Consider the following 59755-nt stretch of genomic DNA (forward strand, 5'->3'; position numbering starts at 1 on the left):
TAATTTCAAGTTTGTTTCTTTCTGAATAAAGATGAAATCAATGTGTGGAAGGAGATTGGACAATGTATAGGCATTCCCTATAGCTGTTTTTGACTGGAGCATGATCAGATTGCTTTGTTTGAGCCAGAATGGAAATTTGGTCTGAGAAACGTTACATTATAGCATGACTATTTCAGACAGAATTAACTTGATGTTATATGTAAAAATATAAATAAGGCAATGTTTATATGACCCCTTTCAAACAGTCACTTATTTATCACTTTCTTGCAGGTATACAGTGCATTCAGAAAGTATTCATACCCCTTAACTTATTCCACATGTTGTTTTCTTACAGCCTGAATTCAAAATGGATTCAATTATAATATTTTCTCTCACGCAGCTACACACAATACCCCATAATGACAAATTGAAAACACGCTTTTGAAATTTTTGCAAATGTATTGGAAATTACATACAGAAATATCTCATTTACATAAGTATTCCCACCCCTGAGTCGATTAAAGCTGTGTCTTTCTGGGTAAATCTCCAAGAGCTTTGCACAACTGGATTGTAAAATATATGCAATATACATTATATAGACAGCCATTTTTTTTGCCATAGGTTTTCAAGCCGAATTAAGTCAAAACTGTAACTAAGCCACTCAGAAACATTCAATGTCGTCTTGGTAAGCAACTCCAGTGAATATTTGGCCTTGTGTTTTAGGTTATTGTCCTGCTGAAGAGGGAATTTGTCTCCCAGTGTCTGTTGGAAAGCAGACTGAACCAGATTTTCCTCTAGGAATCTGCCTGTACTTAGCTCTATGCCGTTTATTTTTATCCTAAAAAAGTATCTAGTCCTTGCCAATGACATGCATACCCATAACATGATGCAGCCACCACCATGCTTGGAAATATGAAGAGTGGTACTCAGTGATGTGTTGTGTTGGATTTGCCCCAAACATTACGCTTTGTATTCAGGGCATAAAGTTCATTTCTTTGCCACATTATTTGCAGTTTTACTTTAGTGCCTGATTGCAAACACAATGCATGTACAGGTTTCCTTCTTTTACATTTACATTTTAGTCATTTAGCAGACGCTCTTATCCAGAAGCGACTTACAGTTAGTGAGTGCATACTCTGTCAATTAGGTTAGTATTGTGGAGTAACTACAATGTTGATGATTCATCCTCAGTTTTCTCCTATCAAAGCATGCTTTGGCCTCATGGTGAAATCCCTGACCGTTTTCCTTCCTCTCTGGCAGCTGAGTTAGGATGGACACCTGTATTTTTGTGGTGACTGGGTGTATTGATACACCATCCAAAGCGTAATTAATACCTTCACCATGCTCAAAGGAATATTCAATGTCTGCTTTTTTGTACCCATCTACCAAAAGGTGCCCTTCTTTGCGAGGCATTGGAAAACCTCCCTGGTCTTCATGGTTGAATCTATGTTTGAAATTCACTGCTCGACTGAGGGACCTGATAGATAATTGCATGTGTGGGGTACAGAGATTATGTAGTCGTTCAAAAATCACTATTATTGCACACATAGTGAGTCCATCTAACTGATTATGTGACTTGTTAAGCACATTTTTACTCCTGAGCTTATTTAGGCTTGCCATAACAAAGGGGTTGAAAACTAATTGATTAGATTACTAGATACTAGACTCTGTCAATATGTTTTTGGAAGTGGCTCTGCATTTCTTGATTTCTTGCATACATATCATATTTATTTAAGGATTATGACGACTTTCTAAAAGGACAAAGCTGTTTCTGTGTGCTCCCTTGTCTCCACTGTCACTCACCACATCCCTCGATGCGTGCAAACAGAGCATCTATATCAGGGATGGGCAACTCCAGTCCTCGGGACCTGATTGGTGTTACACTTGTTCCCCAGCCCCAGCTAACACGTTTGACTCTAATAATCAAGTACTCATGGGTTTCAGTTTAGAATGCAATAAGTTTAATCATCTGTGTTTGCTAGGGATGGGGGAAAAAGTGTGACACCCTCCGACCCCCAAGGACTGGAATTGTCCATCCCTGATCTATATGGTAGGACCAGTACCAGACCTGAATGAATGTGTCTGTTTTGAATATTCACGGAGACAGAATGATGTGGTTGATAGCAGAGACGTCATGCCCAAAGGGGGCACAGGGTCACTGCCCCCTCAGATTTGTGATGTTTAAATTTGTCTTGTTATATTTTCTCTGTCATACTACTAACCATGAAGATGGCTTTAGCTAGCCCAGATAGGATCCCAATCTCCCAACCTAATAACTACACTGAACAAAAATATAAACGCAACATGTAAAGTGTTGGTCCCATGTTTCATGAGCTGAAATAAAAATCCCAGAAATGTTCCATTCGCACAAAAAGCTTATTTCTCTCAAATTGTGTACACAAATTTGTTTACATCCCTATAAGCGAGCATTTCTCCTTTGCCAAGATAATCCATCCACCTGACAAATATGGCATATCAAGAAGCTGATTAAACAGCATGATAATTACACAGGTGCACCTTGTGCTGAGGACAATAAAATGCCACTCTAAAATGTGCAGTTTTGTCACACAACACAATGCACAGATGTTTCAAGTTTTGAGGCAGCGTGCAATTGGCTTACGGACTGCAGGAATGTCCACCAGAGCTGTTGCCAGATACGTTTATGTTAATTTCTCAACCATAAGCCAAGGCGGCTTTAGAGAATTTGGCAGTACTTCTAACTGGCCTCACGACTTCAGACCACTTGTAAAGCAGCGTATGGGCGAGCTGTTGGCTGATGTCAACGTTGTGAATGCTCCATGGTGGCAGTGGGGTTATGGTATGGGCAGGCATAAGCTACGGACAATGAACCCAATTGCATTTTATCGATGCAATTTGAATGCACAGAGATACCGTGGGATAGTGTACGTGCACAAAGTGAGTTTGTAACATGTATATCATTCTTACTTGTTGTTCTTTATATTTACTACCATTGCCTAGTACCAGTTGCCTCTCTGTGTTTTACTGTGTTGTGTAATACTCCGCAGGTAGCATTATGCCATTAATACAGCCCTTCCTTTGTTAATAGCGTTGTTGCTCTACTTGTGCTATCAGTTATTGTGCATATTCATTACCCCTGTTATCTGTCCATTACAGGACCACTATCATTCCACTACCTTTCCATGTCCATTTCATCCGTGTGTGTCAATAAAGTATCCTTGAATGTAACTCTGAGGTTGCCTTATTCCCCTCTTACCGGGGGAGGTGAAAGCGCAACCTGGTCTCAGAACATTTCGTATTATTCTGTATGTACAAAGCTGTGATCAAGGCAAAGGGTGGCTACTTTGAAGAATCTCAAATCTGAAATATATTTTGATATGTGTAACACGTTTTTTGGTTACTACATGATGCCATATGTGTTATTTAATAGTTTTGATGTCTTCACTATTATTCTACAATGTAGAAAATACACAAGACACAGAGGAGGAGAAACTATCCAACACCCTGGGAGAGAGAACGAGTGACCTCAGTCGAACTCACAGCCAGAAAGATGGGTTAGATACAGGAGAGGAGGAGGTTACCCCGGATGCCATCACCCCTGCTCCTGTGAACAAGGAATGAGAGGGGAAGCCTTCTAATCAGGCCAACGGGCAGGCGGAGCGAGAGGTCATAGTGATAGTGATTCACACCCAGAGAGAGACAGACAACCCATACAACCTCTTGGCTGAGATTAACCACACAGAGGTAGAGGCAGAGGGCCTTCAGGGCAAGCCAGTCAGCCTGCCTGCTCTGATCCTCAAGTCAATTGTATTTAAATTCATATTCATTAAAGATTTTTAGTCAAGACTTGAAAAGTGCCATTTATTTCAAATGATAATTATTCAGTGTCTGCAACCCTCAAGAACCAGGGTGAGTCTGGGTCCCCCCTTTAACTGGGCAAACACAACTTGCATATCGTCATAGACTAGGCCGAAACGTTAATCTTTTAACCTTGCTTAAATAAAACAATGCATTTTTAATAGTGAGCAAGAGTTTTCTATGATGATTAAAGTTTTTTTGTCGCGCCCTCCACTTTTTTGTCAAATAATACATCTAAAAAAAATGTAATAAGTTAATTATTAAAAGCATTAAAATTGGGATTGGGATGTTTCCCACTTATTTATACAACCTACTCCACAAAGTTTAGAGAAATGTTCTGAAATTAATTAAGAATTAAACAGAAGAAAATCAGAATTGAAGGCAACTATAATGCAAAGAATTTAATGGTCTATGGTTCAATCCTGTTTCTGGTCTAATGAATAGTTAATATTGTTCCTCCTCTTCCTTGTGGCAAGCGCAGCAGCACACTGCCCTCCAAAGCCTGCAAAAAAAAACGCCGGACTGCCCCTTTCCTCGCCCTGCATGGAACATCCAGGGTCACGTCCTTGGTGACGTGTGGGGTGACGTCCAGGGTGACCACAGCAACATCCTCTGGAAAGGGACAAAAGCGGGACAGAATGTAAATAAATGCAAACCGTAGGTTCTAAACACTGGCCAGTTGAATGGGATCTTTTATTTCAGCTCATGAAACATGGGACCAACACTTTACATGTTATCATGATGAACGGCACCTGTCAGAGTGCTTTCTATAAGTCTTACTCACCTGCTTGGATGGCAGATGGCAGAGTGGCGGAGACGGCCACCATGAGAGGCTTTTCTTCAGGTGTGACGTCCACAACCTCCAAGAGTGAAGAAGCAGGGTATGCATCTGTGTTAGGGGTGAGGTCCAAAACCTCCAGGTGGGAAGAAGCCGGGTCTGCCTCTGTGTTTGGGGTGATGTCCACAACCTTCAGGTGGGTAGAAGCCGGGTCTGCCTCTGTGTTAGGTGTGATGTCCACAACTTCCAAGTGGGAAGAGACGGGTTCTGCCTCTGTGTTTGGGGTGATTCCACAACCTCCAGCTGGGAAGAAGCCAGGTCTGCCTCTGTGTCAAGAGTGATGTCCACAACTACTAGGTGGGAAGAAGCCGGGTCTGCCTCTGTGTTAGGGGTGATGTCCACAACCTCCAGGTGGGAAGAAGCCAGGTCTGCCTCTGTGTTACGGGTTGATGTCCACAACCTCCAGGTGGGAAGAAGCCAGGGTCTGCCTCTGTGTTAGGGGTGATGTCCACAACCTCCAGGTGGGAAGAAGCCGGGTCTGCCTCTGTGTTAGGGGTGATGTCCACAACCTCCAGGTGGGAAGAAGCCGGGTCTGCCTCTGTGTTAGGGGTGATGTCCGCAAGCTCCAGGTGGGAAGAAGCCGGTCTGCCGCTGTGTTAGGGGTGATGTCCAAAAGCTCCAGGTGGGAAGAAGCCGGGTCTGCCTCTGTGTTAGGGGTGATGTCCACAACATCCAGGTGGGGAAGAAGCCGGGTCTGCCTCTGTGTTAGGGGTGATTCCACAACCTCCAGGTGGGAAGAAGCCGGGTCTTACTCTGTGTTAGGGGTGATGTCCACAACCTCCGGGTGGGAAGAAGCTGGGTGTGCCTCTGTGTTAGGGGGGATTTCCACAACCTCCAGGTGGGAAGAAGCCTGGTCTGCATCTGTGTTTGGGGTGACAATTAAAATCCTGATTGGCTCTACTACTACAAGGCACCAGGATGTCATGACAAAAGGCATCTGTCAGAGTGCTCTCTATGAGTGCTACTCACCTGCTTGGATGTCAGCTGGTAGTGTGGCGGAGAAGGCCACCACTAGGACAGGGGGAACTCGCAGGGTGTCTGCAGTAGGCTGGAAGTAGCTTTTCACCTCGTCCGCCACAAAGGCACAGACAGAGCTCATAAAAAAGGGGTTGTGAGGTCATCCAGGGAGAAGGACTGGCTGATTCTCCCGAGGATCGACCTCACAGAGTCAAAAGCAGCAGCCCGGGAGAAAGGGGTGTGAGGAGAAGAGGCCTTCAACGTGTTGGAGAGCTTCTCCCCTACGGCCACCACCATACTCACAGCCATCCCGCTTAGGAGGATGGGGTGATCTGAATGGCCTTCCTCTGGCTGAAGCCACAGGGCCAGGAGGATCCTGGGCACCAGCTCCACCACCACCTGGGATGGGCTGAGCAGGTTGCTACAGGGCTTATTGGACAGCTTGTCCAGAATGCTCCTCACAGCTCTCTCCACGATGATGTGGACCTTGGGGTCGCTGAAATCAACAAAAAGCAGCAGAGAAAGCTAAACGATGTGCAATGTTCACACAGAGAACACTGCCCTAGTTATTTTCTGCATAGCTCCAGATGTGTAGATGAATGGAGCAAGCTGTATGCAGGGCAGTACATGGAACTCACATGTCAGCGCCAGCTGGAGAGGTGGTGTGCATAGAGCGGCGGAGCTTGCAGACAGCCTTGTGCTCCATGTCAATCATTTTTAGGCAGGTGTTTACTTCCCAGGTCTGCCGTAGGGAAACAGGAAGTCCCATTAGTGTAATTTCACAACAGATATATTCTGCTGTACTGACTAGTTGTTGAAAGGCTAGAAAGGAGCTCACTGACTGATAGTCTAAGTCTCTAACTCTCATTCTCTTACCAGCCGAGCGAGTTCGTTCCCCTCCTCCAGGGTTTCCTTCCACACCCTTCAAATAAAACACAAAGCATTTCAACTTTCCTGGCTTCCTATTTATCTGTTGTTTATTTTACCCACACCTCCTGGAGTGCTGCTGGTGACAGAGAATGGCAGTGAAGGTGAGAGCTGACGTGGTACTCACCTCTCCCTAAGGGATTTTTTGCCCTGAGACACCAGCCAGTCGCTCATGTGCTCCATGGTGACATGGGGCGAGACCTGGCCTCGACTCTGGAGCAGCAGATAGTGGACCATGAGCTTCTTCTGCAAGATGAGGTAAGGTGTGAGACCGTGCCACTAAAGACCATATAATGTGCTTTCAGAAGGGCCTCTCGCAACATTTCACAACTGCTCATGTCTCACAATTTGCAAGTGATATTAAAAACTCTTATGACCATCTTCTCTAAACTGTCTTGAAATAAAACTCTTGTTTTGGGATTAAATCTATCTCTTTTTTTCTGTGGTTACTGTTTTTGTGGGATGAATCTTACCTGTTTATTGTAATATGCTTCCTCCCAGCAGGCCTGCAGAGTCTGAAAATAAAGGCTGCTTCTACAGAATTCCTTTGAAGATAATTAAAATAATTATGCTTTATTAGGTACATTATGCACAGGCATTTACAGTATGCCAAAAGGAATATCTCCTAAGATTACCTTAGTGGGACCATAAGTGAACTCAGGAATGCTCCCAACCCTATCCATGGTCAGAGGGGGACGAAATGCAGCGCTATAAATATACGGGATGCTCTAGAGATAACAGGAATGACTTAAAGTCGCGAATGATCAATGCCTGTGGAGTCGTCCAATATGCTGCGCTGAGAATTGAGTTGTAGGCGATATTTGGATATGTTTGGCGCAATTTACATGTTTACATTCTATTGCCATGGAGAAATTGAGTTTCTAGAACCTGTTTTCTTCTATGTCTTTATTTCGTGAAATATTAAGATCTTTATTTTGTCATAATGTGTATATGAGGACGTTGGAGCCCGTTCCGATTCATGACGCGGTTATCCAGGTGCATGTTGCATAGACCTACTAATCCAACCTTGGCTTACAAGTTAAATTAAATGAGTATATATGCCTATACAAATCTATTGACCACATCCATTTAAATCAATGATTGTCAATTGAAAATGTGGTAGTTGTGTTATCCTGTTGTGCGTGTCAGGGCTCCTCTTAAGCACGTTATTCCAATATTTCCTAGAATTGACGCAGGTTACACTTTTGCAAAACTACTAGGTTAAAAATAAGAGCATGAATGACAATAAAGGTATGACTTGAATTATATGTGTAGTAGTGTGATGTTGTTCCCCTAGATTATGCACCAAATTGCACACAAGGACAGTTCAAGTAGGCCAGGTCAAGAGGGGATGTTAATAAGTTAATAATAATAATAATTCAATGTGGTTTCTTTATTTAATTACAGCTGCATAGCTAATGTTATTTTTTGGTGTACAAACATGTTTATGTATCTATATTGCAAATACACCTAATTGTAAAAGTTGTGTATATTTTGGTTTGGTCCATCGCGGGTTATCTGTATTTATGTACCCTCTTATTGTTCTCTTTTGCCTGACCTTCAACTAGCAAGGTATGTTGTCCTTGGCGCCGTAATTTGTCAATATAAAACTGTGGTAAAGTTACACAAAGTGCTGTTACGCAACTACAGGTTTTGTTACAATGTGGACAATATAAAGATGTATGTTAACAACTTTCACCGAGCTCGCTAATTAGGGTACCTATTGTAACTCGGGAGTATTTGGGGCAGTGTTTGAGTGAGTTTCTATGTGCTCACGCAGGTGCCCGAGAGCTGTGGCTGCACCAAGGGCTAAGCTATTGTGTGTTGTCTCGTCGTGTGCAGGTATGTCATTTATTTTGTCAGAATTATGTTGTATATCATTTTACTTGTATTGTATAGTGTGTTGTTAGGCACTGAATGTGTGCATGCAGCACCTGTTCTCTTTGCCTGACCTTCAACTAGCAAGGTGCCCGAGAGCTGTGGCTGCACCAAGAGCTAACATATTGTGTGTTGTCTCTTCGTGTGCAGGTCGAATAAAAATTATCCAACCATCAGAATTCCAGTTGTGGCAGTGTCCTAATTACGTGACCTGCCGACTGGTCAGCTCAAGCCGACCGCCGGAGCTGTGCATGTGGATGAGGTGCACGACCTGCGCATGTGAATTTGTTGATGGTTTACTGTAAGTGAATATATACTGTAAACAGTGAAAGTGAATGTAGCATATTCATTAGATACAGGTATTCGTGCTTATTTGTATGTTTTGGATGAATTTGTTTATTGCATTAATTTTTTTTGGGTATTTGAATGCACTAAATTACATTGTATTTTAGTGCTCTGTTGAGCCATGGAAGATTCTCAAATCCATAAGACGTGTTATGCTGGGGATTTTAGTGTGGGTAGAGGGAGGGGTGTCCTTCCATTTACACCAATTGTACAGTCAGCTCCTGGGAGTAGAGCGTTTGCTAGTCCTGAGTTTGCAAGCACTGGGAGGGGTAGGCTGTTTGTTCCACCTGACCAGGGTATCCCACCTCTGTCTTTTGATGTACCATCATCCACAGTACTCGGTGATAATGGGACGCCTCCGAGTCAGCTTAGTGACCTTATTAAGCAGATTGGTTCAGAGATAGGAGAATCTATCAGAGCGAGTTTACTGCAGCCTGGGGTTTCAAGTCTTTCTCCTGCCCGTCCCCCTCACCAACCCCAGCAGTTTCCCCTGCCTGAGCAGTGTGGGTCAACCTTTATTGATGCGTCCAAGCTGAATCTGGTTGTGAAGTCAGATGTTAGTGCTCCACCTCTTTTTAGGGGTGATGGCTCAGATAAGTACTCTGTCCTGGAGTGGGAGGAGTTAATGGAAGTCTACCTAGAGAAGAGGGGTTACACTGGGTCTGGGAATGTTGGGGAGGTGATGTCTAGGCTCATGGGGGAGGGCACGGGATGTGACCAAAGTCTGGAAGCGTAACAACCTTGTTGTCACAGATGTTAAGGCGGTGTTCAGTGTTTTCAAGCAACACTTTGGGGATACTGTCTGCTCAGGTATGCCATTAGCTGATTTCTATTCAATCAAACCATATGCTAATGAGGGTCCAATAGATTTCTGGATTAGGCTTAACAAAGCTGCAGAGGCAGCCGAACAGTACCTTGTGAGTGAGGGCAGGACCTTACCCAATCAGTGCTCAGAGTTGGCAGTCATGTTTGTACGCAACTGTCCTGATAAAGAGTTGGCCCAAGTGTTCAAGAGCAAACCCATTCGTGACTGGACAGCCAGTGAGGTACAGGATCGGTTGGATGAACTGTTAAGGGAACGTAAAGCATGTAGAACACAACTTTCACAGCAGGTTGCTGCTGTTTTTGACTGCCCTCAGGAGGGAGTGGGTCCTGTGAAAAGACCTAATGTGTCATCTTTTTCTCAATGTGGCCGTGAACCAGACCAGGCACCATCTGTATCTGAGGGTGGGACATTAAAGAAAGTTTTGACTTTGTTAGAGAAGGCTCTGGTCAGCAATACTCAGCAATACTCAGTCTGTGAGTGGCGCAGTGGTCTAAGGCACTGCATCGCAGTGCTAGCTGTGCCACTAGAGATCCTGGTTCGAATCCAGGCTCTGTCGTAGCTGGCCGCGACCGGGAGACCCATGGGGCGGTGCACAATTGGAACAGTGTCGCCTAGGGTAGTGGAGGGGATGGCCGGCTCAGTTCGTAGAGCATGGTGTTTGCAACGCCAGGGTTGTGGGTTCGATTCCCACGGGGGTATGAAAAAAAATAAGTAACGTATGCACTAACTGTAAGTCGCTCTGGATAAGAGCGTCTGCTAAATGACTTAAACATGTTAAATGTAGAGGGCCCCGTAAACAGTTCCACAAACGTCAGCATGAGTGCGCTGACTGTGGAAGCACTAATCACTGGACCAAAGCTCACTGTCAGATGCACCAGCTGTGCGTCAAGTGCTTTTCTCCGGGCCACATGAGCTTTGACTGTAGTGAGGCTGGGCAGCGACAGAACCCTGGATGTGGACAGACTGGCAGGTCTCAGGAAAACTAGAAAGCCTCCGTTCTGAGGAGGGCAATGTGGGGCATTCTTATTTTTCCTCCACTGATGATGATATCCAATCTGTTTATTCTTACTTTTGTGAGTCAGTACCCAAGAACAACACAGTCATTTTTCAGAACACAATGAGAATTAATCAGAATGACAGTTTGTTTTACACCACTGTGCTAGTACAGGATAAAGTTGAGCTGAAGGGGATGTTAGATAGTGGGTCCATGGCTACTACTCTGCGCGCAGATATTGTACCTCGGTTGAGGGAGGCAGGAGTGGTAGAGGGGAACTTTCTAGCTCCTTCAGACATCATCCTGGTGGGTTGTGGTGGGAACAAACTAGCCCAGTGGGCATGTGTGACTTAAAAAATTCAACTTTATGGCTTCTGTTATGTAGTCCCAGTGCTTATTGTTGATGGGCAGGTTGATGAACTCATTGTGGGAACTAATGTGTTGAAGTCTCTGATTAGACAGTGAGTTTCTATGTGCTCACGCAGGTGCCCGAGAGCTGTGGCTGCACCAAGGGCTAAGCTATTGTGTGTTGTCTCTTCGTGTACAGGTATGTCATTTATTTTGTCAGAATTATGTTGTATATCATTTTACTTGTATTGTATAGTGTGTTGTTAGGCACTGAATGTGTGCATGCAGCACCTGTTCTCTTTGCCTGACCTTCAACTAGCAAGGTGCCCGAGAGCTGTGGCTGCACCAAGAGCTAACATATTGTGTGTTGTCTCTTCGTGTGCAGGTCGAATAAAAATTATCCAACCATCAGAATTCCAGTTGTGGCAGTGTCCTAATTACGTGACCTGCCGACTGGTCAGCTCAAGCCGACCGCCGGAGCTGTGCATGTGGATGAGGTGCACGACCTGCGCATGTGAATTTGTTGATGGCTTACTGTAAGTGAATATATACTGTAAACAGTGAAAGTGAATGTAGCATATTCATTAGATACAGGTATTCGTGCTTATTTGTATGTTTTGGATGAATTTGTTTATTGCATTAATTTTTTTGGGTATTTGAATGCACTAAATTACATTGTATTTTAGTGCTCTGTTGAGCCATGGAAGATTCTCAAATCCATAAGACGTGTTATGCTGGGGATTTTAGTGTGGGTAGAGGGAGGGGTGTCCTTCCATTTACACCAATTGTACAGTCAGCTCCTGGGAGTAGAGCGTTTGCTAGTCCTGAGTTTGCAAGCACTGGGAGGGGGTAGGCTGTTTGTTCCACCTGACCAGGGTATCCCACCTCTGTCTTTTGATGTACCATCATCCACAGTACTCGGTGATAATGGGACGCCTCCGAGTCAGCTTAGTGACCTTATTAAGCAGATTGGTTCAGAGATAGGAGAATCTATCAGAGCGAGTTTACTGCAGCCTGGGGTTTCAAGTCTTTCTCCTGCCCGTCCCCCTCACCAACCCCAGCAGTTTCCCCTGCCTGAGCAGTGTGGGTCAACCTTTATTGATGCGTCCAAGCTGAATCTGGTTGTGAAGTCAGATGTTAGTGCTCCACCTCTTTTTAGGGGTGATGGCTCAGATAAGTACTCTGTCCTGGAGTGGGAGGAGTTAATGGAAGTCTACCTAGAGAAGAGGGGTTACACTGGGTCTGGGAATGTTGGGGAGGTGATGTCTAGGCTCATGGGGAGGGCACGGGATGTGACCAAAGTCTGGAAGCGTAACAACCTTGTTGTCACAGATGTTAAGGCGGTGTTCAGTGTTTTCAAGCAACACTTTGGGGATACTGTCTGCTCAGGTATGCCATTAGCTGATTTCTATTCAATCAAACCATATGCTAATGAGGGTCCAATAGATTTCTGGATTAGGCTTAACAAAGCTGCAGAGGCAGCCGAACAGTACCTTGTGAGTGAGGGCAGGACCTTACCCAATCAGTGCTCAGAGTTGGCAGTCATGTTTGTACGCAACTGTCCTGATAAAGAGTTGGCCCAAGTGTTCAAGAGCAAACCCATTCGTGACTGGACAGCCAGTGAGGTACAGGATCGGTTGGATGAACTGTTAAGGGAACGTAAAGCATGTAGAACACAACTTTCACAGCAGGTTGCTGCTGTTTTTGACTGCCCTCAGGAGGGAGTGGGTCCTGTGAAAATACCTAATGTGTCATCTTTTTCTCAATGTGGCCGTGAACCAGACCAGGCACCATCTGTATCTGAGGGTGGGACATTAAAGAAAGTTTTGACTTTGTTAGAGAAGGCTCTGGTCAGCAATACTCAGCAATACTCAGTCTGTGAGTGGCGCAGTGGTCTAAGGCACTGCATCGCAGTGCTAGCTGTGCCACTAGAGATCCTGGTTCGAATCCAGGCTCTGTCGTAGCCGGCCGCGACCGGGAGACCCATGGGGCGGCGCACAATTGGACCAGTGTCGCCTAGGGTAGTGGAGGGGATGGCCGGCTCAGTTCGTAGAGCATGGTGTTTGCAACGCCAGGGTTGTGGGTTCGATTCCCACGGGGGTATGAAAAAAAAAAGTAACGTATGCACTAACTGTAAGTCGCTCTGGATAAGAGCGTCTGCTAAATGACTTAAACATGTTAAATGTAGAGGGCCCCGTAAACAGTTCCACAAACGTCAGCATGAGTGCGCTGTCTGTGGAAGCACTAATCACTGGACCAAAGCTCACTGTCAGATGCACCAGCTGTGCGTCAAGTGTTTTCTCCGGGCCACATGAGCTTTGACTGTAGTGAGGCTGGGCAGCGACAGAACCCTGGATGTGGACAGACTGGCAGGTCTCAGGAAAACTAGAAAGCCTCCGTTCTGAGGAGGGCAATGTGGGGGCATTCTTATTTTTCCTCCACTGATGATGATATCCAATCTGTTTATTCTTACTTTTGTGAGTCAGTACCCAAGAACAACACAGTCATTTTTCAGAACACAATGAGAATTACTCAGAATGACAGTTTGTTTTACACCACTGTGCTAGTACAGGATAAAGTTGAGCTGAAGGGGATGTTAGATAGTGGGTCCATGGCTACTACTCTGCGCGCAGATATTGTCCCTCGGTTGAGGGAGGCAGGAGTGGTAGAGGGGAACTTTCTAGCTCCTTCAGACATCATCCTGGTGGGTTGTGGTGGGAACAAACTAGCCCAGTGGGCATGTGTGACTTAAAAATTCAACTTTATGGCTTCTGTTATGTAGTCCCAGTGCTTATTGTTGATGGGCAGGTTGATGAACTCATTGTGGGAACTAATGTGTTGAAGTCTCTGATTAGACAGTGAGTTTCTATGTGCTCACGCAGGTGCCCGAGAGCTGTGGCTGCACCAAGGGCTAAGCTATTGTGTGTTGTCTCTTCGTGTAGAGGTATGTCATTTATTTTGTCAGAATTATGTTGTATATCATTTTACTTGTATTGTATAGTGTGTTGTTAGGCACTGAATGTGTGCATGCAGCACCTGTTCTCTTTGCCTGACCTTCAACTAGCAAGGTGCTCGAGAGCTGTGGCTGCACCAAGAGCTAACATATTGTGTGTTGTCTCTTCGTGTGCAGGTCGAATAAAAATTATCCAACCATCAGAATTCCAGTTGTGGCAGTGTCCTAATTACGTGACCTGCCGACTGGTCAGCTCAAGCCGACCGCCGGAGCTGTGCATGTGGATGAGGTGCACGACCTGCGCATGTGAATTTGTTGATGGCTTACTGTAAGTGAATATATACTGTAAACAGTGAATGTAGCATATTCATTAGATACAGGTATTCGTGCTTATTTGTATGTTTTGGATGAATTTGTTTATTGCATTTATTTTTTTTGGGTATTTGAATGCACTAAATTACATTGTATTTTAGTGCTCTGTTGAGCCATGGAAGATTCTCAAATCCATAAGACGTGTTATGCTGGGGATTTTAGTGTGGGTAGAGGGAGGGGTGTCCTTCCATTTACACCAATTGTACAGTCAGCTCCTGGGAGTAGAGCGTTTGCTAGTCCTGAGTTTGCAAGCACTGGGAGGGGTAGGCTGTTTGTTCCACCTGACCAGGGTATCCCACCTCTGTCTTTTGATGTACCATCATCCACAGTACTCGGTGATAATGGGACGCCTCCGAGTCAGCTTAGTGACCTTATTAAGCAGATTGGTTCAGAGATAGGAGAATCTATCAGAGCGAGTTTACTGCAGCCTGGGGTTTCAAGTCTTTCTCCTGCCCGTCCCCCTCACCAACCCCAGCAGTTTCCCCTGCCTGAGCAGTGTGGGTCAACCTTTATTGATGCGTCCAAGCTGAATCTGGTTGTGAAGTCAGATGTTAGTGCTCCACCTCTTTTTAGGGGTGATGGCTCAGATAAGTACTCTGTCCTGGAGTGGGAGGAGTTAATGGAAGTCTACCTAGAGAAGAGGGGTTACACTGGGTCTGGGAATGTTGGGGAGGTGATGTCTAGGCTCATGGGGAGGGCACGGGATGTGACCAAAGTCTGGAAGCGTAACAACCTTGTTGTCACAGATGTTAAGGCGGTGTTCAGTGTTTTCAAGCAACACTTTGGGGATACTGTCTGCTCAGGTATGCCATTAGCTGATTTCTATTCAATCAAACCATATGCTAATGAGGGTCCAATAGATTTCTGGATTAGGCTTAACAAAGCTGCAGAGGCAGCCGAACAGTACCTTGTGAGTGAGGGCAGGACCTTACCCAATCAGTGCTCAGAGTTGGCAGTCATGTTTGTACGCAACTGTCCTGATAAAGAGTTGGCCCAAGTGTTCAAGAGCAAACCCATTCGTGACTGGACAGCCAGTGAGGTACAGGATCGGTTGGATGAACTGTTAAGGGAACGTAAAGCATGTAGAACACAACTTTCACAGCAGGTTGCTGCTGTTTTTGACTGCCCTCAGGAGGGAGTGGGTCCTGTGAAAAGACCTAATGTGTCATCTTTTTCTCAATGTGGCCGTGAACCAGACCAGGCACCATCTGTATCTGAGGGTGGGACATTAAAGAAAGTTTTGACTTTGTTAGAGAAGGCTCTGGTCAGCAATACTCAGCAATACTCAGTCTGTGAGTGGCGCAGTGGTCTAAGGCACTGCATCGCAGTGCTAGCTGTGCCACTAGAGATCCTGGTTTGAATCCAGGCTCTGTCGTAGCCGGCGCGACCGGGAGACCCATGGGGCGGCGCACAATTGGACCAGCGTCGCCGAGGGAATGGCCGGCTCAGTTCGTAGAGCATGGTGTTTGCAACGCCAGGGTTGTGGGTTCGATTCCCACGGGGGGTATGAAAAAAAAAAGTAACGTATGCACTAACTGTAAGTCGCTCTGGATAAGAGCGTCTGCTAAATGACTTAAACATGTTAAATGTAGAGGGCCCCGTAAACAGTTCCACAAACGTCAGCATGAGTGTGCTGTCTGTGGAAGCACTAATCACTGGACCAAAGCTCACTGTCAGATGCACCAGCTGTGCGTCAAGTGCTTTTCTCCGGGCCACATGAGCTTTGACTGTAGTGAGGCTGGGCAGCGACAGAACCCTGGATGTGGACAGACTGGCAGGTCTCAGGAAAACTAGAAAGCCTCCGTTCTGAGGAGGGCAATGTGGGGCATTCTTATTTTTCCTCCACTGATGATGATATCCAATCTGTTTATTCTTACTTTTGTGAGTCAGTACCCAAGAACAACACTGTGTGTTGTGTTTCTCGAGCAGCTACTTCCTGTGCTACGAGGACGTCCCTGAGGAGCCTGCTGAGGGGGGCGATGGAGAGGGTAAAGGGGAGACGGTTGCTATAGGCAACGTGGTCAGGATGTGGTCAATCGGTCAGTGGGTCCAAACGCAGCCTGAACCTGTGACAGACGACATCTACGAATGGTACAAAGTCACACTCAGATCGCTACACAACACTCTTTCATCTTTGACTTGTTTAAATAAGATTTTTTTTGCACAAACTCTACTTAAGACTAAGTACCTTACAAGTACCATGTTAATATAGCTCACACTGTGTGTGCCTGGTGCGTGTGTGTTTGTGCGTCTCTGTGTGTGTGTGTGTTCCAGGGTGCTGTGCTGGGTTCCACAGGCTTTTGTGTCTGGGAGGAGAGGAGCCCACTGCCTGCAGTGCTACTGACTGTCTACTGGGGGCGTTGTTCTCTCAACAGAGCCCAGTGGAAAGCCCCAGTCCTGAAACAACATAAAGAGACAAGCCACTTTTCTAGAACTATCTTTGACCATAACATGTTCCCATTGATTAAAGGATTTAACATTACTTATTGTTAGTTTTACATTGTGTTATGTTCGGCTAATGTTTTCAAATCTAAGTAACTATTGGGAAGGACATTAAGGACTGAACACTGAAATAGCTCTGGTTCCAACTAGCCAGTCATCCATGACAAATGGTTTTTCTTATGGTTCCTTACATATTGTATAAAAATAAATATAATTTCTAAAGGTAGCAAGTTTTATTACCAATTCCCTACCAGCTAGTGATACATTTGAACTGTATCTGATGTCTGTTCATATTCAAGGTTATATTGAGCACGTATGTATGTTACTGTATTGTGTGGTTGTTGGAAATCATTTTGTATGATGTTAAGAATAAAAGTATTGACCTGTCATTCATTTGTATGGGAGTGTTATTTTATGAAAGAAAACAATTTATTGAAAAATATTGAATATTTTCAAAACATGGGGTCTCAGTACTGTACTTAAATTGTAAATTATTTATTTGTAAACAATGGAGTAATTAAACATGACATTTTTCCATATGATAAAGATAGAGTTAAGATTTTTTCTTTATTGATAATATTTCACGTTTGCAGCGTTACACGCAAAACAGCCTACTGTGACATCTAGGCAGTTCAGAATGAAAAGCGTTCTGTTTCAGAATACTTTCTGGCGCTGTCCTTGCCGCAGTTATTTTTAGTTCACTTGCACCATCTAGTGGTGATCACAATGTCTTATGTTTGCCAAAGATTCTAAAGTTCTATATTTGAGCATTCTATAGTTCTATTTTTATACACATACATTCTGAATTCAGACTGCTATAATACACTACTTGGTTACATTGCTCGATTGTTTAGTTCTTATTTAGGATTTACAGAAGTTTTCTAGCACAGTTTAGCAGTTTTTAGTTGAGTTTTCTGTAAATAAATCTTTTCTAGCTGTTATACTGGTCTCTTGGTGATACCTTGGAGCAAATATGGATGACTCTACATCCATCCAAGGGTCTTCTTGGGTCGATTGTTACCTTGATGAGCAGGTAAGTTTGCCATTAATTATTCAATAGCTCTCATGTGTATAAGCATCTATTTTGATGTTCTCCTTTAGTTTTTAATACATTTTGGACCGACCACATCCATGATAAATCTGTGATATCCTGAACAAAATGACATTGTCAAGGCCATAAAATAAAATGTCCTGGGTGATACCACTGCTAATATTAAACTCCTACTGTGCGTACAGATGTTGAAGGTGAAGGGTCGCCAGAGACTCCATGAGATCGAGCAGGAAGTTCATAGAGAGCTGAGCGTGACACTAAGCCAATGTCACCAGTCCCCAGGAGAGGTATACTCATACTTTTCCATTCCCTAAACTATAGTACACCATTGCTACCATCCACATAGACTGTTTATTTACCTGTTATTGCACCTTAAGTTCACAAAGGAACAGTATGAACTAATGTCTTCCTCTCTTCCGTCTGAAGGTAGCCATGGAGGGGCAGCAGCTCCTGACTGACAAGGCCAAGCCATGGGTTACTTCCCATGAGCATCTTGGTTCTGCAGCTCTGATGGGTGGCGACACAGCAGGTATGCTCTCAGAGAAACAGGCCCAACCTGAGATCAGGTCAGATGAGATGCTCCAGGTGGAGTTCCTCAGCCAGACCCAGGTGGAGATTCCACAGGAGGTCAGGGAGGTCATGGACAGCCTGCTGGACAAGGTGGCGGATGGAGAAGCCCAGGAGAAGAAGGCTGAGGTCTTCAAGGCAAACCTGATCCCCTATCCCTCCTCATCCTCAGCAGTCAATGTCATGAAGGTCCTGGAGAGCCAGGTAGACAAGGTAAGACTGGATCCTTTATTTGTGCATTTTTGTTGTATACTACACTCTTAGAAAAAAGGGTTCCAAAGGGGATTCTTCGGCTGTCCTCATAGGAGAACCCTTTTTGGTTCCACGTAGAACCCTTTTTGGTTCCAGGTAGAAAGAACACTTTTGGGTTCGATGTAGAACCCTCTGTAGAAAGGGTTCTACATGGAACCCAAAAGGTATTCTACCTGGAACCAAAAGGGTTCTACCTGCAACCAAAAAGGGTTCTTCAAAGGGTTCTCCTATGGGGACAGCTGAAGAACACTTTCAAGTTCTAGATAGCACATTTTTTTTCTCAGTGTAGTACTATACCTGTACATGTAATAAGAAATACTCTACAAGACATGTGATAGGCAGTAAAGACACCAGAGGTGTACATAGAACTAACATTACAATGCCTCTCTTTCTCTACCACGTGAAGGAGAAGAAGGTTGAGGTCCTTGACCTTAGCACCTGTCCCATACTCCAAACGGCCCTTACAGACATTGAGACCACGATGAAGACTGCATACAAGACCATGCCAAAGCAGATTGTGGTACTTGGTTCTACCATTAAGCATATCATCACCCAGGTGCTTCTTCAAGTAGATCCCCAAGCCTTTCAGGAGGGAGTCTATTTGGAGACACCTGTTATCATCAACAACACCAAAGCTCTTCTGTGGTCTATTCCCTGGGTTCAAGTAACTGAGGATGAGGAGATGTCTAACACTCAGCAGTCCATTGATGCTTATGAGGTGGCCAAGGCTGTTATCAACAACCTGGAGGAGGTGCTAGGCCCAAAACCTGTGCTGGCGAGAGCACTGGGAATCAGGTCACACATCTTGACAAGGTACATTGTTCATCTCGTAGGTCTATGCATTTCTAAGACAGTGCCTGATGTTTATGCTGCCAACGAAGAGGAGAGACATATTAGTCAGGATATGGTGAACATCTGTCCTCTACCTGCTAGATTGATCATTAGCGGAGAACTGTTCAATGACTTCGTAGTGAAGTTTATTCTAAAACTTCATCCAATGAACGGACACGGTACTAAACAGCTTGACCAACAGGCTCTGCTCTTACTGGTTGTTAAAATGGCCTCAGTAGCTTTTAACATCTTGAGGAAGATTCCAGGTATTTCTGTGGATGAAAAGCTGTGCCCCCCCTTCTGCAACATGAGGCAGACAGTGTTGCACATGCAGAGTGCCATGATACATCAGTTTGGCACAACAATCAAGATAAAAAAACTGGTTGCCATGAAGGACCCGGTGATCATCTCCACCATCCCCAGTGCTATCTGTGAGGGGATCCTAATGGTGTACAAGGGCATTAGTGACACCTATCCGCTTCAAGTCCTCGGCCCACAGCGTCCAATTGCCAGGAGCTGCGAAGAGGCAATGGAGAGCAAGCTCTTTGCAGTAGCCCTACCCGAGGACCTTAGGAAGACCATCTACAATCACTACGGGTCCCAGGTCGGGAAACTGGCACTGTTCCAGAAGGCTTTCCCGTTGAATGACCACATCAAGTTGGACTACATCCACCGTGTTTCTCTGCCTCGTTCCTCCAACAGAGATGTAGTCTGGATCGACCCCAAATACTTTGTAGGGGACGACGATGAGGAGGTTGTAACATCAAGCAACACAGTCCCTGTTAATCCTCTTGCTCTCGACGTCAGTCAGGCTGCTTTTTGAAGCAGTTCCCACAGACTGATGTTTTCGAGTCAACCAAGGATGGGGAAAGCCGAAAAACAGAGAGGAACAAAGGACTGTGGAAAGCCTGTGCAAGACCAGGCTCAGAAGGAGGCAGAGAGGAACAAACCAAAGGTGACAAACCATTGATATTGTTCCTGTTAGTCTTGTCAGGAAAGTCTTTGACTCTGTCTTCCCAGATTCATGCACAATCAAGCAGCAGTACGGTTCATGGGAAGACGTCCCACTTTGCAATGATATGGTAGAGCACATAGATATCCAGGTTCAGAAAGAGGCACTGAAATACCAAAACCAAAGACTGTTCTTACGCACTCTGAAGAAGCTCAACGATGAGCCAGACAAGATGGCCACATTCTTAGAAGACGTCTCACTCTCTATCAGGAGCAAGTACTTCAGGACTTTCCGTGAGTGGCCATTGGTTAAAGCCCAGCTATACCCAGACATACGGTCTCTGCTGGTCTGCGATATCATGGTCCGAGAGATCATGGCTCAACTGAGGCCTACCTTGACCTTCGCCAAGGACACCAACAAGGGTGATGACCGGCCATACTGCATCAACATCCCGGTCAAGAGAGAGACCAGCTCTCCAGATAATAGAGGTAGAACACTGTTACTGTTGGTGTGCTACATTCAGAATCAGGCCTAGTCTCTTGTAAATTACTTGTATTCCACAATGTTCTTTCATTCACAATTTCACAACAATATCCGATGTAGAGTAAACAGCTACATGTAACAGTCAGCTAACCAGTTGGACAATAACAACTTGAACTCTTCACTTCCGTTCAAATGTCCTATCTTGTCCTATCACCATTTTCCCTAGACAAGACCAAGCTGGAGCTTTGCATTGAGAAAGCCAGTGCTGACAGAATGAAGGAACTCCTCCTTGAGAATGTAAGCTACACTGTATTCTGTGTTGTCTCATTGATAATATCAGTCAATTTGAATGTTGTCTGTCCTGTACTGAGCTGCAGCTTCAGCTTTGCCAGGTTGCTGATGCTGATGGCTTCCTGCGGTTTGTTTCCACCACAGGAGGCTGCTGAGGGGAGGGCGGCTAATAACAATATCTGGAATGGAGTCACTGGAATGGTATCAAACACATGGAAACCATGTGTTTGATGTGTTCGATACCATTCCATCGATTCCGTTCCAGCCATTACTATGAGCCCGTCCTCCCCAATTAAGGTGCCTGAAGTTTCGACTCACCAACTCTGTTTGTTCACAGGAACCCGAACCCTTCTGGATGAAGGGATGGATGGCAATGATGGAGGAGGAAAGTAATAAAAAGGAGAAGGAGAAGGAGAAGTGTTGCGGCTGGTTCTGGGGTTTGTTTGGCCGTAAGAAAAAAACAAGGAATTGTGGATGGGGGTTTGTCGCAGGCGCGGATACTAGAAATGACATCCACACAAACCGAATGTATGGACGCACACACATTTACACGGAGACAGATATAACAACGAAGCCTACCGCAGATCCCAAACAGACAACATGTAATAGCATGTCTTATTTTCCATTTTGGGCTACAGGATGTGTATTTACAGCTTACCAGAGGCTATAGTTTATTTTTATGTCTTTTGTATGACTTTTTATATTCTAAAGACATGACTTTTGTGACTTTTCTTACTTTTACATGATATAAACAAATATTCCATATAGAGCCCATGGCGTTAACCAATAAACATCCATTTTATTGTTCTATGGTGTAGCCTGAAAATCTGTGTTTTAATATGTGGTTTTTGATTAGATAAACACATTTATTTTGCTGAAAATACATTATGTTTTGAATTTTGGGCTTTTGCGATAATGTAGACAGTAGACTATTCAAATTAATTGGTTAATTAACAACAATTAACATTTGGTGAATAAATACGCTTTAAATAAAAACGCTTCCATGAAGTCTAGTTATCTGAAACTGATCATTTACAAGAATAAATGGTACAAAGAGTAGAATATGAAATGCTGTAGCTGCTAGATCTAGTTGGACCCCTGGACATTTCTAACACTTCTTGACAATCTTGCTCAGAAACGCAGCAAGACCATAGCTGTAATGTAAGGCATGCGTTTGGAAAGGAGAGCTCACCTCTACATAGTCTACATGATATGACCAAGATGTACCATAGTGGGGCAGCATGTGATTATAACTTTGCAGCCAAAGTGCATAAGTGATGATGACGGAACTCTGTCAATCATAACCATGCTAACCATGCTTTTCTTATTATTTATTTAAAAACAATATAACACTTTGTACAAACATATTACTTGTAAATTATACTGCATATCTGTTATGTAGTCTATAAAACGAATCAGGTCTGAGGTTTTTAGGAGTACATTCATGATGTGATTCCAAGGAATGAAGGGAATTATTAACCTGGACTAGGTCTTTGTAAGTCCAGGTACCAGTCTAGCTAACATTCCACCCCTTGCCACTCCTGTCAAAGGCATAGTACCCAGGCTAGGTCTTTGTACCTTCTTACATATAAATACAATTCAAATAACATACAGTATTACATATAAGACTAACATTCTTGTACTTTGCACATTGACATTCTTAAGTCTCCAAATAAGGAACAAACTGTAAAACAACACAGGTACAGGAGGGTTGTAGTGTGGAAGTAAAAATGGGTTTCATTTAGGAGATAAAAACAACGCAAATTAATTGTATATTCTTTTTGTATCGTTGAAAGAGTTTTATTTGCCTACTGTGACCTACGGTTTGTACATAGTCAGCGTATGTCCTCTGTAGAGAATCTAGATGTACTGTATGCTGTACAGCCAGTCAATGCAATTTCCAGCTTCCAGCTTTCATACAATTGCACACTCCTCTGTGTAGAAAGCTGGTACCCACAAAAGATTAACTCAGGTCTGATGTTTTTCTTAGTCCACTGAAAACCCCTTATTCTAAAGAGCTTGCTAGTTATACCCTACTCCCTACAAAGTGCACTACTTTTAACCAGAGCCCTATGTGGGCTATATAGGGAATTGGGTGCCATTTGAGAGACAGTCCCAGTGTTCCCCAGTCACACGTAGCGTCCACTGGACTTGATCTCCGGACACAGCCAGGCCTCCAGGTCCTCTATCTTCATGGACTCTTTCCGACTGGTCAGACTGGCGGCGCGTGTGATCTTGGTCAGCGTCTCCTCGTAGGGCGGTGGCAGGTAGACCATGACGAACACACTGTCCGACATGTCAGAGCTGGTGCTGGTGTGGCGTTCGCCGTGGCCGGTGAGCGAGGAGAGGAACTCAGCGCTGCTCTCGGCGTCCTGGAGGTCCAGGGCGATGATTTGGGCCAGGCTGAGCTTGGGAGAGGAGCACCTCCAGTAGGCCAGGAGTACCAGGAGGCCCAGAATGAGGAGGGAGGCGACGGGGAGGACCACATAGAGGAGCAGCTCTGACCTCCCCTCCTGGTCGAGGTTCAGCTCATTCCAGTTGTAGCCCTGGTGGTTTTGGAGGGGAAAGGGTTAATAAACCACATCATTCAAAGGACAGAAAAAAGATTCCCATAAAATACATTCAGGACTATGTTAAAGATATGAAATCTGAAAATCAGTAATGGGTTTTGCCTCAAAACGGCAATGTTCCACTGGATCAGTGTTGATCCTCTTCCATCTTCTCAAAACTGAACATACATGGTTGTGAAATCAAGATATCCTACAGAGGCTCAATAGAGCTTATGCCATTTGATATTGCCTGAGTGTTCTATTCCCCTGTTGACACAATCAGTGTCCCAAATTCACCCGACCAATCGGTTTCAGTGCTCAGATAATGCTGATCCTCATCTGGTTGACTGACTAAAGACCCGTCAACATCACTCCGCTCTGCTGAAAGTCCCGAAAAGCTTTCCTTTGCCATTTCCCTGACATGAACTGCACTCACAAGCTCTCATCATAGTCGTGATATCCAAGACTATTCCAAGAGGCTAAGGCACTCAACTAACAACAACAAGAGTGTGTAGCCTGCAGAAGTCTGTGTAGCCACAGGCTGGCCCGAAGTACCTTGGACAGCGCTCCTCCAGTGAGGAAAAATAAAAGATAATATAAAATAAAAAATAATACACCTAAAAAAGTAGTGTTCAGAATAATTTTCGGTCTGTTCTTTAGATTGTTAAGCCAGTATGCCACCTACCTCCTCCCAGGTGTAAAGCAAAAAGTCAACTCAAAAACTGCTGCAGCTCTCCAGGACTCAGGTTGCCTACCTCCTGGGCCTACCAAAAAGTTACATCTCTGGGTCTCACAGTAGTCTACATGTAAAGACTACTGCTGAATCAGACTCACTCAGTAACAACAAGCTGATGATCCCTTACCTGTAACTGTCTCTCTACCGTGGGGGGAGAAGGTGACCCAGTCACCCAATCGATGGACCCTCTGCCGGCTGGCCCAAACTTTATCCAGCAGCGTTCGCATGGTGCCGTGGTGTCGTTGTAGGCAAACGGCTAAACTGAGTAGCAGAACTCGAGACAAACACGTCCGATTACTAAGCGCTTATCCAGAGCGACTTACAGTTAGTGAGTGCATACATTTTTCATACTGGCCCCCCGTGGGAAACGAACCCACAACCCTGGCGATGCAAGCGCCATGCTCTACCAACTGAGCTACAGGGGACACTTACTTGCATCGAGTCATTCGCCATCGTTTTTCTAGCAGGCTTTGTGTGGTCGTGTTCCAGTGATGATGCCGTTCTAGACCAGACCAACTGGACTGGACACATGCGATTGCCCGGCGAGTCCTCACAATGGTCTTCTCCACAAATTTAGGCAGGTAGATTGTCAAGTCATCCAAATTTCGCGCAAATATGCGCTGTGTCCAAAAACTCACCACTATATTCTCTGAGATAAATTAACTTTTAAAAACAATTCTCAGTCAATGGTCAAAGATAATCCCATTGTTGTGTCGCCTCAATGCACCACTGCCCAAAGAAGCTGGTGATCCCAAAATGTTTGTCTAGTTTCAACAAAAGGTTCGTTCAACAAATACAAAATGTTCCCGGGTGTGTCTTTAAAATATCAGCAGGGTAAAAGCCTAAAAGAAAACTGTTTGATTCAGTTCATTGTTATTTTCTTTGGAGGCTAGCTATCAACAGCTAGAACGCAAGGGGAACAAACGGCACGACTCCCTCCCTATCCGCATAACAGACTCCGAAGAGGGATAGAGATCCATTGCTAACATACAACGCTACAGAGGCAAAAAAACTATAACATCCGTGAAACATCAACAAGCGTCAGTCTCCCAGTATCACATTACACAAAAGCCTTCTTTTAATCCGCTTTGAGCCATTTTGCGTTACAAACGGACTACCTTATATTACCGAATGACCGAAGAGTGTCACCGGTAAAAGCGTTGTTGTTTGCTCTTCGTTTGGTTTTGGAGGGCAGAGGAATATCGCCTTGTCTGTCCGCGCATTGCTGATGATGGCTTGAGCGGGAGGCTACACTTTTTTTTTCTGGTGGAGCTGCGCGCGGTTGCGCTGGCGCAATGTGTATGGTAGGTAGCAGGAGCGCGCCCAATGTATAATGTGACCATGTCCAGACCATGGATTTGTCATTTCCATCTTCTCCTAATGAACAAACTGTTGCTTATCTCTTTCCCCTATTCCAGATTTGCAATTTCGCCACACACAAAACAACTGCTATTGTTATTACTCTGCTTACAAGTAATAATGTGCCCATACAATCACAACCACAAGATTGTAAATGGAGTACAGTTACAGTAGAATAAAAAGTATATGACTGTACAGCATTTAATATCAGAAATCTACAAGTTAAACTCATTATCTAATATTGAAAGCAAGCCCAAATATATAGTGGATACATACTAGCCTACATTAAGCAAATGCCACTTTTCTAAAGTCTACAAGCCATTAGGTCAATACATAACAATAGTACCAAAGACTAACTGAGGTACAGTGTTGTGCAGAAGAGGTGTGAGAGTGAGAGAGAGAGAGGAGAGACAGAGAGAGAGAGAGAGAGAGAGAGAGAGAGAGAGAGAGAGAGAGAGAGAGAGAGAGAGAGAGAGAGAGAGAGAGAGAGAGAGAGAGAGAGAGAGAGAGAGAGAGAGAGAGAGAGAGAGAGAGAGAGAGAGAGAGAGAGAGACTATGCACTCTATTGGGCAGCAGGTAGCCTAGTGGTTAAGAGCGTTGGGCCAATGACCTAAAGGTTGCTGGTTCGATTTCCCGAGCCGGCAAGGTGGGAAAATATGCCGTTCTGCCCTTGAGCAAGGCAGTTAACCCCCAACAACAACTGCTCCCTGGGCGCCATGGACGTCGATTAAGGCAGCCCCCCGCACCTCTCTTGGGTTAAATGCGGAAGACACATTTCGGTTGAATGCATTCAGCTGTGCAACTGACTAGGTATCCCCTTTCCCTATTGACCTCCTTATCCCTACATAAGCAGAAACTCAAACTATAGCTGAATAAAACGAAAACAAATCGCAGGGCATGCAAATGGGAGATTTGCTTACCCGAGAATTTGATACTGCCAGAGGTAGACTGAGACGGAAGAGCAAAGGAGCACCTGGTCATAGGTGCTGTTAGGTGAAACACATCACACAAAGGCTGTGAAAATGCACACCAGAAATAGCCTGCTTCCATCTGATAGCAGTAATGAGCAGGCTGAATAAACATAGCCTACATACACATCATCAAGTCTTTCATCCTATTTCCTTGTGGGGTATAGGGCAGGAGTTTATTTGATTTTACCTCGTTCCGTTTCCAGGCTTTTTGCTTGCTGGAGTATATTATGGGGAATACATCTGCAATATACTGCTAATAATGTTAAACTTTATTGAAAAATACTTTTGGAAATAGTAGTATAGATCATGTTCTTGCCTTTGACAGTTTATCAGATCAGAGTTTTTCCTGGTCAGGTCCTGCATGACAGGCTGTGTTTGCACAGGCAGTCCAATTATGATCGTTTGCCCAATTCTTGGAAAAAGAGCTGATCTGATTGGTCAAAATACCAATTAGTGGAAAAGATCAGAATTGGGCTGCCTGTGTAAACGCAGCCATAGACCTTGTTTTGACCTCCATAATCTCTGCAACCCAGAACCAAATCTTGCGTGAGTGCCGGGCCAGCTACTCGATTAGGTTCCGGTAGGGAGAGGTTAAGATATTGGACTAGTGTGAGCGAGTGGTGAAAGCAGGATGGACTTTGGTAGCCGTCATAAGAGACTATGACCTCCACAACCCTGAAGCTATTGCATTTGAATGATCTAAACTGTCAAAGGCAAGAATATTATCTATTATTTTTTGTACATTTCCAGAAGTATTTTTCCCTCTCGATTAACATTATTAGCAGTATATTGCAGATGTATTCCCTCAGAAACACAAATTTAGAAAATACTCAAATGTAACTCGTATTGTGTCAATACCAATACAGTTAAGCGTGTTAAAGCCTAGATTAACTATAATGACTGGCATAGTGAACTCATAATGACTGGCACAGTGAACTCATAATATTGATGCAGTACACACATCAATTTGCACTTAATAATTTGTAGTCTACAGTAGGCCTGTTAAAAACAAAAAAAGAGGTTCAAAATAGATGCAAGTACATGTTTATTGAATGAAATAGGTCCGGGCCGGGCTATGGGTGTCACGGTTTCGGCCGAGGCTGCTCCTTCTCCTTGTTCGGGCAGGCTTCGGCGGTCGTCGTCTCCGGAGTACTAGCTGCCACCGTTCTATGTTTCTATGTTTGATTGGTTTTGTCTGTTTTGCTACACCTGTTCCTTATTAGTGTTTATTATGCGTCCTATTTAGTTCTCTTGAGTTTGGTCAGGTGTTGTGTGTAATTGTTCTTTGTCACGTTGTGTGCTAGTTCGTTTATTTCTGTATTTTGTGATTGAGAGAGAGTTCCGCACTTTGTGCGCCTTAGCATACTTTTCTTTTGTGCGTAAAGTTCGCCTGGAGCCTGTTGCCGTGTGTGGCTCGTTTTTGGACTTTACTAAAGACGCTGTTCAAAACCTCTGTGTGTCCTGCGCCTGATTCTACACAACCTCTACACTCAACCCTGACATAATTACACACCACATTATGGAATCAGCAGGAGCAACCGCACCCAGTGAAATCATCGAGGAGCGTCTTCGTGGACAGGAGGACAGGATTAATCAAATCGGACACTGTCATGAACCCTGCATCCTGAGTCGGTTCCTGCCTGTGTTGCCATTTTTCTGCTCGGAATCTCCAGTTTCCTGAGGGTTCTTGAACGCTCCCGGCCTGGTTGCCGGGCGACGTTGCTAGGCGGGAGATCTCCCGATTAACCGCACCTGCATCTCATCAGCGATCTGCACACCTGGTCCTGATCATCACCCTTCTTAAGCCCTGACCTGACATCCATTCCCTGCCGGATCGTTAGCCATGAACAGTATGTTTGTCAGTGTATCAGCCTTGGAGTTTTCTAGCGTTAGTTTTGTTGTTTTGCACCTTGTTGGCTTGCCGTGTACTTACCTCCGTTTTGTTTCTATCTGCAGTCAATCTCCCGGAACCTTCACCCAACCCCTGCCTGGTTGTCGGCGGCTGCCGAGCCATTCTTGGATCTGCCACTGCACCTCCACCAACTCATCTCCGCCGCCCGCTCTGTCCCCTGGATTATTCTACATCGTTTTTTGAATCTGTTAAATAAATACTCACCTTCGTTTCAACTCACCTTGTCCTGGTCTGCTTCTGGGTTCTGGCTTAGTAAACCGTGACAGACACGCTCTGGATAGAGTTATGAACACCCTCCATCGATGGGAGACCAGCGGGGTACCCACGCCCCCACCTACCACACCATCACCATCGATCAGTCCGCCTGTCCAACTTCCGGAACCCAGTGGGATTCGGCTCTCGCTCCCGAGGGCGTACGACGGCACCGCTGCCGGGTGTCAAGGGTTCCTGCTGCAAGTTGAACTCTACCTCGCCACCGTACACCCGGCGCCCTCGGGACACGAGAGCGTTTCCGCCCTCATCTCCTGTCTCACCGGCAAGGCGTTGGAGTGGGCCAACGCCGAATGGAGGAGAATAGATGCCGCTACTATCACCTATGCGGAGTTCTCCCGCCGCTTCCGGGCAGTGTTTGACCATCCACCAGAGGGGAAGGCGGCGGGGGAGCGTCTATTCTACCTCCGGCAGGGGATGAGGAGCGCTCAGGAGTTTGCACTGGAGTTCCGGACTCTAGCGGCAGATGCAGGGGTGGAATGAGCGGGCTCTCATAGATCACTTCCGCTGCAGCCTCCGGGAGGACGTCCAGAGAGAGTTGGCGTGTAGGGATACCACGCTTCGTTTGACCAATTGGTTGACATGGCCATTCGGCTGGACACCCTGCTCGCCATTCGCGGGCGTCCCGGGTGGGGGTCGCCCATTCCACCCTCCAGCACCTCCGAGCCGAGTCCTATGGAGCTCGGAGGTGCTGGCGCTAGAGAACGGAGGAGAAGGAGCCCGAGGGGGGCTGTCCCCTGCACCAACTGTGGCCGTGGAGGGCACACCGCGGCTAGGTGCTGGGGAGGGTCTCCTGGTGGAAGAGAAGGCAGGCCACACATTGGGGAGTCCTCCCAGGTGAGTAGGCGCCCCACTTACCCAGAGCTTTCTGTCGTACACATAACTATACCTGTTTGTTTTCCACAGGTTGCACCTCGTTCCCAGCATAAGGCGCTAGTAGATTCAGGCGCAGCTGGGAATTTTGTAGATCGTAAATTCTGTGTAGAGTTAGGGATCCCTCTCCTTCCGGTAAATAATCCTTTCCCGGTACATGCCCTAGATAGCCGTCCGTTAGGATCCGGGTTGATTAGGGAGGTCACAGTGCCACTTAGGATGGAGACGCAGGGGGTCATGAGGAGACGATTCAGCTCTATCTGATCGACTCTCCTGCGTATCCGGTGGTACTGGGGCTTCCCTGGTTGATTACCCATGATCCTACTATTTCGTGGCGAGAGAGGGCTCTTAAGGGGTGGTCTGCCCAGTGTGAGGGGCTATGTCTGGGTGTTTCCGTAGGGGCGACCTCGGTGGAGAGTCCGAACCAAATGCCCGCACTGCACATTCCCCCCGAGTATGAGGATTTGGCACTCGTGTTTAGCAAGACGAGAGCGGCGCGGTTGCCGCCTCATAGACAGGGGGATTGTGCGATAGACCTCCAGGCAGGAGCTGCGCTCCCGCGGAGCCATGTGTATCCTTTGTCACAAGAGGAGAAGAGGGCGATGGAGACATACATTGCCGAGTCTCTGAGACAGGGATACATATGGCCCTCCACTTCGCCCGCGTCTCGAGCTTCTTTTTTGTGAAGAAGAAGGATGGAGGTTTGCGCCCGTGTATTGATTACCGCGGTCTCAATCAGATTACTGTAAAATATAGTTATCCACTCCCTCTGATTGCGAATATGACGGAGTCATTACACGGGGCACGGTTCTTCACAAAATTGGACCTCAGGAGCGCATATAACTTGGTGCGCATTAGAGAGGGCGATGAATGGAAGACAGCATTTAGTACTACCTCCGGTCATTACGAGTATCTCGTCATGCCATACGGGTTAATGAATGCTCCATCAGTCTTCCAATCCTTTGTAGATGAGATTTTCCGGGACATGCAGGGGCAGGGAGTAGTCGTGTACATAGACGATATTCTGGTGTACAGTTCTACCCGAGCCGAGCATGTAGCCCTGGTGCGCCGAGTGTTGAGAAGGCTGTTGGAGCATGACCTGTATGTCAAGGCAGAGAAATGTCTGTTCTTCCAGGAGTCGGTCTCCTTTTTGGGTTATCAGTTGTCTGCGTCAGGGGTGAAGATGGAGGTTGACCGTGTGTCAGCCGTGCGTAATTGGCAAACCCCAACCACGGTTAAAGAGGTGCAGCAGTTCTTGGGTTTTGCAATTACTACCGGAGGTTTATCCGGGGTTTTGGACAGGTGGCAGCTCCCATAACGTCCCTTCTGAAGGGGGGTCCGGTGCGCTTGCGGTGGTCAGCTGAGGCGGACAGGGCTTTTGGGAGACTGAAGGACCTGTTTACCTCGGCTCCGGTGCTGGCGCACCCGGATCCCGCTTTACCATTCCAAGTGGAGGTGGACGCGTCTGAAGCCGGTATCGGGGCCGTTCTCTCACAGCGGTCCGGCACACCACCTAAACTCCGCCCCTGTGCCTTTTATTCGAAAAAGCTCAGTCCGGCGGAGCGTATTTATGACGTAGGGGACAGGGAGCTGTTAGCCGTGGTACAAGCCCTAAAGGTGTTGAGGCATTGGCTTGAGGGGGCTCAACACCCTTTTCTCATTTTGACTGACCACCGTAACCTGGAATACATTCGGGCAGCTAGGAGACTAAATCCTCGCCAGGCTCGGTGGACTATGTTTCTAGCCCGGTTCGTGTTTAAGATCACTTACATCCCTGGGTCCCAGAACGGGAAGGCAGATGCCCTGTCTCGGCGGTATGACACGGAGGAGAGGTCCGTTGAGCCCACTCCCATACTACCTAAGTCTTGTCTGGTTGCACCGGTGGTATGGGAGGTCGATACGGAGATCGAGCGGGCGTTACGCACCGACCCTAGCCCTCCACAGTGTCCGGTGGGTCGGACGTACGTCCCCGCTCGAGGTCCGGGATCGACTCATTTATTGGGCTCACACGTCACCCTCCTCTGGGCATCCAGGTATTGGCCGGACAGTGCACTGCCTTAGCACAAAGTACTGGTGGCCAACGTTAGCCAGGGATGTGAGGATTTATGTCTCCTCCTGCTCGGTGTGTGCCCAGTGTAAGGCGCCCAGACACTTGCCCAGGGGTAAGTTACAACCCCTGCCCGTTCCACAACGACCCTGGTCTCACCTCTCGGTGGATTTTGTTACAGACCTCCCCCCTCCCAGGGGAATACCACCATCCTGGTCGTTGTGGATCGGTTCTCGAAGGCCTGTCGTCTCCTTCCCATGCCGGGTCTTCCTACTGCCCTACAGACCGCTGAGGCTCTATTTACCCACGTCTTCCGGCATTACGGGGTACCCGAGGATATAGTGTCTGATCGAGGCCCCCAGTTTACCTCCAGAGTTTGGAGAGCGTTTATGGAACGGTTGGGGGTTTCGGTGAGCCTTACCTCGGGTTACCACCCGGAGAGTAATGGGCAGGTCGAACGTGTCAACCAGGATGTGGGTAGGTTTCTGAGGTCGTATTGCCAGGGCCGGCTGGAGGAGTGGGCGAGATATGTTCCCTGGGCCGAGATGGCACAGAACTCTCTCCGCCACTCCTCCACTAAACTAACCCCTTTCCAGTGTGTGTTAGGGTACCAGCCGGTTCTGGCACCTTGGCATGAGAGCCAGATCGAGGCCCCTGCGGTGGATGAGTGGGTGCGGCGCTCGGAGGAGACGTGGAACGCTGCACACGTCCACCTGCAGCGGGCCATCCGTCGACATAAGACGAGCGCCGATCTCCACCGCAGTGAGGGGCCAGTGTACGCACCTGGAGATCGAGTCTGGCTCTCGACCAGAAACCTGCCCCTCCGCCTGCCCTGCCGGAAGCTGGGTCGGCGGTTTGTGGGGCCTTTTAAAGTCCTGAGGAGATTGAACGAGGTGTGTTACAGGTTACAACTGCCCATTGATTACAAGAATATTAACCCCTCGTTCCATGTGTCTCTCCTCAGGCCGGTGGTAGCTGGTCCACTCCAGGACTATGAGATAGAAGAGACTCCTCCGCCCCGTTGGACATCGAGGGGGCTCCGGCGCACACTGTTCGGTCCATCCTAGATTCGAGACGCCGGATGGGGGGTCTCCAATATCTCGTGGAGTGGGAGGGGTACGGCCCGGAGGAGCGGTGCTGGGTGCCGAGGAGGGACATCCTAGACCCGTCTCTTCTGACCGAGTTCCATTGTGGTCATCCCACGCGCCCTGCTCCGCGTCTTCCTGGTCGTCCCCGAGGCCGGGGTCGGCGCACTGCTGGAGCCGCGCGTCAAGGGGGGGGGTACTGTCACGGTTTCGGCCGAGGTCGTCGTCTCCGGAGTACTAGCTGCCACCGTTCTATGTTTCTATGTTTGATTGGTTTTGTCTGTTTTGCTACACCTGTTCCTTATTAGTGTTTATTATGCGTCCTATTTAGTTCTCTTGAGTTTGGTCAGGTGTTGTGTGTAATTGTTCTTTGTCACGTTGTGTGCTAGTTCGTTTATTTCTGTTCTCTCTGTATTTTGTGTTTGAGAGAGAGTCCCGCACTTTGTGCGCCTTAGCATACTTTTCTGTTGTGCGTAAAGTTCGCCTGGAGCCTGTTGCCATGTGTGGCTCGTTTTTGGACTTTACTAAAGACGCTGTTCGAAACCTCTGTGTGTCCTGCGCCTGATTCTACACAACCTCTACACTCAACCCTGACAATGGGAGGAATCATCATGGTTTGTTATTTTTTTTGGGGGGGTGGTATTGTCATGCCAGTTTCATCATCAGCCACGTCGTCTTGGTCCGCTTCCTTAGCCCTTTCAGCCAAGAGCTCCTTGGTGAGGGTGATGTCACTACTACCTCCTGGCTCCAAAATGGCCGTCAGAGCTCCAATCTTCAGCATGGTCATCTATGACGTGTGCGATGGTGTCCGCCATGCAACAGATGGCTCCCTCGCCACAATAGCGTGGGCGTATGGTTGGAATCATGAAATGGGTTGTGAGTTGACTCTGGGTTTGTGGAGAGGAGGCAAGTGCACTGAAGTGCTCTAAGTGGGTATACCCACACAACTAATTTTTGCCGCTCCTCTTTTTGCAGGGGAAGCAAAATAGTTTTGCCAGGGCAGCTGTAATCCTCAGGAGGAGAGATCGTTTTTTTCCCCGGCTCATCAGCCACGGTATCTGAACAGGTGACAGAGAACATGGCATGACATCATTAGGACAAACCGTAAAAAAACTTTTGCAACGGAAAACAAAAACACCTTTTTTTTTGTTCAAGGAAGTTCCTCCCTGTTACTTCCGTTTAATGAATAAGACCCTGATAACTTCATCATAGTCTCTTCCCCTAACATTACAATGTGGTGAAATAACATAATTTTGTTGAAGACAAATAGACATGTGGACTGACAGAAGGGAGGACTTACCATCAGTGCCAAGGGGAGACACCTTGTTCTTCTTCAGGGTCTTCTTGCGACCTCGCTTCCCCTCTCCTGACTTCCTCACTCCTTCCTTCACAGCCTCATCCTTCACTGTCTTCTTAGTAGAGAGAGAAACAGATATGAGTTGGTGCCTCACAATCAAACAGCCCCAATAACTAAACAACATACTGGTTAATGATAGACTCCTTACCTGTGTGGAGGTGCTGTCCACAAGGTCTGCGGAGAGGGAGCTGCTGCTGGCCTTCTCCAAGCTAGCAGAGTCACATTTCTTGTTGTCGTCGATCGCAGCCACCTCCTCTTGGTCCTCTTCCAGGGTTTCCCCCTGGGCCAAGAGTTCCTCTGTGAGGGTGATGTCACTCTTTGAGGAGCTTGAGGAGGAGCGTGACCTCCCACTACCAAGGCTCCTCCTCGCTCCAAAATGGCCGTCAGAACTCCAGTCCTGGGCGTGGTCGCCTATGACGTGCGCGATGGTGTCTGCCATGCAACAGACGGTTCCCTCGCCACCATAGCGTGCGGCACGCAGTTGAGCCCGGTTGGAATCCGAACGCAGGGACAACCTTTTAGCCGCAGCCTTCACGATGGCCTTCATTGCATCTTCCCCCCTGAATTGGATGCTCTCCTCCAGGCTGAAGAGGACAGAGATGTCAGCATACTTCAGGGCATGCTGGACCTCCAGAAAGAGATTCTTCATCAGCCTGAAGGGGTCATTGGCCCTCCTTGCCTGGGGGGACTCTGAGGCCTCCAGTCGGCGCATGATGCCCTGGAGGATAAGCTTCAGGGTCTGGGGGCTCATGACGGTGTCCCTGGGAGTGCTGCGAAAGGAGATGTCCTCCTCGATGAGGATCTCACCCGGAAGGAGAGAGGGAATCTTCCCCAGGAGGCCCTGCCTGGCCTCAGTGGGGGTCAGGGAGCTGGTACTCACCTCAGAGACATCAGCTCCCCCGACCTCTTCTTCCAAGGTCTGGGCAGGAGCTGCCCATGCTGCCTGAGTGGTCGTCAGGAATCCCGCACTCATGGAGGTTTTGGGGACCACCTCATCTTCATCCAGACAGGGGTTGAACTCCAGGGTCTGTGCAGGAGCTGCCCGTGCTGCCTTGGTTGAGGTGGAGGGCTCTGAGTGTAAGACAGTCATGACACTCGTGACCAACTCCTCTTCTTCCTCTGATGAAGAAGGACACTGAATGTAAGGGAACCTGTCCCTGGCACCAGAATCCAATCCTAAGAAAACACACTAATACTCTGAACTGATTCAAAGCCACATCCATGTATAGCACTATGCAGTATCTAGTACATTTACTATAATGATAATACACTGGTTATTACACTGGTTATAACAGGGTTAATACTGGTCATATTGGTAAAACAGGTTATAAATGGACCTTTCTGGATGATGACACTGGCCCTGTAATTGTCGTTGCAGGTCACGTTCAGCATCTTTTCCACCCAGGCGGTCAGGATCTGGCAGACGTCCTCTAGTCAAATCAACATTTATTTAAAATGTATATATAGATATATCATTATTATTTTTTATAGATGATTTTCTTCACAAAATTAGTGAACTAGGTCTTTATGACTCCTGTATGAGCGGTGAAAATGACTTGTCAGCAGAGCGGAGAAAAATACTCCCTCCCCCCATCGACAGCACCCCCACCCCAAAACATCTTGGTCACATTGTAAATGGCAATAACAATAATAACAAGGGAGAAAAAGGAGACAAGACTACATAATAACTAACCTAGTGCTCTCTTGTCTTAATCAGAGAGTGAGGTGGAGGCCTGGGGGGGTCAGGATCAGGGAGCTGCCCCTCTCCTCCTCCCCAACCCCATGAGACAAGCTGGAGTCGCTGTCCCACAAATCCTCCTCGCTGGATGTGGGGGTGCTGGGAGGCTGGGTCTGCTCCATGTCCCATGTGCTGGTCTGCCAAATCTCCCCTGCCCTCTCCCTGAACAGGGCAAAGACATTGAGGGACCCCTCACTGAGGGCTTTATGGACATCCCTTCTCTTGGCCCTCCTCACTGACCCCAGTTCTCTCACACTGACACTGGAGTGGGGTGTGTCTCTCTGGAGATAAACCCTCTCCATCTCCACTGCCTGATGACAGAGGTCGAACCGTCTCGATCCCTGTGAGGACCCAGAGCTTCTGTTGGAGCAGGACACACTTGATGTTCCAGAGATAGTGGCTGAGCATCCACACACTTACAGCTCTGGATATGATTGATCCTCCTGGAGGGAGGCATAAGGTGTGGTGGGCTTTCCTCTGAGGTCACATGAAGAAGACAGAGGGAGAGGGAGGCTAATGAAAAAAAGAGTGAGAAAAGGGGGGTGCAGGCCACTTCTGTTGGAGCAGGACACACTTGGATGTTCCAGAGATAGTGGCTGAGCATCCACACACTCTGCCAGCTCTGGCATGTTGGACCGGCTCGATCCCTGTGATGACCCAGAGCAACTCCCACTCCGGCTTTTGTTGCCTCTTCCGGACCTCGTGTGGTGGATCCGTCTGGCGTCCTCCTGGGCACTCTCACAGGCGTCCCTAAACAGCTCTGAGAAGATACTGGAGAGCCTCTCTTCGGTCAGAGCGATGCCTGGATTGGTGGTCTCCAGGTCATTCATACCAGAGGAGAAGAGGTCCTCCTGGGCATTCCTCAGGATATTACTCACAACCATGTCTGCTGTACCCTGAAGCTCCTTGTCTGTCTCAGAATTGGGCGTGGGGGGCTGCCCGCCCCTGAGCCTCCCCTTTGGCTCAGAGCTCCGCCGGTGGAACGTCTCCGAGACGATCTTCAGCACCCCTGACCCCCGGAAGGAGCAGTTGGATGATTCTGGACTGGAGATCCTGAGCAGAGCTATCGCTGGCAGGAGGAACGCATAGGACATGTCCTCCAGGTCCTCTATGGTCACATTCTTAGAAATAAATACGGAAAACAACCATTTTTAAATGACAGCATTTCCTCTTAGTCTTTAAGTTACACGTTTTTGTTGTTGTTAGCATGATTAGTCGGTAAAGAAGTAGAAATGGGGTAAAGAAGAAAAATTGGGGGACTTACCATTTGTATGAGGAACTTCCTGATGCGCTTTCTCTGACTGGAAAACAAACAAACACCAGGAATCATTGGTTAGTAGACTGGCAACTAGATTCAATTTTTTCTACTGCACATAACACGGTTCAGAGCAGAACTCACAGGTGAGACTTCAGGAAGTCCTCTAGAGAAGACGCCTCCTCTACATTCTCAGGTGTCATCTCACGGGGTGTGTCCGCCAGAGAAGTGGCATCGGACGTGACATCACTCTCTGGGGTCTCTGGGGTAAGGGGGTCATCAACAGATGGAGAGGAGTTCATTCTCACCTCATCCTCAGGTGTCATGGGGCCTGGTGGCACTGAAAGAGAAGAGAATCAGAATTACCGCTGAACAAGCTCGTAACCATGGCAACGATTCTATTGAATAACCACTGTGTCACCAACACCCACCTGTTGTCTCCACCTTCGTCACTTTAGTGTTCTTGATAGCTGGCAGGACACCTAAAGAAAGAGGAGAGTCGAGCCATTAGTTGATCCTTCCACCATATATCCTTTAAGAATTCTATCAATAAATCCAAGTATTTTGGAAGTGGTGATCAATACTCACTGTAACTGGTTGTTGGAGATAGAAGAGGTGGAGGCAGCGCCAACACACCAACTACTTGGTGGCTTGGTTTTTTCGCCGCTGCCTTGGCCTCTCTGTCCTTTCTGGACTCCACGGCCTCTCTGGCGTTCTTTTCTGCCTTGGCCATCTTGGCCTGACCGCTCAGCCTGGGGCCTCGTGGGGGCTTCGGCACAAAGTTCTGAGATAAACAACAATATTAGCAAAATCGTATCACCATAGAAACCATCTCTTTCACCATAGACATGACGGTACTGAGTGACATGTCACATAAGGGCTAACTTTAGAATTAGAATAAGAATCAGAATTTGAATGCTATTGGTTCTAACTAGTACAGTAAGTGACCCATGCATCATTATCTCATTGTAAAAAAAAAACAGGTTGAGAACACGTCATATAACTTACATTACAACCAACTCTCAGTTACAACCAGGTAAAGATTTCAAAACAAAACGTCCTTATACAACCAGGGGCATGTTCAGCAAGACAACGTTTAGCAACATTCAGATAGAATTACGCTATAATGAACAAACATGCCTCTTAAACATGTAGAATAAGGAATCACGTAAGCTCTAGTCATGGCATTTGTATCGGCAATGTTCAACAACGTTTTGCCACTGAACATGGCCCAGTATACAACCTGCCCATCCCCTACCAAGGTGCCAATCAAAATGGATGTGGGCGGAGCTCAGATTAGGGGTGACCAAAAATGGACAAGCGTGGTTTAGCCCTATACATCATTAGCATATGAATGACAGCACTATCCACTTGACCAACGAACCAATAAAAATGGATGTCCAATTAAGGCATAGCATTTCTGACCAAGAGCCAATCAAAACGGATGTGGCAGGCACTCGGGATTTGATTCGAAGAGGGGACCAAAATTGGAAGTGGGCAGGGCTTAATCACATTAAAAGCCTAATCACAATTGAAGTGGGTGTGGCTTAGAGCCAACCAGTCTGCTCTGAGAGGTTTGCCTGGAGTACATTCAGCATGCCTAACGTTACAAAACGTTTTGAACGTTTTCCAATTGAACTGATACGTATTTCACTCTGAACTGTTCAAAGCGTTTTGCAACAGAACTCAAAGCCGTTTCTAACCTTTAGGGGGCTGTTCTTGGGGCAGTCCACCAGTGCTGGCAGCCTTGGTCCATTATGGTCATCTGTCTGAAGCACCTGTTCTCCAGCACTAACTTGGAGGGTCCCAGCCTGGGGTAGAGGAATGTAATGAAATAAATTACACTTGAGCCCTCCATTTTTATGCCCACTTTTCCAAACATAAAGCATATCAGTCTGTTTTTGCATAGGCCAGTGGTTTTCAACCCTCTCCTTGGGGAACCCCAGACATTTCACAATTTTGTTGTAGCCCTAAACAAGCAAACCTGATTCATCTATTCAAGGGCTTAATGATTAGTTGACAAGTTGAATTAGGTGTGCTAGCTGTGGAATACAGTGGAACGTCTGGGGGTCCTCAAGGAGAGGTTTTAAAACCCCTAGCATATGGCTGTACTACTAAAAATATTTCCCCATTACAGAGACACACAGATAACTTTTTTTATTTTCTTATATGAGACTTACCTTTAGACAAACTCTCCTCAACCGTTTATGACTTTTACCCATTTTATTTTAAAACATCCTTCAGATTGGACCTGTACCATGATAGAAAAATTATAAACAAATACATTTTTATCTTCAATTTTCTAACATTTTAAATAAAATCCTGGTAAATTTAGCTGGACATACAGTTACACAGAATTTCTTGTCCAGGCAAAGTAATGTCTTTGAACATGAGGATGACTGTCCTACGCAAACTATCAACTCAACTGAGCCAATCAACTTAATCATTTCTTGACTGCGTTTACGTCATAGGCTCATATATTACGTCATACACGATTATGTCAACTACAACAGCGCACAGCGACCACGCCGAGAGATTAATACATGTTCTGATCACATACGAAATCTCTAAAAAGTTTAAAATGTAATGTAACCCAATTCACTTCGATTCAGTGGGGTTTTATGTATCAATGTTGCCCTCTGGTGGCAAGAACTGAAAGAGCCATGAATCGAAGCGTGGAGCCGGTGGTCATCATCAGTCTGCACTCCGCACACTCACTTCTAGACTTTTGATAGAGTTAGTTAGTATAACTCTATTCATATAGCTACTGGGGATACTAATATTGACAAATCAAAGCATATATTTTTTCATACCAGTGTTGTCAAACAAACGATAATATTTGGCTTGACAATGACAATGGTGTAAGATATATGGTATTTTTTTAAACATTTTGCAATCATTTATGTATTAGTCTTCCTAGGCAGAAGGGTTGTCTATCTCCAATTATGTATATAAATAAGACCACATAATTGTCAAGAGGTTTTGTGCATGTTTCGGCTAGCAGAGGGGTCCGCTCGCTCTAGTGGTTGCTTCACACGCTCTCGTAGTAGTAGTTCTCGCGCTAGGCTAGCCTGCAGACAGACTAAATCAGTTGAGACGAGACCGAGCGTCAGATATAGACGCCAAGGGAAAGAGAGGAGGCTGGAGACGGAGAGAGATTGAGAACCGTACTTGTCAAGTCCTGGACTGACCGTGGGACCGGAACGTCCATGGCGCTGCACATGAGCTCTTCACAAGCATTCAGAGGATTGGGGAAAGTGGGGTAGGTGTCGCTTAGTTAGCTAATAGCTAACTATCCTCAATTCATGAAAATACTGGCTCAGAAAGTTGTAACTTGTAAAGTGTTCAATTAATACACAACACACAAGAAACCCGTGTCTTATAGTGCAGTTGCTATCTAGCTGACAAGCTAAAGCTAGCTAGCTAATGAAGGATTTCGAGGAGGTGTCAACCTAAGCAAACTCACCAGAAAGCCAGGTCACATAGGAAGAAAGCATGGAACAGGGGGAGACGAAAAATAATCCTGAATCATCACCAGACACAGGTGACTTTCTGTCAAAATTCATAGGTAGCTTAATAATTATGTAGACGAAAAACGTGCTAACTCTGCTAGTCAAACTCAAATCAGCAAATTATTTCCCGCAATTTCTCAGAAAATGTGGAGCATTTAGAGGATCGTGCTTTGGCGCCCTCATGTGGCGATCAAAGGGACAGCACCGGGGATGCGGCTTGGAAGTCCACGTCCTCATGCCATGACATCAACATGATGGATCAGAAGCTCAGACCCATTGAACAGCAACTCCAGTACCTGCTGAATAAGGCGGATGAGTTTCAGGCACATATTTTATACAGGTAACATTAGAGTCAGTTAGGAAAGTTGTTAATGTAGTCTAAGATAATGATAGGTAAAGGTTAGGTGAGTCAATGATTAGTGCACCTAAACTATACAATTGCATCTAGTGGTGTTTCAAGTTATTGTTTATTATTTATCAAAAGGATTAAAGTAATACATAATGAATCCCTGTCCTGTGACATAACCATGTGTGTGTGTTGTCTGCAGACGTGACAATCTGCAAAAGGAAAACTTTGCTCGTGTGGTGCCTACTTTCCTGCGGACCTGTCAGCCCTACTTCACTTACCTGGAGTCGACCGCTCGCAGCTCCCTGCCCCAGCGCACGCCTCTGCCCGTGTACATCCGCTCACGAGTAAGAGCCTTTCGAAACACAATCCTACTCACCTGAATCCGGGTAGGACAAAACTGTCCCTCTTTATTGACAAGTGTTGCTGAATCGCCTCTCTATCCTCAATTCATGCACCTTGGTTGGAAAGTGAGGTAGCGGCAGTGATCCCTTCCCTTTGCACTGTTTATTGATATTAAATGTATTCTACACTTCACACAAACATAAATGTCTCTGTGAATCAACTCTGGTCAAGAATAAAGGCTTATGAGAGGTTTGAGAAATAATAGAGAAAAATCAAGAGATGCTGTAAACTGAGAATGGTGTGTATTGAGTAATTGTGTGTGTGTGTGTGTTGTCTGTCTGTCTGTCTGTCTGTCTGTCTGTCTGTCTGTATTTATGTGTTTGTCCATCTCTCCAGTTGTTAGACTTCTCCCAGCAGCTGTGTGCGAGGCTGGAGCAGCTGGTCTTGACCTACGCCCTCCTTTGACTTTCTCTCTCTGGAGGAGGCTGAGCCGGCCAGGTGCTGTGCTTACCAGAAGAGGCTGGTGGGAGGAGCTATAGGACGGCCTCATTGTAATGTCTGGAGTAGAGTAAATGGAATGGAGTCAAACATGTGGTTTTCATATGTTTGATGTGTTTGATACCATTTAATTTATTCCATTCCAGCCATTACAATGAGCCCGTCCTCATAGCACCTCCCACCAGCCTCCTCTGGTACTTACACCATAACATCTGAAGGCAGTGAGCCACTAAACACACACATAGGCACATACAGACGCATAGCGCCGCTGTCGGGTGAAAACCTCATCTCCAAAACAGACACTTTTCAGGAAATTGAAAAAAACTCCCATATTAGACTATTTTTAACGAACTTACAATTTCGAAATTTCAGAAGCTATTTTGAATATATTTTCTACAACTACTCTCGGCGGGTCTGACTTAGAATATGTGGACAACTACAAATACCTAGGTGTCTGGTTAGACCGTAAATTCTCCTTCCAGACTCACATTAAGCATCTCCAATCCAATGTTAAATCTAGAATCGACTTCTTATTTCACAACAAAGCCTCCTTCACTCATGCTGCCAAACATGCCCTCGTAAAACTGACTATCCTACCGATCCTTGACTTCGGCGATGTCATTTACAAAATAGCCTCCAACACTCTACTCAGCAAATTGGATGTAGTCTATCACAGTGCCATCCGTTTTGTCACCAAAGCCCCATATACTACCCACCATTGTGACCTGTACGCTTTCGTTGGTTGGCCCTCACTACATATTCGTCGCCAATCCCACTGGCTCCAGGTCATCAATCCCAGCCTTATCTGAAGTCATTGGTCACCATAGCAACACCCACCCGTGGTATGCGCTCCAGCAGGTATATCACCCCTCCTTTGGCCACCATTCCTTCCAGTTCTCTGCTGCTAATGACTGGAAAGAACTGCAAAAATCTCTGAAGCTGGAGACTCTTATCTCCCTCACTAACTTTAAGCATCAGTTGTCAGAGCAGCTTACCGATCACTGCACCTGTACACAGCCCATCTGTAATTAGCCCACCCAACTACCTCATCCCCATATTGTTATTTATTTTGCACCGCAGTATCTCTATTTGTACATCATCTTCTGCACATCTATCACTCCAGTGTTAATACTAAATTTTAATTATTTTGCACTATGGCCTATTTATTGCCTTACCTCCATAACTTATTACATTTGCAAACACTGTATATAGATTTTCTATTGTGTTATTGACTGTATGTTTTGTTTATCTCATGTGTAACTCTGTGTTGTTGTTGTTTTTAATCGCACTACTTTGCTTTATCTTGGCTAGGTCGCAGTTGTAAATGAGAACTTGTTCTAAACTGGCCTACCTGGTTAAATAAAGGTTAAATAAAAAAATGAAATAAAATGTTTAATTCATATTCATTAAAGATATTTAGTCAAGACTTGAAAAGTGCCATTTATTTCAAATGATAATTATTCAGTGTCTGCAACCCTCAAGAACCAGGGTGAGTCTGGGTCCCCCTTTAACTGGGCAAACACAACTTGCATATCGTCATAGACTAGGCCTAAACGTTAATCTTTTAACCTTGCTTGAATAAAACAATGCATTTTTAATAGTGAGAAAGAGTTGCGCTTTTCCTTTTAGATTATGATTAAGGTTTTTGGTTGCACCTCGACTCAACGTTGGTTGAGCGCCCTCCACTTTTTCGTCAAATAATACATCTAAAAAAAATGTCATAGGTAAATTATTAAAAGCATTAAAATTGGGATTGGGATGTTTCCCACTTATTTATACAACCTACTCCACAAAGTTTAGAGAAATGTTCTGAAATTAATTAAGAATTAAACAGAAGAAAATCAGAATTGAAGGCAACTATAATGCAAAGAATTTAATGGTCTATGGTTCAATCCTGTTTCTGGTCTAATGAATAGTTAATATTGTTCCTCCTCTTCCTTGTGGCAAGCGCAGCAGCACACTGCCCTCCAAAGCCTGCAAAAAAACGCCGGACTGCCCTTTCCTCGCCCTGCATGGAACATCCAGGGTCACGTCCTTGGTGACGTGTGGGGTGACGTCCGGGGTGACCACAGCAACATCCTCTGGAAAAGGACAAAAGCGGGACAGAACGTAAATAAATGCAAACCGTAGGTTCTAAACACTGGCCAGTTGAATGGGATCTTTTATTTCAGCTCATGAAACATGGGACCAACACTTTACATGTTATCATGACAAATGGCACCTGTCAGAGTGCTTTCTATAAGTCTTACTCACCTGCTTGGATGGCAGATGGCAGAGTGGCGGAGACGGCCACCATGAGAGGCTTTTCTTCAAGTGTGACGTCCACAACCTCCAAGAGTGAAGAAGCCGGGTATGCATTTGTGTTAGGGGAGAGGTCCAAAACCTCCAGCTGAGAACAAGCCGGGTCTGCCTCTGTGTTAGGGGTGATGTCCACAACCTTCAGGTGGGTAGAAGCCGGGTCTGCCTCTGTGTAAGGTGTGATGTCCACAACTTCCAAGTGGGAAGAGACAGGTTCTACCTCTATATTAGGGGTGACTTCCACAACCTCCAGCTGGGAATAAGCCGGGTCTGCCTCTGTGTCAAAAGTGATGTCCACAACAACTAGGTGGAAAGAAGCCAGGTCTGCCTCTGTGTTAGGAGTGATGTCCTCAACCTCCAGGTGGTAAGATACCGGGTCTGCCTCTGTGCTACGGGTTTTGTAAACAACCTCCAGGTGGGAAGAAGCCAGGTCTGCCTCTGTGTTAGGGGTGATGTCCGCAACCTCCAGGTGGATAGAAGCCGGGTCTGCCTCTGTGTTAGGGGTGATGTCCACAACCTCCAGGTGGGAAGAAGCCGGGTCTGCCTCTGTGTTAGGGGTGATGTCCGCAACCTCTAGGTGGATAGAAGCCGGGTCTGCCTCTGTGTAAAGGGTGATGTCCACAACCTCCAGGTGGGAAGAAGCCCGGTCTGCCTCTGTGTTAGGGGGGATGTCCATAACCTCCAGGTGGGAAGAAGCCGGGTCTGCCTCTGTGTTAGGGGTGATGTCCACAACCTCCAGGTGGGAAGAAGCCCGGTCTGCCTCTGTGTTAGGGGGGATGTCCATAAGCTCCAGGTGGGAAGAAGCCGGGTCTGCCTCTGTGTTAGGGGGGATGTCCACAACCTCCAGGTGGGAAGAAGCCCGGTCTGCCTCTGTGTTAGGGGGGATGTCCATAAGCTCCAGGTGGGAAGAAGCCGGGTCTGCCTCTGTGTTAGGGGGGATGTCCATAAGCTCCAGGTGGGAAGAAGCCCGGTCTGCCTCTGTGTTAGGGGTGGTTTCCACAACCTTCTGATAGGAAGAAGCCGGGTCTAACTCTGTGTTAGGGGTGATGTCCACAAGCTCCAGGTGGGAAGAAGCCAGGTGAGCCTCTTTGTTAGGGGTGATGTCCACAACCTCCAGGTGCGAAGAAGCCAGGTCTGCATCTGTGTTTGGGGTGACAATTAAAATCCTGATTGGCTTTACTACTACAAGGCACCAGGATGTCATGACAAAAGGCATCTGTCAGAGTGCTCTCTATGAGTGCTACTCACCTGCTTGGATGTCAGCTGGTAGTGTGGCGGAGACGGCCACCACTAGGACAGGGGGGACTGGCAGGGTGTCTGCAGTAGGCTGGAAGTAGCTTTTCACCTCGTCCGCCACAAAGGCACAGACAGAGCTCATAAAAAAAGGGGTTGTGAGGTCATCCAGGGAGAAGGACTGGCTGATTCTCCCGAGGATCGACCTCACAGAGTCAAAAGCAGCAGCCCGGGAGAAAGGGGTGTGAGGAGAAGAGGCCTTCAACGTGTTGGAGAGCTTCTCCCCTACGGCCACCACCATACTCACAGCCATCCCGCTTAGGAGGATGGGGTGATCTGAATGGCCTTCCTCTGGCTGAAGCCACAGGGCCAGGAGGATCCTGGGCACCAGCTCCACCACCACCTGGGATGGGCTGAGCAGGTTGCTACAGGGCTTATTGGACAGCTTGTCCAGAATGCTCCTCACAGCTCTCTCCACGATGCTGTGGACCTTAGGGTCGCTGAAATCAACAAAAAGCAGCAGAGAAAGCTAAACGATGTGCAATGTTCACACAGAGAACACTGCCCTAGTTTCTTTCTGCATAGCTCCAGATGTGTAGATGAATGGAGCAAGCTGTATGCAGGGCAGTACATGGAACTCACATGTCAGCGCCAGCTGGAGAGGTGGGGTGCATAGAGCGGCGGAGCTTGCAGACAGCCTCGTGCTCCATGTCAATCATTTTTAGGCAGGTGTTTACTTCCCAGGTCTGCCGTAGGAAACAGGAAGTCCCATTAGTGTAATTTCACAACAGATATATTCTGCTGTACTAACTAGTTGTTGAAAGGCTAGAAAAGAGCTCACTGACTGATAGTCTAAGTCTCTAACTCTCATTCTCTTACCAGCCGAGCGAGTTCGTTCCCCTCCTCCAGGGTTTCCTTCCACACCCTTCAAATAAAACACAAAGCATTTCAACTTTCCTGGCTTCCTATTTTTTGTTGTTTATTTTACCCACACCTCCTGGAGTGCTGCTGGTGACAGAGAATGGCAGTGAAGGTGAGAGCTGACGTGGTACTCACCTCTCCCTAAGGGATTTTTTGCCCTGAGACACCAGCCAGTCGCTCATGTGCTCCATGGTGACATGGGGCGAGACCTGGCCTCGACTCTGGAGCAGCAGATAGTGGACCATGAGCTTCTTCTGCAAGATGAGGTAAGGTGTGAGACCGTGCCACTAAAGACCATATAATGTGCTTTCAGAAGGGCTTCTCGCAACATTTCACAACTGCTCATGTCTCACAATTTGCAAGTGATCTTATGACCATCTTCTCTAAACTATCTTGAAATAAAACTCTTGTTTTGGGATTAAATCTCTCTCTTTTTTTCTGTGGTTACTGTTTTTGTGGGATGAATCTTACCTGTTTATTGTAATATACTTCCTCCCAGCAGGCCTGCAGAGTCTGAAAATAAAGGCTGCTTCTACAGAATTCCTTTGAAGATAATTAAAATAATTATGCTTTATTAGGTACATTATGCACAGGCATTTACAGTATGCCAAAAGGAATATCTCCTAAGATTACCTTAGTGGGACCATAAGTGAACTCAGGAATGCTCCCAACCCTATCCATGGTCAGAGGGGGACGAAATGCAGCGCTATAAATATACGGGATGCTCTAGAGATAACAGGAATTACTTAAAGTCGCGAATGATCAATGCCTGTGGAGTCGTCCAATATGCTGCACTGAGAATTGAGTTGTAGGCGATATTTGGTTATGTTTGGCGCAACATACATGTTTACATTCTATTGCCATGGAGAAATTGAGTTTCTAGAACCTGTTTTCTTCTATGTCTTTATTTCGTGAAAGATTAAGCTCTTTATTTTGTCATAATGTGTATATGAGGACGTTGGAGCCCGTTCCAATTCATGACGCGGTTATCCAGGTGCATGTTACATAGACCTACTAATCCAACCTTGGCTTACAAGTTAAATTAAATGAGTATATATGCCTATACAAATATATTGACCACATCCATTTAAATCAATGATTGTCAATTGAAAATGTGGTTGTTGTGTTATCTTGTTGTGCGTGTCAGGGGTCCTCTTCAGACCCGTCGCCAGACCTCAGTCTTAAGGGGGGCATATGAAATGCATGGGAGGGCAGGGCACAATTATTATTAGCCTACAGTACGTATATTTATAATAATCTTATACTCTATTTGCGCAACACCTAATCATCACATTAAACATAACCAAAAGCAATATGACCAGGTAGCCTATAGCCTACACCACATTACATAGAAGCAATGTTATGAGTATCCATAAAACACTTGACTATACAACATATTAGATGTAACACCAGAAGCATCTCTCAAACATTGCATTTTAAAGCAGTCAACAGAGGGATATGCATTGCCATGAGACACACACACACACACATATACACACACACACAGAGACTTTGAACCTACCGGTACTTTGAGTGGAGGCAGCGCTGTCCTCTCTCCAGTCCCTCCTGTCAGTACAGCGGGAGGCGGCGTTTCTCCGAGCAGAACCTCCTCATCAAAGTATCCTTCCACTCGGACTTAAACTTGTGAGTGAGGTCCTTTTCAAAAGCAAGCTGAATCAGCTGGGCCTTGCGTCTGTGCAGCATACTGCGCCGATGCGCTGAGAAGACGCTTTTGAGCGTGGAAAATGAGTTTTCACACATTGCTGTCGAAGCTCCTAAGGTTAGGGCAAGTGTGTAGGCTGTGAAAACAGTCGACATAGCCTGGAGTCAACAGTTGAATGTGCTGAGGATGTTGGCTATTGTCCATTTTCCATCTTCGGGGGGAACCGGGGTGTCAGTTATTTTCTTCACCAGGCACTAATGAGCTACAGTATATTCAGATTCAACCACATCAGTTCCAGCTAATACCAGGAGAGGGGTTACCTTTGATGGGTCCAGGAAATTATCCTCGCTACTGCGCTCTCCAAAACGCGCATTCATCTCTCCTTGCACAGCATCGACAACACTGTAAAACAATCTCATGAACTCAGTCTTTTCATCTATGTCACTTTGTGGCTGACCAACTGTTTCTTCAACTGCAAATCCGCGGAGGTTCTTATTAATTGTGCGTCTTCTCTTGCTTGGACCAGGGTCGTTCACCGGCACAGCCTCGGTGGCGGATGCTGGATGAGCGCAGAGATCCCACAGTGCAGAAAACTCGTTTTCTGCGCGCATTGTCTTCACGCAGTCAGAAGCGCTGTTCACAAGTGTCACCGCAGTGAACAAGTCCATATCTTCGGCCTGTAGTAGTCTGTTAGGCGGCTCGAAAAGTGACAACAGTTTCATAACAAGGTGCGCAATGAAAAGAAAACTGCGCTGCGTAATGGCACGAAGCAGCCCCGTAGCCTCGACGCGCACCTCCGCTCCAAGGCCTCGTGTGTTTTCCACCTCGGTCAGTAATGTGGATATGTCGTGAAAACTCTTCACCACAACTTTGACCGTTGCCAAGTGGCCAGTCCATCTCTGGTTCAAGAGACGTTTCAGGGTATCGCCTTTGTACAGAATAGCCACGGTTGGCTTCCTGATGAAGTTGTACAGCATGTTGCATACTCCAAAATAATCATCGACAGCTGCTTCACTGGACATGGCATGAATCACAACCAGATGAAGTTGGTGATTAAAGCAGTGAATATATGGTATGTTACGATCCAGCTTGTTTTGGAGCAATTTCTGCACACCACCATGCCTGCCAGACATGAGTGATGCGCCATCATAAACTTGACTCAGGATTTTGTCCGTGCTGAGTCCGGCGCTGGTGAGCTCATCAATGATGACACCTGTCAGAGCCTCTGCATCACTTTTCTCAGATGTGGTATTACCAAGAGGCGCTCACACAGACCATAGTTTTTGTCAACAAAACGCACAACTACAGATATGTTTTCTTGGCTTAAAGGATCCCGTGTGCCATCCACTTTAATTAAATACCAGCTATCGCCGACATGTCTCACTATCTCCTCTGTCACGAGTTTGCTCATCATTTCGAGAATCTCGTTTTGTATCTGTGGGCTGGTATAGCGTGCATTCTGTGGGATTGTTTTTGTAATCCGTGTCAGTTCAGGATCTTTGCGCATGGTGTACTCAAAGAGAGACAAAAACAGCCCCATTGAGCTATTATCATCTAGCACACTGGCAAAACCAGCATTATCTCCACGTAACGGCAATTGATTCACCACTAAAAACTCCAGCATATAAATTACCGCTGACATGTAGTATCTGTTGCGAGCCAGTTGCTCTAAATTTAAGAGTGGAAATCTCTTTTCCTGTCTCTCTACGTCAGGGGTGTCAAACTCATTTTAGCTCAGGGGCCACATGGAGGAAAATCTATTCCCAAGTGGGCCGGACCGGTAAAATCATGGTATATATAACTTAAAAACAACAACTTCAGATTGTTTTCTTTGTTTTAATACTATCAACATAAAACATAAAGCTGGAGCCTGAGGACAGTGTGTCCAAAATAGTACAAGCACAACATCTGTCACGAGTTACAAAGCCAGAACCCAGAAGCAGACCAGGACAAGGTAAGTTGAAACGAAGGTGAGTGTTTATTTACAAATTCAAGAGTGATGCTGAATAATCCAGGGAACAGAGCGGGCGGCGTTGATTAGTTGTTGGGGGTGCAGTGGTTGATCCCATCATGGCTCGGCAGCCGCCGACCACCAGGCAGAGGTTGGATGAAGGTTCCGGACGAGTGACTGCAGATGGAACAAAACGGAGGTAAGTAAACAACAAACCAACAAGGTGCAAAAACAACAAAACTAACGCTAGAAGCTCTAAGACTGATACTCTGGTAAACCTACTGTTCATGGCTAACGATCCGGCAGGGAATGGATGTTAGGCCAGAGCCTAAGAAGGGTGATGATCAGGACCAGGTGTGCAGATTGCTGATGGGATGCAGGTGCGGAAATCAAGAGAGCTCCCCGGAGCGTTCCAGAACCCTCGGGAAACTGGAGATCACGAGCAGAAAAACTAGTCCACAGACAGGACCCGACTCAGACTGCCGGGATCGTTACAGTACCCCCCCTCCGACGAACGCCACCGGGCGGACTCCCGGAGCGCCAGAATGGAGGCGGTAGAAGTCACGGATGAGGTCAGCATCTAGGATCTGTCGCCGCGGAATCCAACTCCTCTCTTCAGGACCATACCCCTCCCAGTCCACGAGATACTGGAAACCCCGGCCCCGCCGTCTGGAATCCATGATGCGTCGCACCGTGTAGGCAGGACCACCTCCGATCATCCGAGGAGGAGGAGGAGGAGGCGGAGGAGGCAACAGAGGACTGAGGAAAACAGGCTTGAGGCAGGAGACATGAAAGGTGGGATGGACTCTGAGCGTCCTCGGTAGTTTGAGTCGAACTGCCACTGGATTGATCACCTTCTCCACCACAAACGGACCAATGAACTTCGGTAACAACTTCCTAGACTCAGTCCGTAACGGAAGATCCCGTGTGGCCAACCAGACCCTATCTCCGATGGTATAGGTGGGAGCGGGGATCCGGCGACGATTCGCCTGGAGCTGATACCGGTCCGAAACTCTAAGGAGTGCCTTTCTGGCCCGATGCCAGGTCCGGTGGCAACGACGAATATGGGCCTGAACAGAGGGCACTGAGAGCTCCTTCTCCTGAGAAGGGAACAAGGGGAGGTTGGTAGCCATACAGGCACTGGAAGGGAGACATCCCAGTGGCAGATGTAGGGAGAGTATTGTGGGCATACTCAACCCAAGGCAACTGAGAGACCCAGGAGGTGGGGTTGGAAGAGACCAGGCAGCGTAGCGTGGATTCCATCTTCTGGTTGGCTCTCTCCGCCTGACCATTGGATTGGGGGTGAAAACCAGATGTGAGACTGACTGTAGCTCCAATGGCCAAACAGAAGGACTTCCAGACAGCAGAGGTAAACTGAGGGCCACGGTCGGAAACGATATCACTGGGCAAACCGTGGACCCTGAAAACCTCCCTAACCAGGATCTCGGACGTCTCCGAGGCAGAGGGAAGCTTGGCAATTGGCACAAAGTGGGCAAACTTGCTGAATCTGTCCACGATAGTCAGAACGACCGTGTTCCCCTCAGAAGCGGGCAACCCAGTGACGAAGTCCAGGGCCAGATGCGACCATGGTCGCCGGGGAATAGGAAGGGGGTGAAGTAGTCCAGAGCTGGGCCGATTGGTACTCTTATTCTGCGCACACACTGGACAGGCAGCAACAAAACCCCGAGTATCCTCGGCCATGGCAGGCCACCAAAAACGTCTGCGAAGAAACGCCATCGTCCGAGCCACGCCAGGGTGACAAGCCATCTTGCTGGCGTGGGACCATTTGAGGACAGCAGGACGAACCGACTCAGGCACAAACAACCGACCGGGTGGACCGTTACCGGGACCGGGCTGAGTCCGAAGGGCCGCCATCACCTCCTCCTCAATCTTCCACATAACTGCTCCCACGACGCAGTTCCGGGGGAGAATTGTCTCGGTCTTGGACCCACTCTCCTCCGTCTTGGAGAACATCCGGGACAAGGCGTCCGCCTTGCCGTTCTTAGATCCAGGTCGGAACGTCAGGGAAAACTTGAATCGTCCGAAAAACAACGCCCACCTGGCCTGACGGGAGTTGAGACGTCTAGCCGATTGCACGTAAGCAAGATTCTTGTGGTCAGTCCAGACAATAAACGGTTGCTCCGCCCCCTCCAACCAGTGGCGCCACTCCTCCAAGGCAAGTTTCACCGCGAGAAGCTCCCGGTTACCCACATCGTAATTCCTCTCCGCAGGCGAAAGGCGACGAGAGTAGTAGGCGCAGGGATGGAGTTTACTGTCCGTGGAGCATCGCTGCGACAGGATGGCGCCAACTCCCACATCAGACGCGTCCACTTCAACGACGAACTGACGGGGCCGTGTCCGGTTGAGAGAGAATCGGTGCGTTGGTGAATCGCCTCTTCAAATCCAGAAACGCTCGATCCGCCTCCGGATTCCACTTGAAGGTCCTGATACTGGAAGTCAAGGCAGTTAACGGAGCGGCCACACGGCTGTAATCCCGGATGAATCTGCGGTAGAAATTCGCAAACCCCAAAAATCTCTGGAGCTGCAATCTCGTACCGGCTGGGCCCATTCCAGAACCGCTCTAACCTTCTCCTGGTCCATCCTAATCTCTCCCCTGGAGATGATGTACCCGAGAAAGGATGTCGTGTGGGCGTGAAACTCGCACTTCTTGGCCTTCACGAACAGGCGATTCTCCAACAATCGCTGCAGAACCTGCCGGACATGCTGGACGTGGTCGGAAGGTTCCTTCGAGAAGATCAGAATGTCATCCAGGTAAACAAACACAAAGAGACCGATCATATCTCTCAGGACGTCGTTCACCATACTCTGGAATACCGCTGGAGCATTGGTCAGTCCAAACGGCATCACCTGATACTCAAGTGACCCATCGGTGTATTGAAACCCGTCAACCACTCGTCCCCCTCTCTGATCCGGACCATGTGATACGCATTGCGTAGGTCTAGCTTGGTGAACACCGTAGCACCCTGTAAGGAGTCGAAGGCAGAACTCATCAAGGGCAGGGGATACTTGTTCTTGACCGTGATGTCATTCAACCCCCCGATAATCAATACACGGTCGAAGAGAGCCATCCTTCTTACCCACAAAGAAGAATCCTGCCCCAGGGGTGATGACGAGGGACGAACGAGACCAGCAGCTAGGGACTCCTTGATGTAGGTCTCCAAAGCCTCACGTTCAGGTCGGGAGATACTGTATAACCTTCCCTTGGGGTAGACAGCTCCAGGGAACAGGTTGATGGCACAATCATATGGTCGGTGGGGAGGGAGTGACAGAGCCTTCTGCTTACTGAAAACTTCCCCAAATCGTGATATGTCTCGGGAACCAGGGACAAATCTGGGGGTTTAGCCTCAATCACCTGACTGGGAACCGAATGGGGACAGGCAGTCCTGAGACAGTTAGCATGACAATCAAGGCTCCAACTCGTTACCTTGCCCGTCACCCAATCGAACGTGGGATTGTGTTCCTTCAGCCAGGGGTATCCAAGGACCAGAGGAACATGGGAAGACGGCAGAATGAAGAATGAAATCATCTCAGAATGATTCCCCGACAACAGCATCTTAACCGGTTCAGTCCTCATCGTGATACGTGCCAGACTACTGCCGTCCAGAGTGGTAGCTTCAATGGCTTCCGGCAATTGCTCCTTGGAAAGCCCCAGCTGTTCCACCAACTCGGCATCTAGAAAGCTTCCATCGGCACCTGAATCGATAAAAGCGTTAATCGCTAAGCTCTGATTCCTGTTCATAAGGGTAGCCGGGAAACGGGGTCTGACAGAGGTATTGAGAGGTCGAAACTGGCTCGCTAAAAGTCCTCCCAACTTTAGCGAGCCGCGCAGTTTGACGACCGCCGGGAACCAGTGGCGAGGTAATGTCCCGAACCACCACAGTAGAGGCAACAGTTAGTCCTACGTCTGTGTTGGCGCTCCTCCTTGGTTAACCCGTGCCGCCCCACTTGCATGGGTTCAGAATCGGGAGACAGAACCTCTCCACTAATCCTGTGTGGTGGCCGATGATCGACGTATTCTGATCCAATCCCCGACCCGACTGGAACCTGAGAAGCTGATCGGTTGGACGGAACCCATTGCTTCTCCCTCCTTCGCTCTCGGACTCGATTATCCACCCGAATAGACAAGGCTACCAAGCTGTCCAGGTCACTAGGCTCCGGATAGGAGATCAACTCATCCTTGAGCTGCTCCGACAGACCCTGGTAAAAGACCGCTTGCAGAGACTCCTCATTCCACCCACTCTCCACAGCCAACGTCTTGAACTCGATCACGAAGTCGGCCACGCTGCGAGTTCCTTGGCGAAGCGAAAACAGGCGCCTAGCTGCGTCCCCTCCTCGGACGGAATGGTCGAAGAGCTTCCTCATCTCGGCCGTGAACCCCTGGTATGAAGCCATGCAGGGATCCTGTCGTTCCCAAACGGCTGAAGCCCACTCCAGCGCTCGACCACGCAGCAACTCAATCACAAAGGCTATCCTAGCCTTGTCTGTGGCATAAGAGTAGGGCTGTAGATCGAACACTAATCCACACTGCATAAGGAAGGAACGGCATCTTCCCAGCTCCCCCTCATATTTATCCGGCGCCGGAACCTTGGGCTCACGGAAGGACACAGCTCCAGAAGCGGCAGGCGAGATGGGTGAAACCGGTAGTGGATCCTCCACCGGAAACTTGCGTTGGTTCTGGACCTCCGTCAGACCGGTAGAAAGGTTCCGAACTGACAACGCGATCTCCTGTAGTACCGTGCTATGATGGCCCAACATCTTCTCCTGATGGGTAATGGCATGGCGAACAGAGTCCAGGTCCGCTGGGTTCATACTGGCCGGATCGTTCTGTCACGAGTTACAAAGCCAGAACCCAGAAGCAGACCAGGACAAGGTAAGTTGAAACGAAGGTGAGTGTTTATTTACAAATTCAAGAGTGATGCTGAATAATCCAGGGAACAGAGCGGGCGGCGTTGATTAGTTGTTGGGGGTGCAGTGGTTGATCCCATCATGGCTCGGCAGCCGCCACCACCAGGCAGAGGTTGGATGAAGGTTCCGGACGAGTGACTGCAGATGGAACAAAACGGAGGTAAGTAAACAACAAACCAACAAGGTGCAAAAACAACAAAACTAACGCTTAGAAGCTCTAAGACTGATACTCTGGTAAACCTACTGTTCATGGCTAACGATCCGGCAGGGGAATGGATGTTAGGCCAGAGCCTAAGAAGGGTGATGATCAGGACCAGGTGTGCAGATTGCTGATGGGATGCAGGTGCGGAAATCAAGAGAGCTCCCCGGAGCGCTCCAGAACCCTCGGGAAACTGGAGATCACGAGCAGAAAAACTAGTCCACAGACAGGACCCGACTCAGACTGCCGGGATCGTTACAACATCACTATTAATCATAAAACACCTGAAGTTTATTTGAAAATTCTAAAGAAAAAGAACACACAAACACACAATGCCTCAGTGATTCACATAACTGTTTCACAGATCACAGAACTATATCAGGGTGTCATTTCTCAGGCAGAAATGTAGATACAAATAATGAAATCCTGTTCCCCAAACAAGTGCAAGAACCACAGAGTCAAGAATAGGTTAAATATACAAATAAAATAAAACAATTAAAAACAATAGCACATCAACATAAAAACATATCAACATAAAGCTGGAGCCTGAGGACAGTGTGTCCAAAAGCCAACATCACTATTAATCATAAAACACCTCAAGTTATTTGAAATTCTGAGGACAAACAACACACAAACACACAATGCCTCAGTGATTCACAGAAGTATATCACAGATCACAGAACTATATCAGGGTGTCTCATGCAGCACTTTAAGTGGGGGTTGCATAGTTTATTTGACTCCTGATACCTGGCATCTTTTAGCTTTCACCAGCGCATCAATATCAGGCGTCACATCCTGAGTGGCAGCCAACTTCAGGATGTGATTCAAGTGCTTGTGCGTGAGCCTTGAGCGCAGCTTTGTTTTATTTATGCTCATTACAGAGAACTTGCTCACAAAGATATGTGGTTCCAAACATGCACAACAGTTTTGCAGCGAGGGCTGTCAAGTTGGGGTAACCTGGCAAGAGATTCTGATAAAATGTGTCCAAGCCAGCTGCGGCAAATTTGCCCTTCAAATCCGAGTCACACTGCAAGTCTATTATTTCAAGTTGGATGCTGACGGGCAGATCAGAGGGATTCACGGTGAATGGCGAACAAAAAACGTTGAAGTCTTTCTCCAGTTCACCAAAAATCTGAAAGCGTTGCTCAAACTCCCTTAACAGTCCCGTTATTTTATCTTTGAACCGCTTCATGTCTGCCACATGTTGGGTCGCGCACACATTTTTCAGACAGGGGAAGTGAGCTGCATCACCACCGGCGAGTTGCGTCTCCCACAATGACAGCTTCAACTTGAAAGAACGTATGCTGTCATAATACTGCGTGGCAACTTTGTTGCGCCCCTTGCAGCTGTTTGTTCAAGTTATTCAGGTGCTCTGTAACATCCACCATAAATGCAAGGTCCTGCATCCATTCTGCGGAATTAAATTCTAACACTGGTTTGCCCTTTTCTTCCATGAACTGTTCAATTTCTTCTCGTAAATCAAAGAAACGCCTCAGCACAGCACCTCGGCTTAACCATCTTACCTCAGTGTGGTATGGCAGGCCATAGATGTGGTCTTTCTCTCTGAGAAGGCTGTCAAACTGACGGTGATTCAGGCTTCTGGATCGGATGAAATTAACAGTTTGGATGACCACCTTCATGACGTTATCCATCTTTAATGACTTGCAACACAAAGCCTCCTGGTGCAAAATACAGTGAAAAGTCCAAAAATCACGTCCTCCATTTGCAGATTGCACTTTCTCTCTGAACTTTGTCACAACGCCTGCTTTTTTCCCGATAATTGAGGGCGCACCATCTGTAGCCAGGCTGACAGCGCGGGACCAGTCCACTCCGACCCTGTCCAGCGCGCCGACGAGTGCAGTGAAAATATCAGCTGCTGTCGTTGTATCTGTCATCGGCACCAACTCCACGAACTCCTCGGTGACGGTCAATGTGTCATCAACTCCGCGGATGAAAATGGCCAGTTGTGCAACATCTGTAATGTCCGTGCTTTCATCAATTGCAACCGAAAACGCAATAAATGACTTTACTTTTTGCTTCAACTGTGTCACGATCGTTGAATGGAGTAGACCAAGGCGCAGCGTGATGAGCGAACATATTATATTTATTTAATGAATGCACGAACAATAAACAAAACAATAAACGATAACGTGACGTCCTAGGTTTAACACAACCAACACGGAACAAACCACAAGGAACAAGATCCCACAAACACTAAGGGAAAACAGACTGTTTAAATATGGCTCCCAATCAGAGACAACCAGCAACAGCTGACACTCGTTGCCTCTGATTGGGAACCACTCTGGCCAACATAGAAATACAAGAACTAGACAGTGAACATAGAACAAAACACATAGAAACTACACACCCTGGCTCAACATATAGAGTCCCCAGAGCCAGGGTGTGACAGTATCCCCCCAAAGGCGCGGACTGCGACCGCGCCTCAACATAAACCAAACAGGGGAGGGCTGGGTGGGCATTCCTCCTCGGAGGCGGTTCCGGCTCCGGGCTTGCCCACCACCTTCCAATAATCCCCCCGTAGCGCCCCTGGTCCGGTCTGGCCCCGCTGGCTGGAGCTGGACTGGACATCGTAGGAGCGGATTGCTTCAGCTCCGGTGTGGAGCAGCTGACCGGTACCTGACCAGGCACCGGTGACCCAGGCACGGGTTGTGCCGGACTGACGACGCACACCCCTGGCTTGGTGCGTGGAGCAGAAACGGGCCGGACCGGGCTGACGATGCGCACCCCTGGCTTGGTGCGTGGAGCAGCAACGGGCCGGACCGGGCTGACGATGCGCACCCCTGGCTTGGTGCGTGGAGCAGCTACGGGCCGGACCGGGCTGACGATGCGCACCCCTGGCTTGGTGCGTGGAGCAGCAACGGGCCGGACCGGGCTGACGATGCGCACCCCTGGCTTGGTGCGTGGAGCAGCTACGGGCCAGACCGGGCTGACGATGCGCACCCCTGGCTTGGTGCGTGGAGCAGCTACGGGCCGGACCGGGCTGACGATGCACACCCCTGGCTTGGTGCGTGGAGCCGGAACGGGCCGTACCGGGCTGACGATGCGCACCCCTGGCTTGGTGCGTGGAGCAGGAACGGGCCGGACCGGACTGACGACTCGCACCCCTGGCTTGGTGCGTGGAGCAGGAACGGGCCGGACCGGGCTGACGACTCGCACCCCTGGCTTGGTGCGTGGAGCAGGAACGGGCCGGACCGGGCTGACGACTCGCACCCCTGGCTTGGTGCGTGGAGCAGGAACGGGCCGGACCGGGCTGGCGACGCGCACCGTAGGCTTGGTGCGAGTGGCAGGAACAGGCCGGGCCGGGCTGGCGACGCGCACCGTAGGCTTGGTGCGAGTGGCAGGAACAGGCCGGGCCGGGCTGGCGACGCGCACCGTAGGCTTGGTGCGAGTGGCAGGAACAGGCCGGGCCGGGCTGGCGCCGCGCACCATTAGCTTGGTGCGGGGAGCAGGAACAGGCCGGGCTGGGCTGGCGACGCGCACCGTTAGCTTGGTGCGGGGAGCAGGAACAGGCCGGGCTGGGCTGGCGACGCGCACCGTAGGCTTGGTGCGGGGAGCAGGAACAGGCCGGGCTGGGCTGGCGACGCGCACCGTAGGCTTGGTGCGAGGAGCAGGAACAGACCGAGCCGGGCTGGCGACGCGCACCGTAGGCTTGGTGTGAGTGGCAGGAACAGGCCGGGCCGGGCTGGCGACGCGCACCATTACCTTGGTGCGGGGAGCAGGAACAGACCGGACCGTACTGGGGACACACACCACTGGCCCTACGCAGGGATCTGGAACGGGCCGGACCGGACTGGTAACACACCCCAGTACCTCTCGCCGTGCCTCTACACCTTCCTTCCCCTCTTTGACCAGTGGCCCCCGTAACCTGGCGGCCTCCTCTGCCAACCTCCCAATTCGCCCTGTGGCAGCCTCCTGCTGCCCAGTCGCCCATGCCGTGTGCCCCCCTAAAAAATTTTTTGGGGTTGCCTCTCGTCCGTCCGACGACGACACTGTTGACGCCGTTGCTCCTCTCTCGCCAGGGCCTTAATCTTAGCCCATGGCCCTTTTCCCCCGAGCATGTCCTCCCAGGACCACACTTTGCCCACCTGGGCCATCGCCAACCTCTCCAGCTCCTTTCCCGGCGCTTCCTCCCATGTCCAGGCTGCCTGCTCCTGGACACGCTGCTTGGTCCTGGTATGGTGGGATCTTCTGTCACGATCGTTGAATGGAGTAGACCAAGGCGCAGCGTGATGAGCGAACATATTATATTTATTTAATGAATGCACGAACAATAAACAAAACAATAAACGATAACGTGACGTCCTAGGTTTAACACAACCAACACGGAACAAACCACAAGGAACAAGATCCCACAAACACTAAGGGAAAACAGACTGTTTAAATATGGCTCCCAATCAGAGACAACCAGCAACAGCTGACACTCGTTGCCTCTGATTGGGAACCACTCTGGCCAACATAGAAATACAAGAACTAGACAGTGAACATAGAACAAAACACATAGAAACTACACACCCTGGCTCAACATATAGAGTCCCCAGAGCCAGGGTGTGACAAACTGGCTGTCCAA

General features: G+C 47.6%; 4 protein-coding genes across 4 annotated transcripts; 3 read left to right on the top strand and 1 right to left on the bottom strand.

Annotated features, from left to right (window-relative positions):
* The first annotated feature begins 14135 nt into the window (after positions 1–14135).
* Positions 14136–16860, top strand: LOC121532992 (UPF0575 protein C19orf67 homolog). The gene is made up of 3 exons (XM_045219968.1): positions 14136–14171; positions 16184–16345; positions 16529–16860. Exons 1-3 carry the CDS (start codon positions 14161–14163, stop codon positions 16596–16598), a joined length of 243 nt encoding a protein of 80 aa, XP_045075903.1. The 5' UTR covers positions 14136–14160; the 3' UTR covers positions 16599–16860.
* A 493-nt stretch (positions 16861–17353) lies between these two features.
* On the top strand, positions 17354–20220 carry LOC123489280. Its single transcript, XM_045219966.1, has 4 exons — positions 17354–17729; positions 17933–18034; positions 18174–18527; positions 18973–20220. Exons 1-4 carry the CDS (start codon positions 17670–17672, stop codon positions 20218–20220), a joined length of 1764 nt encoding a protein of 587 aa, XP_045075901.1. The 5' UTR covers positions 17354–17669.
* A 13324-nt stretch (positions 20221–33544) lies between these two features.
* On the bottom strand, positions 33545–35255 carry LOC123489281. The gene is made up of 4 exons (XM_045219967.1): positions 34431–35255; positions 34226–34337; positions 33865–33983; positions 33545–33712 (listed from the first exon to the last, which is right to left on the bottom strand). Exons 1-4 carry the CDS (start codon positions 35253–35255, stop codon positions 33545–33547), a joined length of 1224 nt encoding a protein of 407 aa, XP_045075902.1.
* A 5744-nt stretch (positions 35256–40999) lies between these two features.
* Positions 41000–41943, top strand: LOC121532982 (UPF0575 protein C19orf67-like). Its single transcript, XM_041838756.2, has 3 exons — positions 41000–41127; positions 41336–41480; positions 41875–41943. Exons 1-3 carry the CDS (start codon positions 41039–41041, stop codon positions 41941–41943), a joined length of 303 nt encoding a protein of 100 aa, XP_041694690.2. The 5' UTR covers positions 41000–41038.
* Positions 41944–59755: the final 17812 nt, after the last annotated feature.

Source organism: Coregonus clupeaformis, unplaced genomic scaffold (genome assembly GCF_020615455.1).
Source record: "Coregonus clupeaformis isolate EN_2021a unplaced genomic scaffold, ASM2061545v1 scaf2949, whole genome shotgun sequence".
NCBI classification, from domain to species: domain Eukaryota; kingdom Metazoa; phylum Chordata; class Actinopteri; order Salmoniformes; family Salmonidae; genus Coregonus; species Coregonus clupeaformis.

Bases quoted from the DNA above. Each gene is read 5' to 3' on its own strand.
- LOC121532992 (XM_045219968.1), top strand. The intron at 16,346-16,528 runs GTACAAAGTCAC...TGTGTGTTCCAG, and splicing joins ACAGACGACATCTACGAATG to GGTGCTGTGCTGGGTTCCAC.
- LOC123489280 (XM_045219966.1), top strand. From the start codon at position 17,670: ATGGATGACTCTACATCCATCCAAGGGTCTTCTTGGGTCGATTGTTAC. The intron at 17,730-17,932 runs GTAAGTTTGCCA...CTGTGCGTACAG, and splicing joins ATTGTTACCTTGATGAGCAG to ATGTTGAAGGTGAAGGGTCG. The intron at 18,528-18,972 runs GTAAGACTGGAT...TACCACGTGAAG, and splicing joins TGGAGAGCCAGGTAGACAAG to GAGAAGAAGGTTGAGGTCCT.
- LOC123489281 (XM_045219967.1), bottom strand. From the start codon at position 35,255: ATGAGTGCGGGATTCCTGACGACCACTCAGGCAGCATGGGCAGCTCCT. The intron at 34,338-34,430 runs GTAAGGAGTCTA...CTCTCTACTAAG, and splicing joins TGGACAGCACCTCCACACAG to AAGACAGTGAAGGATGAGGC. The intron at 33,984-34,225 runs GTAAGTCCTCCC...TCACCTGTTCAG, and splicing joins GTCTCCCCTTGGCACTGATG to ATACCGTGGCTGATGAGCCG.
- LOC121532982 (XM_041838756.2), top strand. From the start codon at position 41,039: ATGATGGATCAGAAGCTCAGACCCATTGAACAGCAACTCCAGTACCTG. The intron at 41,128-41,335 runs GTAACATTAGAG...TGTTGTCTGCAG, and splicing joins CAGGCACATATTTTATACAG to ACGTGACAATCTGCAAAAGG. The intron at 41,481-41,874 runs GTAAGAGCCTTT...CCATCTCTCCAG, and splicing joins CCGTGTACATCCGCTCACGA to TTGTTAGACTTCTCCCAGCA.